This window comes from Mustela erminea, chromosome 21, assembly GCF_009829155.1.
Source record: "Mustela erminea isolate mMusErm1 chromosome 21, mMusErm1.Pri, whole genome shotgun sequence".
NCBI classification, from domain to species: Eukaryota; Metazoa; Chordata; class Mammalia; order Carnivora; family Mustelidae; genus Mustela; species Mustela erminea.
Window position 1 is genome coordinate 16,061,265 of NC_045634.1, and position 72,089 is coordinate 16,133,353.

A 72,089-nucleotide genomic window follows, 5' to 3' on the forward strand; every position below is an offset into this window, starting at 1 on the left:
CACTGCTCTTCCACCTGGGTCCTGGAAATGAGAGACACATGGAACAGATGTAAACTCCACTGCACCCAACCCACATGCCAACCTGGGAAAAATTAATATTTGTTGCTTTAAGCCATAACATTTGGGTGTCCTAACTTGCTAATACCCATGGTTGTTAATTTCTGCCAACACAGACATACTTGACTTCAGAATAAACACCAAGGGAAAGGAAAGTGCCTCCTGAGGAGGCATAACTGTTCTGAGACATTTACTAAAAGCAGTACCATCACAATACCCCATGATAAAGGCAAGGTACTACGGAGTGTTAGCAAAGACAATATGCTTGAGAAGCTAGAGCCAAGGTCCCATGGTGGACAGGCTGGTAATGGAAATCTGCCTTGTCTCACTTTGGTTATTCCTCTCCAGGGGTGATTTACAAGGTGATAAAAGACTTCAAGCTGCAAAAGGTACCTAGGCTGTTAAAAACCAGCTTTTTATGATCCCTTGTTCTTTATAGTACACGTTGTTTCATTAATCAAATGCTTATTCTATTAGAAGTCCCAACCCTTTAAGATGGTGGGACATTTCATTTTTATTGCCCTGAAGTGACATTAACATCCCCATGCTGCCCAGCAGGTCACTGGTGAGTTCTTAGTGTTCAGACTCTGCATCCTCTGTCCTTTTTGATCCTATTTTGTGTACTATTTCAGACTTCAATTTTTTTTTAACTTTTTATTTCGTGTTGATACTGGAATAGATGCCTAAAAAAGTTAGCCAAAATCCTTTTTTCCTCCATCACCACATATTTAAAGTTTGGAGCCAGTCACTGATGTCATAATCAGGCACATGGGCTTGCGCAGTACCTCATCTTTTCTGGCCTAAGCTTCGGTTGGCTCAGTCTTATCTGCAACTGGTTAAATTAGATGACCCCATCCCGTCAGCTGAGAGGAACACCTGTCTGAGTCATTCCCTTGTCAAAGATGGGTTTGATACTGGAATCTCTTGCTGTGCATTTTTTTGACCAATGTAATGAATTTTTGTTTTCTAGTTTTAAGTTTTAGGCTGTTCTGAGTAAACTATATAATTATTTCTAACCATTTATCATTTGTAATCATTATACAAAAGCCACCTCAAATCATTCTTTAGAAAGAGATGGAATATGCATGATATAGGTAGTAAAATAAACCAATAGAGACACAAACTAATATAAAAAAATCACTAAATTATAAATACTTATAAGTAAAAGTTATAAAATATAAAAATAAAATATATAAGTATATTTGTAAATATAAAAATATTTAAAATATAAAATATTTTATATTATATATTATAAAAATAGAAATATATAAAAATATATAAATAAATGTAAATATAAAAAATAAAATATAAAAATATAAAAAATGCAGAGCCTTTAGAAATGCAACCCCTGACTTATTACCTAGACTATAAAAGCAAAGATTAGAACCACTCCTAAAGAAACAACAATAAGACTCCAATCTGTTAGAAGAATAATTAAAAAACAAGCTCTTACTGAGAGGAAGGAGGGGCTGCTAATCTACATGAGAAAACAGAAATTGGGAATAAAAAACAACACAGAGAAACATATAATCCCTCCCAGCCCCATCTCCTTTGGGAAGGGGAACCTGCTTCTGATAAGATCAGGGGAAACCCACTTCTGACAAGATGTTGGCAGGGCCATGTTCCATTGGAAAGTACTTGGCATTTTTAGTATGTCTTCACTGGTTTTTTCCTTTGTATCTTCGAATAGGCATAGATCTCCAGTGTTGGGGAAAAAAATATGTATTTAGTAATATTCCATTGTATATATGGACCACATCTTCTTTATCAATTCATCTGTTGAAGTGCATCTCAGCTCTTTCCAGTTTGGCTATGGACATAGCATTCATTGTGGCTATGAACATTGGGGTGCCTGTGGCCCTTCTCACTACATCTCTATCTTTGGGGTGCAATTGCTAGGTCATAGGGTAGCTCTATTTTTTAATTCTTTGAGGAACCTCCACACTGTTTTCCAAAGTGGCTGCACCAATGTGCATTCCCACCAAGAGTGTAACAGGGTTCCCCTTTCTCCACATCCTCTCCAACACTTGATTCTTGCCTACTCAATTTTTGCCATTCTAACTAGTATAAGGTGGTATCTCAGTGGTATATATATCAGTGGTGTATATCAGTATAAGGTGCTATCTGAATTCAATTTGATTTGAATTTCCCTGATGGTTAATGATGATGAACATTTTTTCATGTGTCTGTTAGCCATTTGTATGTCTTCTTTGGAGAAGTGTCTGTTCATGTCTTCTGCCCATTTTTTGGCTTGATTATTTGTTTTTCTGGTGTTGAGTTTGTAGAATTTCTTTGTAAGATCTTGGATATCAGCCCTCTGTAGTGCCATTTGAAAATACATTCTCCCATTCTGTGGGTTGCCTCTTTGTTTTGTTGACTGTTTCCTTTTCTGTGCAAAAGCTTTTTATCTTGATGTAGTCCCAAAAGTTCATTTTTGCTTTTGTTTCCCTTGCCTTTGAAGACATTTGTTGAAAGAGGTTGCTGTGGCAAATGTTGAAGAGGTTACTGTGTATGTTTTCTTCTAAAATTTTGATGGATTCCTATCTGACATTGAGGTCTTCCATCCATTTTGAGTTTATCTTTGAGTATGGTGTAAGAGAATGGTCAAGTTCCATTCTTCTGTATATAGCTGTCCAATTTTCCCAGCACCATTTATTGAAGAGACTGTTTTTTTCCATTGAATATTTTCCCCTGATTTGTCAAAGATTAGGTGACCATAGATTTGGGCTTTCTATTCTGTTCCATCGATCTCTGTGTCTGTTTTTGTGCCAGTACCATGCTGTATCGGTGATCACAGCTTTGTAATACAGCTTGAAATCAGGCATGTTGCCCCCAGCTTTGTACTTTTTTTTTTTTTTTTTTCAACATTTCCTTGGTGATTCAGGGTCTTTTCTGGTTCCATACAAATTTTAGGATTGTTTGTTCCAGCACTTTGAAAAATGCCATTTGCATTTTGATCAGGATGGAGTTGAAAGTATAGATTGCTCTGGGCAGCACAATTTAACAATGTTTATTCTTCTGATCCATGAGGATGAGATGTTTTTCCATCTTTTTGTGTCTTCTTCAATTTCTTTTATGAGTGTTCTGTAGTTCATAGAGTATAGATCCTCTTTGTTTAGGTTTATTCCAAGGTATCTTATGGTTTTTGGTGCTATCATAAATGGAATCAATTATCTAATTTCTCTTTCTACAGTTATGTTGTTAGTGTATTAGAAAACAGCTGATCTCTGTGCATTGATTTCATATCCTGCCATATTACTAAATTGCTTTATGACTTCTAGTAATTTGAGGGTGAAGTCTTTTAGGTTTTCTACATAAAGTACTGTGTCATCTGGGAAGAGAGAGTGTTTGACTTCTTTTTTTTTCAATTTGAATACTTTTTATTTCTTTTTGTTGTCTGATTGCTGTTGCTATGATTTCTAGTACTATGTTGAGTAACAGTGGTGAGAGTGGGCATCCTTATATTCCTGATCTCAACAGAAAGGCTCTCAGCTTTCCCCAGTGAGAATGATATTTGCTGTGGGTTTTTCATAGATGGATTTTATGAAGTTAAGGAATGTTCTATCACTATACTCTGAAGAGTTTTAACCAGGAAAGGATGCTGTATTTTGTCAAAAGTTTTTTCTGCATCAATTGAGAGAACCATGCTGTTCTTGTCTCTTCTCTTATCTACATATTCTATCACAGTGATTTGCAAAAGTTGAATAACCCTTGCACCCCAAGGATAAATCCCACTCTGTTTTGTTAGATAATCCTTCTAATGTACTGTTGGATTCTATTAGCTAGGATCTTGTTGAGAATTTTGGCATCCATATTCATCAGAGATACTGGTCTTAAATTCTCCCTTTTGATAGGGTCTTTGCCTAGTTTGGGGATCAAGGGAATGCTGGCCTTATAGAAAGAATCTGGAAGTTTTCCTCCTGTTTCTAATTTTTGAAACAGCTTCAGGAGATTAGGTATTATTCCTTCTTTGAATGTTTGGCAGAATTCCCCAGGGAATCCATCAGGCCTTGGACTCTTGTTTTGGGGGAGGTTTTTGATCACTGCTTCAATCTCATTGTTGGCTATTGGTCTATTCAGGTTATCAATTTCTTCCTGTTTCAGTCTTGGTAATTTATAGGTTTCTAGGAATGTATCCATTTCTTCCATCTATTGTCATATAGCTGTTGGTAATAATTTCTGATGATTGTATTTATTTCCTTGGTGTTAGTCATGATCTTTCCCCCTTTTAGTCATAATTTTATTAATTTGGGTCTTTTCTCTTTTCTTTTGGATAAGTCTGTCTAGTGGTTTATCAATCTTATTCTTTCAAAGAACCAGCTGCCAGTTTCGCTAATGTGTTCTATTTCTGGTTTCTAATTCATTGATCTTTGCTCTAAAATTAATGATTTCTCATCTCGTGCATGGGTTAGGTTCAATTTGTTGTTGATTCTCCAGACCTTTAAGGTATAAAGATAGTTTGTATATTCAGGATTTTTCTATTTTTTTGAGGGAGGCTTGGATGGCTATGTATTTCTCCCTTAGGACCACCTTTGCCATATTGCATAGGTTTTGGATCGATATGTATTCGCTCTCACCAGTTTCCATGAACTGTTTAAGTTCTTCTTTGATTTCCTGATTGACCCAAACATTTTTGAGTAGAATAGTCTTCAGCTTCCAAGTGTTTGAATTTCTTCCAAAATTTTCTGTGATTGAGTTCCAGTTTCAAAGCATTGTGGTCTGAGAATATGCAGGGAATAATTTCAGTCTTTTAGTATCAGTTGAGATCTGATTTGTGACCCAGTATGTGGTCTATTCTGGAGAAAGTTCCATGCGTGTGAGAATGAGTATTCTATTGTTTTAGGGTGGAATGTTCTGTATATATCTATGAGGCCCATCTGGTCCAGTGGGCCAGTAAAAGTTCTTGTTTTGTTTTGATTTTCTGCTTAGATGATCTGTCTATTGCGGAAACTGAAGCATTGAGGTATCCTACTATTAATGTATTATTATCAGTATGTCTCTTTATTTTGGTTAAGAGTTGGCTTATGTCCTTGGATGCTCCCATGCTGGGAGCATTTAGGCCATTCACCTTGAGAGTCATTATTGAAAGGTATGTTTTTATTGTCATCATGTTGTCTGTGAAGTCCATTTTTCTACAGATTATCTCTGTAAATTTCTATTCCATATCCCTCTTGGGATCATTCCCCTTTTATAGAACCCCCCCCCTTAATATTTCTTGCAGGACCAGCCTAGTGGTCACATATTATTTCAGTCTTCTGCCAGTCTTGAAAGCTCTTTATCTTTCCACCATTGTCACCAATGACAGCCTTGCCAGATAAAGAATTTTTGGCTACATGTTCTTCTCATTTAGTACCCTGAATATGTCTTGCCAGCTCTTTCTGGCCTGCCAGATCTCTGTGGACAGGTCTGACATTATTCTGATGTTCCTCCCATTGTATTAAGCTATCTCTTCCCCTAACTGCCCTTAAAATGGTTTCCTTCATTCTAAGATTTGTGAGAAAGACCATTCCAAATTCAGTTGAAAAGGAGTTCCTCACTCCTCCACCATCTGGGTGGAAAGTAGCTGGAGGGCAGTTAGGTAGGGGGATGGGCTAAATGGGAGACAGGTATTAAAGAGGGCACTTGTTGGGGTGATGTTATATGTAAGTGATGAAGCACTAAATTCTATTCCTGAAACAAACACTTCATTCTATACTCTTTCACTTGGATTTAAATTTAAAAAATAAAATAAAATAAAAATAAGAAACAAGTAAAAATGATTTGACTCTGATTGTCCCTTCCTTCTTGAAACTTTGTTCTAATAACTATTTCTCATCCCACCAGCAAGGCCATCCCTGTCCCATCTCCTGCACTAGCTCTTCCTTTTCCCGTCATCATCTAATCATGGCACTAAGCCACAATCATTACCATCTCTTTCTGTGTACTCTCCCTCTGAGCACTCATTGAGTTTCATGTGACATGCGGGGATGATCCTGAGGAATCTGTCTCTAACACAGTCCACATGCCTATGCTTCATTGTCTGTACTGAATTTCTTCTGGGGTGGTTATATGCATCTGTCTCACCTCTAATCCCAATTCCTCAGACATTTACTGTGTGCATCTTAAGAGCAGACCAATCAAAGTATCTTCCATCCTAGTCCAATTACCAATCCAATATACCAATCTAGCCCTCCATTGCATCACATGTGGATTATTATAGTTTATGTCCCTTATGTGGCCTGAACCCAGTGTCTGCCTCTTCTGCTTTACCAGGAAGACCAGTGATTTTAAACCAACTGTGGGCTTAGAATTAACCTACTGTGCTTTCATTTTTTATTTTAAAGCATATGTCTAATCCTCATACATAAATATTCTTATTTAGTGGGTCTTAGGTAACACTCCAAAACTTATATTAAAACACACACACACACACACACACACACACACACACTGTATTAGTTTCCTAAGTTGGTTTTAATGAAGTATTATGAACTGCATAGCTTAGAACACTAGAACACTAGAAATGTATTATTTCACAGTTCTAGAGGTTGGAAGTGTGCAATCAAGTTGTCTACAAGGCCATATTCTTTACAAAGACACTGGGGAAAGTTCTAGTCCACATCTCTCTCCTAGTTTCTGGTAGCTGCTTGTGCTCCTTTGCTTGTGGATGCCATCTTTTCCCCGTGTCTACACATCATCTTCCCTCTGTGCGTGTCTTGTCTGTGTGTCCAAACTTCCTCTTCTTATAAAAAAGTCAGTCATACTGGATTAAGGCTCACTCTAGTAACCTCATCTTAACTTGATTACCTTTGTAAGAGCCTATTTTCAAGTAAGGTCACCTTCTGAAGATGGAAGTTAGGACTTTGACATCTATTTTGAGGGGACACAATTCAACACATAACACATAACACAGGTAATCCCTATCACATCATAAATTTGTCAACCATTGATATAGACTAAAAGTCAGCAAATTATGTCCCACAGGCCAAATCTCTTGCCTGTTTTCAGAAATACAATTTTATAGGGACATAGCCATACCTATTAAACTAGGTTTTGTCTGTTGCTGCTTTCACTCTATGACAGCAGAGTTAGAATATTTGCAACTGAGACTATATGGCTTGTAGAGCCTAAAATAGTTACAGAAAAAGTTTGCAGGTCCCTGCTTTACAGCACTGATGTCCAAAGTGATGGGCAAGGAAGTGATTTTATGTGGCACCATATATGGAACCAAATATCATCTAATCCTATAGTGAGAAAGATACTCTCTTTAATCTTCTCCCCATTGTTATGGTTACATAAAGGAGATTTGTTTTGTTAAGGATCTTTACTAGCTTTCCAATACTTGTTTTATCTCTCTTTAGAATGAAGAAAGAACAGACTTCAAGCTTACAAACTTCCGCAGAAAACAGTATCCACCTAAAATTCGCTGTATTTTCACTGGATTTATTTTTTATATGCTTTTCGATTAATGGCAAGTGGTATTTATTTTTCATATAAAAGTACTAATGCAATTTCCTGTTAAACTACACCATCGAAATAGAAAAATCAGTTAAAGAAAAATATGCTTGTATAGTAAAAATGGTACTCAGATATTTAAAAAAAAAAAAAAATCCCAGAGGTATTCATTAATGGCTGTGGTCTTAGAAATGTTGCTACTGTCCCGTGCTATATCACCTACATCAAGTCCCTCTTCTGCTGCAGCTCCTTCAGTGGGTTCCCTCTTCACCCTGCCATCCAAGAGTGTACACCATCTGTTCCTACCCGATGTCTACAATTTTAGCCACACACCACCAGTCCTAGACAAAAGCCACTCATGAGCTAGAGTGGTCTAAAAAGTAGAAGGAAAACTACAAAGAAAAAAAGCAGTGTCGGAGAGGAGAGACATTTTTAATCAGTATTATTCTACCCATTCTTTCTGTTTAACACATCTGAAAGTCTTTATAATAAAGGCAAGTTTTATTCTGTGTTGTTTTTGTTATCTGGGTGGTTTTTTTTTTTTTAAGATTTTATTTATTTATTTGACAAAGAGAGATCACAAGTAGGCAGAGAGGCAGGCAGAGAGAGAGAAAGGAGAGAGGAGGAAGCAGGCTCCCTGCCGAGCAGAGAGCCTAATGTGGGGCTCGATCCCTGGACCCTGAGATCATGACCTGAGCTGAAGGCAGAAGCTTTAACCCACTGGAGCCACCCAGGTGCCCCTGTTTTTGGTTTTATACTTCTTTTATATCCCTGGTATCTAATAACAGATTCTCATGTGACAAATAATTGACACACAGTGTGTCTTTAATGAAGTTCACAAATAATGAGGAATTAATCAGCTGAGCATGACTGAACTTCAAAAGAGTAAAACAACTGACCAACTAACCTGTGGAATAAATACTATGTGGAAACTGAGGGACAGTTGACCTAGCAGAGCTGAGAAGAGAGTCTGCCTTAAGTACATGTTTGTGGAATTTGCATGGGAAGCCACTCATGGGTTAATATGAGCTGCATCAATTCCAGGAAAGAATGACAGGTACTGACCATGCAGAATGCGCACGGTGCCATCGAGCAGCCCTGGAGCTGGGAATCAAAGCTGGGTTCTGGGTCCAGTTCTGCCACTATGTAACCACACTTCCCTGGGCAAGTCTCTGACCTTCCTGGGTCTATGCTCACATTCTGAAGTTCTGGGTTGTCCACTCTATGCCTTTTCTGCTGAACATCAGGAATCCCACAGATGCTAAATCAGATATCTGCTGATGGCAAACGGCTTATAAATTCTATTAGACAATGCACCCCTTCCATGTTACAGAACATAACTTACTGCTACCAAGCTTTGCAGACCTGCCCACATATTTGATATATAAAAGATGGATTCTTTGTTTTCTGAGTTAGTGTTTCTACTGATCATGTGGGCCACTGAGCAATTTCTAAGAGTAGGTGACTGTGATTCATTGTCAAATGGTTCTAATCTATTTCCTAACACCATTCTACCACTAATGGAATGGGGGAAAGGAGTAAATTCATCACTAACCTAAACCTAGCATAAATAATAATTAATTATCTTCATGGAAAGCTAAGCTTGCTGCATATATTAAGAGTATAAGCAGGAAAATAAAATATGACCCTAACAACAAACAGATGGTATTCTCCTTTCTGTGATTATGTACACTTTTGAAGTTTTAGAGAAACCACACAACACTCATGCTTTCAATTATTTTTCCAGCTAACAGAGGCAGACACCAAATGTGTTTTTTTTTTTTTGTTTGTTTGTTTTTTTTAATAACTGATTAGTCTTCCATTCCAGTTCATTGCCTGGGCTGGAAATTCACCTCAGTGAAAGAAAGAGAAATAAATTTGAGCAACCTCTTGACTTGGCACCTCCAGAAATATTTGACTAAATTTAAGTAATCATTTGGTTAGGTCCCTTCTCCTACCTTGTTTTCTTCAGAGTAAAATAGGGAAAGGGAATTCAAAAAGACTGGATCCAATTACGATAACTTTGCCTTTTCTTTTTCTATTGGAAAAAATTACTACACTGGTAAATATTAAGTACACATGGATTTTACTTTTGTTTCTTCCTCTTTATCTTGTTGGCTGCCTCTTTTCTGTCCAAACTAAAGCAACACTCACAAGTAGAGATGGGGCATGTTTATTATCTTTGCCCAAAGCATTCTAAATTGTGCACATTATCTGCTGAGGTTTTTCTACAAGTGAAGAAAAGGAAAAGAATAAAACCATAACTTTAAATATGTAAAAAATTCAAAGAAGTTAGTAAAAAAAAAAAGTCAATTAAATTCATCTGCTTGTTCTTTTAAAAGATATTAATGGAGTGCCACCTGTGTGCTACTACTTTTCTAGGGTTTGGGAATATCATAAGCATAAGATGCTTATTGTCAACTACCTTAAACTCTACTAAGAGAAAAGAACAATAATAAAGAACAATAAATGGTAAGCACATACATAATCAAGATGATTTCAAGTGGTGGGAAGTGTTGTGGAGAGACTAAAAAGCAGAGTGTGACAGTATCTGCAAACTTAGCTTAGGGGATAAGGAAGCCCTCTCTTGGGAGATGATCCTTGAGATAAGAAATGCAGCAGGGAAATGCAAATCAAAACCACAATGAGATAGCACCTCACACCTGTCAGAATGGCTACAATCAACAACACAAGAAACAAGAGGTGTTGGGGAGGATGTGGAAAAAAGGAAAGCCTTGTGCACTGTTGGTGGGAATGCAAACTGATGCAGCCAGCCACTGTGGAAAACAGTGTGGAGATTCCCCCTAGAGAGTTACCATATGATCCAGTAATTCCACTAGTGGAATTACAAAAAATACAACACTAACTCAAAGGGATACAGGCTCCCTCATGTCTATAAGAGCATTTGCAATAGCCAAGATATGGAAGCAGCCCCACTGTCCAATGACAGAAGAAGGGATAAAGAAGAGGTTATATATATATTGAAATACTATTCACCCATAAAAAAAGAATGAAACCTTACCATTTGCAATTACATGGAGAGAGTTAGAGCATATTATGCTAAGTGAGATGACAGCCAGAGAAAGACAAATAACTGTATCATTTCACTCATGTGTGAAATTTAGGGGAGAAACACATGAACAAAGAAAAAAAAAGAGACAAAAGAATAGATCTTAACTCTAGGGAATAAACTGATGGTTACCAGAGGGGAGGTGGAGGAATGGGTTAAATAGGTGATGGGGATTAAGGAGTGCACTTGTGATGCGCACAGGATATTGTATAGAAGTGCTGAATCATTAAATTGTACACCTGTAACTAATATAACCTGTAGGTTAGCTATACTGGAACCAAAACAATTCTTTTTTAAAAGAAACAGAAGAAAATTAAAGAGAAAGAAAATAAACTGAGAGAAACCGTCAGCCTTGCAAAGAGCTGGGTAGGCTAGGGGTGAAAAGAGAAATTTCCAGGCCAAGGCAGAGCAAATTCAAATACTCTACAGTGAGAATATCTTTGTATATTTCCAATTAGCACATTCAAAGATGATACTGTTTGGGTGTTTCCCCTACATCAGTTGTTTACATATATAGCACACTTGAGGCCCCTAAGAATTCCTGATATCCCTATTTTACAGGATAGGAGACTGATTGCTGGGAAGATGGAGCTTTCCAGGAAATAAATGACAGAGTTGGGACTAGGACCCTTTCCTACTCCAAACTTACGCCACCTTGTCTCAAAATGATGCTTCTGATACCCAATACACAGAGCTACCAGACTAAGATGAAGACAATGGAACAAGTGTGCCCATGTTTTATATAACAGATATTTTGTCCCAGAATCCTGTAGATGCTATTTAATCATGTGGCCTGTCTGTTTTTCTCTCCTTCCACAGCACAAGCTCAAACAATTCTCTGACACTGCAGCTCTGGGCACATAGCCGGCTGTGTTAGTAGCTCTCTGCACATTGGTTTCACCTTGTGCGGTCATAAAAAGCAGACCCCTCTGACTCAGGAAGGGTTAAAATGCCAAGGTCTTTCTTCATAGGCACACTTTGTTCTTAATTTATTATGCTTTTGTTTATTATTCACTGTGGCTTAAGCCATTCAGCTGAGGAAAGAATAATATATAAAATATTTTTATTCAAAATCATATGCTAAAGCCCCACACAAACTCCTACAAAGAAAAATAAGTAACATAACAAAATAAAGCCCCTTGTAAGAGGAGGTGCTGTTTCCCACCTGTCATGGATCCCATCTCGTCTGGCTTTTGCAGACTTGTCTACACAGACTTCTAGCAGCTGTCTCCTGCTGATTTCTGACCACAAAAATGTCCTCCAGGTCGACGGATGATATATTCATGCAACATGTGTAGCCCATACATGCATGGCGCCAAAATAGCAAAAATAGATGCACAGTCAAATGAGACATGGCCCCTGCCCTCAAAAGCTCATAGGGGGAGATGGAGTTATTAAAAGGGTCTTTTATGGTGAATAAGTATTTTGATGAGAAGAAGCAAAAGGATCCATGAAAACACAGAAGAGGCAGGAGGGAGCATTCTTCCATAGCATCTCTCTTCTGTATCAAAATGTGACTGACACCTGTCCCTTGGCCATTTTTACAATCTCTTCTTGGTGAGCCAAACTGCCCAAATGAGTGGTCACTTTGGTCCTCAGGGACTCTACCTTATTAACCATATTCGTTTCAATGGCTCTTCATCTTGCATAGGTTTCCCATTCACACCATTTTTGTTCCTAACTAACCAAATAATTAAGATTAATGGTTTTCTCCTTCAAGGCTTTGTGAAGGAAAAAATTTTTTTTAACTTTTCATCTCTGAATAATCTCCTGCAGGCTACATCCTCTTAGAAGCCATTCCTATCTATCATTTAACCTGACTTTATGGTCTATGAATCCCCCCAGTTATGCCTTGTCACACTTGATGATATAAATGACCACACTTTATAGTGATTATTTATTTATAAGCTGGCCTCCTCTAGCAGATTACAAACTCTCTGAAGACAGGGACTAGACTGTTTCCATTCCCAGGACCAACATAACAGGTAGCAAAGAGTAAGCATTTAATAAGGGTTGTTTATTTTTAAAAATATTTTAATAAGGGTTTTCTAAAGTGAAAATATATTTTAACAATTCCAATGGACCCAGATAAGATATTATTTGCTTCCAGATGCATAAAATCACAAACTTTCAGAGGAAGGGGAACCCTCTTACACTGTTGGTGGGAATGCAAGTTGGTGCAGCCACTTTGGAAAACAGTGTGGAGATTCCTCAAAAATTTAAAAATACAGCTACCCTATGACCCTGCAATTGCACTACTGGTTCTTTACCCCAAAGATACAGATGTAGTGAAAAGAAGGGCCATCTGTACCCCAGTGTTCATAGCAGCAATTGCCACAATTGCCAAACTATGGAAAGAGCCAAGACACCCGCCAACAGATGAATGGATAAAGACATGGTCCATATATACAATATACGCAGCCATCAGAAGGGATGAATTCACAATTTTTCTACCAACATGGACAGGACTGGAGGTTATTATGCTGAGTGAAATAAGTAAAGCAGAGAAAGTCAATTATTATATGGTTTCACTTACTTGTGAAGCATAAGGAATAACATGGAGGACATTAGGAGAAGGAAAAGAAAAGTGAATTGGGATAAATCAGAAAGGGAGATGAACCATGGAAGACTGTGGACTCTGAGAAACTGAGGGTTTTGGAGAGGATGGAGGTTGGGAGATGGGTGAGCCAGGTGGTGGGTATTAAGGAGGGCACATACTGCATGGAGCACTGGGTGTAGTGCATAAACGATGAATCTCGGAAAGCTGAAAAATAAAATAAAATATCCTTTCTACCCCAAAAAATAAAAAAAAAATTAAAAAACCATCGTCTCTGTGGTTTTGACCCTGTATTTCAATGGCCCTGAGGCCTACACTCATGTTATATTTAGAGTCTAATAGTAATCATATGTTTCTAGAAAGACATTTTTACCCTTAGTATGATTAGCATACATTCACATCTCCAGTGAAGCTTGGAACAGCAGGGCAGAACTAACATCCCAACAGCTTACCCCCAGGCCAGTTTGTTATTCCTCACATTGATACTATGTATTAGGGTGCATGACTTGACCAATAGTATTTTCATGTAATCTGTATAATTAGATTCTTCTGGAGGTGACTAAAAATACCATCTGGAAACCTCAATCAAACAATACAGATGACAAATATATGCCAAGTCTCTTGCTTAACTCATCACTCAGTTATTGAGGTCTGTGATACACAGTTGTCTCTGGGTACCTGGCTGCGAGTTTCTGCAAGGCAGGAGCTTGTCCTTCATGTCTGTATCCTCTTTCAACCTGCACGGTTTGTGGCACCTAGAAGGTTTTCAGCAGACGAAACATGAAAAGTTCGTATTTTGTATTATGACCCCAAAGCTCTCAATTTAGTTAAAGTAGTTTTAAACAGTGAAGTCCCCAAAATCCAAAAGAATAAAAGGTTACTTCTTTCCTAAAAGAAATGCAGAAAAGCATGCTTGTACTCTCGCAGAGGTTCTCACCTTGTGTGTGTGCTTTTGTGGGATGGAAACCAACTGTGGTAAAGAAATCACCCAGAGCATGTTTCGCAAAGTACATACAATCAGACCGTGTCTCAGTCTTACTGTGGGAGACCTCAGGTAGGGTGACGATGGAGCCTTGGGAATGGTTAACTAATGGAGAATATGTAAGGGTTTCCCTTGTAACTTCATCTTCCTACTCCCTTTGTTATCTTCCCTTTGTCCCCTCTATTCCTCTAGGTATCCACTGACTATATTAAAATACATAATCCTTACAACATTTGGATTTTAAAATGTATGAGGAAGACCAGCATGCTATCCAGAATTAAGAGCTATGCACCTTAATTCTAAAGAAAATATAAAGAAAATTCTATTTGGTCTTTGTATTCAGACCCTCTTTTTATTAGGCAAAAAAAAAAAAAAAATCACCAAGGGAACAATGGGAAGCTGGACTATGCTCTCCCCTTTGATTTTCAATTGATGATTTAATAGAGTGCTTCCTGCACAGATGTAGAGCACAGTCTCCTGATTCATTAGCAATAATGGAATGAGCAGCCATTAATTAGACAGAGAGATTAGTTTAAACAAAAGGGGATTAAATTTAGATTCACTTATTATCTTTTCCATTGTTACTATTGAACCCTGTTGTGAGTGGGATAAGGACAAGAGAACTGGTGGTTGTGCAGAATATGAATCAATTAACACACACACATTATATGCCTGCTCTGTGCAACTTTTGCTGTGCTCAAGAAATGAAGATAAGACATGGTAGAACAGAATACATAGACACATAGAGATAAAGATAGAAAAAGATGACAGAGATTGAGAAAAAGAGAGATCCAGACTCTACTTTTTTCTTCCTTGATTACGGAACTTTATTTCTTTTTTTCCTCTTAACTGAGATTTACCTCTCTCCCCAAACACAGAATTACTGTAGAATCTTTTTTCTTTTCTGCCCTAAAAATCACTGAGTTTCCTGGGTCAGTTTTCAATATATTACATTTTACCCAATTAAAACTGCTTTCAGGGGCACCTGACTGGTCCAGTTGGTAGAGCATGTGACTCTTGATCTCGGAGCTATAAGTTTCGAGGCCCCGATTGGGTATGGAGATTACTTAAAAATAAAATGTTAAAAAAAATTGCTTGCATACAGCATAGTAAAATGGTCCCTAATCCTATTAGACCAAGGCCCCCTTTCTAAAAAAGAGCAACATTTACTGCTCTAAAGTGAAATCTTTAGATAATATAATCTACCTAAACATCTAATTTATTAAAAATCTTTGTACTATTAAATATTTTATATTAGTAGAAACCCTCCAAAAACCAAACCCTGATAGCACAGTGTGAACATACATGCTTTCCAAATTAAAAATAATAATATGATGCCCTAATATAATAAAGAAGATAAAAGCAAGTAAAGGATAAAGAGCATTTTAGAGATTAATAGAATGTATTTTAATTTTCCTGATTATTTTTATTTCTCAAATAAAATGGGTAACTTTTAGATTATCTCATCTTGAAGCAGTGAGTAGATTATCTTGTTCAAAAGAAATGCTTTCATGTAATCATAACTAGAGAATCAGATCATCACAGTTTCTGCACCAGTGATTCTTACCCTTTGCTGGGACACAAACTGCTTTAATCATCTGATGGACATTTTCCCAAGAAAAAAATGCACAAATGCACAAAAGTTCCTATTCGCAAGCATTTCTTATGTCCCGTGACTCCAGAAATCACTTATGACCCATATTAAGATCTCTCTGGTATCCCAATGACAAAAAGGTCAGCATTACTTTCAAATACAAATGTACTAGCCTCATTATCCACCTCTAGATGCTAGTTTCTAATCATTAAACTCTGTTTTTACCCAGGTATTTAAATTAACATGTAAAAGTTTAACTTATGCTTTAATAATAATAAATTTTAATAATTTTAAAGAAATTAGAGTCCATATTTTTTTAAAAAATTATAAAAATATGATCATTTCGTAAGCATACCAAGCACAGTAACTTCTTCTCATTGCAGTTCTATTTAATCACAATTGGAGTAGAAGCAGATTTCTTTTTCTACAATTTTTTCTCAAGTATGAAGATTTCAGGCAAATATATGTTAGTCAACCCAAGATGTCACTATGTCCTATCAATAAACAGTTCTACAGAGGGAAGAGAGCTGTCAGTCATTCATCTTCATCTTCATTCTCCCTATTACCATTCAGCCAGTTGGCTATGTATCTTTAACTTTATTTCACTTCATTTTTGTATTTTAGTATATATTTATTTTTAACTACCACTTACATAAGGCTTATCAAATGCCAGGTACTGTTCCAAGCACGCTAGCAATATTAACTCACCTAATTTCTTCTTATGACTTTATCAGATAATTGTAATGATTATTTTCATTTTACAGGTGAAGCAACTGAGGTACAGAGAGGATAAATAAACTACACTAAGTTAGAGAGGTAGTTCTACGAAAGCTGTGATTGGAGCCCAACAGGTCTGGCTCCAGAGTGACTCATTAAAATCCATGAGCTTGCTTTCTTTCTTTTTTTTTGTCTGTCATGTGTGTGTTTTCATGCAGTGCCCATGTGGGCCCCACAATACTGACCAAGAAGAGAATTCTGGTTGCTAATTGTTAAACACAGAAACTAACATGCAGCTCTATTGAGAGATCAATTTTCATCTTGGACCTAATCATGAAACCATCTTTCTGCCAAACAGGATTCAAAATGCCAATTCAATCACCACAGGGAAAAAAAAAAGTTCCTGGGGACTAAGAAGTTGTGGATAACAGAGAACACAAGCCAAAAGCCCTTAAGTGAGAGCACAGAGAACTGCAGCATCAAAAGCTCAGACAGAACGACTTCTACAAACAGTTTTGAAAAAAGTTCCTATAGAAGTAAGCTGATTTTAAAAAGAGTCAAGACTTTCAATTGCTGCCTCCAAGAGGCTTGACTGATTTGCTATACTGTTTGGTTTTTTGTTTGTTTGTTTTATTAACTGGTGAATTTTAATAAAGATGACCATATCTTTTTCATATAGAATCCCTTTTCACACCTAGAACTTTGATTTATAGATAGTCTTCTATCAAAATCAGTTCATCCATAAATTAACTCCTTTACTAAAATCATGAATCTCCAATTTATGAATTTGCTCATTATCCTTACTCAGTGTCTATGGTTTCTATTTGATATTGACATATAAATCGTGATTTTAGTTATTTTACTCTTTTACATTATACAGTAATCCTAATATTTTCAAGTTTGATTTGCTACAGTGTTGTAAAGACACAAAAAATACCAGTAACGTGTTACCATTTTCTTTTCTTGAGAAGAACTGAGAAAGCACATTCAGGGGAGTGGGATCTTCTTGCAGTGCTTTGCAAATAGACTTCAGTGGGTCACTAATGCTAAGACACCTGTCCATGAGTGAAACTTCAGTGTTGGACTCAAGCTAGCATAGAAGAGTAGAGATATACAGGCTGCAGGAACAAGAGCTTATAGAACAATTATTTTGCCATACTCCCCTAATTTCCCTTCCTCCTCCCTCAACACACATATCAACAAAGTCTTGTCAATTTCATAAAATCACCTCAAGATTAAAAAGGAATGGAAATGAATTTTCTGGATTTTTAAAATAATAATAATTTTAAATAATAACTTCCAATCTCCTACACAAACCTCCAGTTTCCCCCATTAAAAAAATAATAATAAAATCCACAAGGAGAGCAAATATAAGCATACATAACCTTATTATCTTTAACATAACTAAGAAACCAATCAATGTGATCTTCAAATTTCATATAATTCCTCCTGCTGAGGAGTTCCTGCTGCCCACTCAATGCCACAAGTCTTCATGGAAAGAAAAAAATAAAAGATAGAGCAAAGAGATGCCCTTAGACTAAGCATAGACAATGCCAGCCTCAGAAGGAGAAAATCCAGTATCAAAAGATATCTTATTGCTTCAAGTGTGAATATATTATATTCGTGATCAATTAAACTGGACAGCATCATGTAAAAGAATGAAACTGGACCAATTTCTTACACCATACACAAAAGATAGATACTTCACAGCACTAGTGACAGGGAAGGAGCTTGAAAATCGGCAGGATTAAAAGTATCAGTCTAACATTGCATCTAGGACAGTCAGATAGAGAAGAGAGGGTACACCTTGGAAATAAAGAAGTGAAGAAAAGAAGAAAATAAAGGAAATTTTACTATCTGCAGAAACAAAAGAGAAGCTCCTCCCAAACTCCTCCACAACTTTCCATTAAGAAAACTGCTCAGAAGAGGGCAGAAATGACCAACAAAAACATATTGAACTATAAATTTTATAAGGCAAAATAAATAGAAATAGAAGAAAAAGACCACATCCACATAAAACTACTGTAAAAAATTTGAAAGGTAAATCAACCCCTTTCAGCTGATAACTGCCACCCCTCCTTAAGCACATACACACACACACACACACACACACACACACACACACCCCTAAGTAAATTAATACAACCCTCTAAAGTGAATTAAATATCCTCAAACAAGCATTTGGCAATAACAAAAAAACACTTTAAAAAGCAAAATCAAGAAGAGAAAAAGGGGAAGAAAAATAGTCACTTTCTAAATTAATTCACCACAGGGTAGCTTATAAAATTGGAACTTGGCAAATACAGATTTCTCCTTTGTCAATGAGATCCCTCTCGCCCCAGAGGGAGAATGTAAGGCAGCAAGTGACAAAAAAGGAACCTGTTCCTTTCTGTTTGCTTCTAACCTGGCCAGAGTTCTTCACGAATGACCCTTTACCTAGGTAGCAGCTGTTAGTACCAATAACACCGGTTCCCATTTCTGGCTTCTTTTCATACTTCCAGAGCCAGCCTCCGTGTGTGCTGTCAAAGATACCCACAGCAGACCTCATCAGGAGTCTGTATCTCATTTGAGAGGATGTCTTTGCTCAGCCCTAGAGGTGGCATCTGCAATTACTCTGAATTACTTTAGTATTCTTTCTTCATCCTAATTATTTCTCTATATTAAATTCTCTCTATTGAAAGAGTTAATGTGGCTTGTTTCCCTAGCTGGACCCAGAGTAACACACCATATACAGACTTTTAGCTCTTATGTAACCATAAATAAATTTGTAGGGTGCTAAAAATGAACCTATTGGCATATTTATGGTTTCCCTAAAATTCCTATTTCAGTTTCAGTCCTCTAAAACCAAATCAAACAATGAAACAGACAAATAAATAATTTTAAAAGCTTTATTCCTTGTTTTTATATCCATAACTTTTAAAATGTCCAGAAATCGATGTCAATATTTGGCATATTACCATCCAACAGGTCGTGCTTGAAAACTTGAGAGATGAATTTTTGGCAGAAACTCTGACCAGATACACTAGCAAGTCAATATGGGAGCAGCCAGAGCCCACCAACCCAGAGTCCCAAATGACACATGAACTTTGCAACAGACTCTTAGGAGTGGATTCCAATAAGGGGAAAAACAAGATTTACCTATTGATCACGGCTTCCAGACTAATAAAACATGAAATGCGGAATGTACATTCATTCAACCAATAAATATTCCTTGTGAGTCAGACACTGTTTTCAAGACAACAAGACAGGTAAGTTGTCTATCTTCAAGGCACTTACATTCTAACGGAAAAGATTCACAAATTAAATATGGATGATATATAGTAAGTTAGAATAGGATAAGTGAAAAGGAGAAAAATAAAGCAGTCCAATGAGTAGAAAATGAGAAATTGGTACCAATTTAGATAGGGTAGTCAAGAATTTTTTTTTTAATCTTTATTTTCTAAAAGTAATAGTTTCAAAATAACCCATTGAGCAGCCTTTCCTGCTTTGTTGAAGATTAACTGACCATATAGTTGTTTATCCATATCTGGGTTTTCTGGTCTGTTCCACTGATCTATTTATGTGCCGGTACAATACTATTTGGATCACTACAACTTTTTAATATAACTTGAAGTCCAAAATTGTGATGCCTCCAGCTTTTCTTTTCTTTTTCAAGGTTGATTTGGCTATTTGGAGTCTTTGTGGTTCCAGACAAATTTTAGGATTGTTTATTTGAGCTCTGTAAAAAATGCTGGTGTTATTTTGATAAAGATTGCATTAAATGTGTACATGGCTTTGGATAGTATAGACATTTTAATAATACTGTTAATAATTGTTCTTCCAATCCAAGAGCATGGAATATCTCTCCATTTCTTTGTATCATCTTCCATTTCTTTCATCCGTGTTTTATAGTTTTCACAGTACAGGTCTTTCCTCTCTTTGATTAGGCTTATTCCTAGACATCTTGTTGTTTCAAGTGTGAATATATTTGTGACCAATTAAACTGGACAGCATCATGTAAAAGAATGAAACTGGACCAATTTCTTACACCATACACAAAAATAAATTCAAAATGGATGAAAAATCTAAATGTGAGACCTGAGACCATAAAAATCCTACAGGGGAACACAGGCAGTAACCTCTTTGACATGAGCCACAGCAACTTCTTTCTAGATAAGTCTCCTGAAGTGAGGAAAACAAAAGCAAACATAAACTATTGGGACTTCATCAAAATAAAAAGCATCAGCAAAGGAAAGGAAACAATCAACAGAACTAAAAGGAAACCTACAGAATGGAAGAACACATTCGCAAATGACATATCTAATAAAGGGTTAGTATCCAAAATATATAAAGAACTTTGGTTTCTGGGACGCCTGGGTGGCTCAGTGGGTTAAGCCGCTGCCTTCGGCTCAGGTCATGATCCCAGGGTCCTGGGATCGAGTCCCACATCGGGCTCCTTGCTCAGCAGGGAGCTTGCTTCTCTCTCCACCTCTGCCTGCCTCTCTGCCTACTTGCGTGCTCCCTCTCTCTCTCTCTTTCTCTTTGACAAGTAAATAAATAAATAAAATCTTTAAAAAAAAAAAAAAAAAAGAACTTTGGTTTCTGAATGATATTTCCTAGTATAAGAAAGGCCTTTAAGTGAACATCTGCCCAGTACCTGGTATATATATAGTCATTATGAGTCAACTATTGTTATCACCACAAAATCTTAACATTCCTTTAGTCACTTGTCTTAGTTAGGTTGGTGCCCTTTCTCTTCCTGCCCATTGCCAAGGCCCTAGCCACAACTGAAAAAAAGATACCTGGCACCTGTTCTAGCATATCTGGAAACCTGCAGTTCCCACTTTCTTTTTCTCTCACAATCCTTTTCTCATTGTCCTGCTCTCTTTAGTTACAGTCTCACTGCCTCAAATTGGTTTTCATATCAGCACCCAGGCTCATGAGATACAATTTTGATCTTCTTTGGTTCCTGCTCCCTTCCCTTTTTAACCACATGTTTTTGGCTATCCCTCATTTCCATCCTCAAGATGTGGGCTACTCAACTAAGCCCCTAAATTGACCTCAGTCCCCAGATCATCCATCCAGCTCAGGGCTGAGCCAGCATGCCAAGGATGGCTTTTCAGATTCCTCTTCTCTGTGAGGTCAGGTAAACACACTCCCTCAGAGCCTATGCAGAGAAACACACACACACACAGCCCAGCAATCCTATGAACAAATAAGCTATGACTGTAGTCAAGAAAACCAACTCTATCAGACAATACTCACGTGATTATAAGTAGTAGAATCTAAATCATAATAGTAATTATAATAAAAAAATGAGTTTCAAATTTTTTATATTTTTGTTTATCCCTTCAGAAGTGCTGAAATAAGTGAAGCAGAGAGAGTCAATTATCATATGGTCTCACTTACTTGTGGAGCATAACAAATAGCATGGAGGACAAGGGGTGTTAGAGAGGAGAATGGAGTTGGGAGAAATTGGAAGGGGAGGTGAACCATGAGAGGCTATGGACTCCGAAAAACTATCTGAGGGGTCTGAAGTGGTGGGGGGGTGGGAGGTTGGGGTACCGGGTGGTGGGTATTATGGAGGGCACGGATTGCATGGAGCACTGGGTATGGTGAAAAAATAATGAATACTGTTTTTCTGAAAATAAATAAATTAATTTATTTAAAAAAAAAAAAAAAGAAGTGCTGAACAATCATGATTACTGGTAGTCATGGTGAACCCTCAAGTTCATTAGAGGGGGCAAATGTGATCCAAATGGGAATCCTTAGTGAATTGAGAAAAGCACAGAAGAAAAGTAGATGCCCCTTACCCTATATGAAAGAGTGGAAGAGGGGAATCTGAAACCCAGTGATTACCCCATTTCCAGAATACCTGGAAAGGGGATTGGTAGAAAGAAATATACCTAAAGATAAGAAGGCAGAAACAATAGAACTCAGTGGCAAACTGCACTTAAGTGACAAATAGGAGAAATAAGAAAAATCTGCATTTGATGGCATTACCAATAATCATGGATAAGTTGGGACAGTGTGGGAACAAAGTTCTGTTTTGGGGGACAATTAAGTGATGATATCCTTTAGAAAAAAAGAATTTGAAAAATAAATAAATAAAACTAAATAAAATAAGAAGCAAACAGACTTTAAAAAAACAGATCTAGGAGTCTATTGTTATAGGTGACACAAGATTATACAAACATATTTCATAGTTTAAATAAACATCTAAAAATACTATTATTCAAACAAACACCAATTTCAGGGCATGTTAACACTCTTCCTCCTCTTTACAATTAGTTCTTAGAAAGTTCCAGCCTGACCTTCATTTTGAGCAAAGTACAATTACACTGAATTAACAGAAAAGGAAACCACTGAAATAGAACTAATGAAAAATGGTATCGATCCTTTTACTATGTTTTCAAAATGTCTGAAATGATATTAAGAGAAAGTTAAAAGTGGCAATTGATCATTAATCAACCTAACACACATTCTGATGTCTTTAGAGGAATCTTAACTATGAAAAAACTGGACAAGGACAAAATGTTTTGCACTCAATATTCAACACAGTAAATTTGATCATACTTACCCTACACTTATGCATTCCCCAAAACTGGGATTGACATTTGTCTTAGTCTGTTCAGACTGCTGTAACAATATTACAGTCTAGGAAAATTGGACAGCTACACATAGAAGAATGAAACTTGACCATTCTCTTACACCATACACAAAGATAAACTCAAAATGGATAAAAGAGAGGGGGAGAAGGCAAGATGGTTGAGAAGTGGCAGCCTGAAATGACATCAGATCCCTGGAATTCAGCAAGATAGGTATCAAACCATTCTGAACACCTACAAACTCAACAGGAGTAGAAAAGAAGAAGAGCAGCAATTCTAGGAAGAGATAATCGACCACTTTTTGAAAGGTAGGACATGAGGAGAACTGAATCTGAAGCGATGGGAAGATAGACTGTGGTGGGGAGGGGCCAGCTCCAGACAAGCGGTGGAGCAGTGGAGCACAAAATCAGAAATTTTGTAAGTCTGCTCCACTGAAGGACAAAACTCCAGAACCTAAATGGGGGTCCATGAGGACCCCATGAGAGGACAGTGTGATCTCAGGTCCCACAGAGTTACAGAAAGATTGGGGATGTCTGAGTATGGCAGAGCTCCCAGGTATCAGAGCAGGGAAGCCGAGTACAAAGACAGAGCCAAAGAGTGAGCTTTCAGATCAGGGTTACCTTAACTGTGATCCACGGAACGGTCGGGCCAGTGCTCTTCAAGCAGGAACCCCAGAAGTGGCTGCTCTGGGGAGGCTCATCTGCCTGCTTTGCGAGGAGCAGTGCAGCAGGAATCTGCTGGGTTTAGAGACCAAAGAGTGCTGTGCGCCAGAGACAGAAATGCTCAGATACCGGCCAGGTGAGCTTGGAGTGCAGCAGGAGATGAGGGAGACAGGACGGATTGACTGCTTTTCCCTGAGGGTGCACTGAAGAGTGGGGCCCTGAGTGCTCCACTCCTCTGGGTTGGAGATTAGGAGGCTGCCATCTTCATTCCCACCCTCCAGAGCTCTACGGAAAGCGTTCAGGGAACAAAAGGTCCAAGAGCAAAACATGAGCTGATTACTTCACCTGGTCCCTGGCAAGGGCTGTGCAATTCCACTTGGGCAAAAACATTTGAGAATCACAGCAACAGGCCCCTGCCCCAGAAGATCCCCAAGAACATCCAGCCAAGACCAAGCTCACAGTGGAACTTGAGAGCTAAGGGAAAGGAACACATAAAATTCATGGCTTCTTCCCCATGATCAATTAGTCTTACAAAGTAATTTTTTTTCATTTTACTTTTTTTCTTATTCCATTTTCTTTAACTTTTCCTCTTTCCTCTTTTAACGTTTTTTAACTAGTTTCTCTTAACAATACCTTTATAAAAAAATATTTTGGGGGGCACCTAGGTGGCTCAGTGGATTAAAGCCACTGCCTTGGGCTCAGGGCATGATCCCAGGGTCCTGGTATCAAGCCCTGCATCGGGCTCCCTGCTCAGCGAGGAGCCTGCTTCACGCTCTCTCCCTCTGCCTGCCTCTCTGCCTACTTGTGATCTCTGTCTGACAAATAAATAAATAAAATCTTTTAAAAAAATCTTTTTAAACCTTCATTGTTACATTCATGTTTTATCCCTTCATTATGTTTAGCCTTATCTTTGTATATACATATATAGGGTTCTTTTTTTCTCTAAAAAATTTTGGGATATTTCTTCTAATATCAAACTATACCCTAACATAGCACATGGCTTTCTTCTAGTATCCAGTCTGAGCACTTTCCCTCCTCTTTTCTTCTTTCTTTTTCCAACCAACTTATCAATTCCTTTTTTCAATTCCTCTTTTCCCAACCAACTTATCAATTCCTTTTTTAGAATTTTTTAAAATTTTCATCATTACAGTCATATTTCATCCCTTCATTGTGTTTACCCTTACTTTTGTGTATATATAAGTTTTTATTTCTTTAAAATTTTGGGAGGTAGTTTCTTCTAAGAGACCAAAATACACCCAAAATCAAGTGGGTGGCTCTGTTCTATTCATCAGTCATATATATATATTTTTGTTTGTTTGTTTGTTTGTTTGTTTAATTTTTATTTCTTTCCACCCCCTTCTTCTCCCCTTTGTTTTGGACCTCTTTTGATTTGGTTACCATACTTTTTTCTGATGTCTTTAACGTCATTTTAGTATTTTATTCTCTCATTCAGATATTCATTTCTGGATAAAATGACAAGGCGAGAAAAAACTCACCACAAAAAAGAACAAGAGGCAGTACCAAGGGCTAGGGATCTAATCAAGACAGACATTGGTAATGTGTCAGAACTAGATGTCAGAACGAAGATTCTCAAGGTGCTAGCTGGGCTTGAAAAAAGCATGGAAGATATTAGAGAAACCCTATCTGGAGAAATAAAATACCTTTCTGGAGATATAATGGAACTAAAATCTAACCAAGTTGAAATAAAAAAGGCTATTAATGAGGTGCAATAAAAAATGGAGGCTCTTACTGATAGGATAAATGAGGCAGAAGAGAGAATTAGTGATATAGAAGACCAAATGATGGAGAATAAAGAATCTGAGTAAAAGAGAGACAAATAACTACTGGACTACAAAGAGAGAATTTGAGAGATAAGTGACACCGTAAGACGAAACAATATTAGAATAATTGGGATTCCAGAAGAAGAAAAAAGAGAGGGGCAGAAGGTATACTGGAGCATATTATAGCACACAATTTCCCTAATATGGCAAAGGGAACAAGCATCAAAATCCAGGAGGCACAAAGAACCCCCCTTACAATCAATAAAAAAAGGTCCAAACCCCGACATCTAATAGTAAAACTTACAAGTATTAGTGACAAAGCCAATATCCTAAAAGCATCTTAGCACAAGAAGTCTATAACATATAATGCTAGAAATATTAGATTGGCAGCAGACTTATCCACAGAGACCTGGCAGGCCAGAAACAACTGGCATGATATATTCAGTCCACTAAATGAGAAAAAATATGCAGGCAAGAATACTATATCCCAGCTAGGCTATCATTGAAAATAGGAGGAGATATAAAAAGCTTCCAGGACAAAAATCAATAGAATTTGCAAACACCAAACCAGGTTTACAGGAAATATTGGAAAGGGTCCTCTAACCAAAGAGAGACCCTAAAAGTAGTAGACCAGAAAGGAACAGAGACAATATAGAGTAAAAGTAACCATACAGGCAATACAATGGCACTAAATTCACATCTTTTAATAGTTACCCTGAATGTAAATAGGCTAAGTGCCCCAAACAAAAGACACAGGGTATCAGAATGGATAGAAAAAAAACAAAACCAATCAATATGTTGCCAACATGAAACTCATTTTAGACCCAAAGACACCTCCAGATTTATAGTGAAAACAATTTACCATGCTAACAGAAATCAAAAGAAAGCTGGGATAGCAATCCTTATATGAGATAAATTAAGATTTTAAGCCAAAGACTATAGTAAGAGATGAGGAAGGACACTATAACATATTTAAAGGGTCTGTCCAATAAGAAGATCCAACAGTTTTAAATATCTATGACCCTAACATGGGAACAGCCAACTATATAAACCAATTAAAAACAAAATCAAAGAACACATCAACAATAATACAATAATAGGAGGGGGCCTTAACACCCCCTTCACTGAAGGGGATAGATCATCCAAACAAAAGATCAACAAGGAAATAAAGACCTTAAATGACACACTGGACCAGATGGACATCACAGATATATTCAGAACATTCCATCCCAAAGCAACAGAATACACATTCTTCTCTAGTGCACATGGAACATTCCCCAGAAAAGACCACATCCTGGGTCACAAATCAGGTCTCAACTGGGACCAAAAGACTGGTCTCTGCATATTTTCAGACCATAATACTCTGAAGCTAGAACTCAATCACAAGGGGAAAGTTGGAAAAAACTCAAATAGATGGAGTCTAAAAAGCATCTCACTAAAGAATGAATGGGTCCACCAGTAAATTAAAGAATTGAAAAAAATCATGGAAACAAATGAAAATGAGAACACAACTGTTCAAAATCTGTGGGACACAGCAAAAGTGGTCCTGAGAGGAAAGTATATAGCCATACAAGCCTTTCACAAGGAACAAGAAATGTCTCAAATACACAATCTAACCCTATGCCTAAAGCAGCTGGAGAAAGAATAACAAAGAAAGCCTAAACCCAGCAGGAGAAGAGAAATCATAAAGAGAGAGCAGAAATCAACAAAATCGAAATAAAAGAACAGTAGAACAAATCAACAAAACTAGGAGCTGCTTCTTTGAAGGAATTAATAAGATGGATAAAACCTTGGACAGACTTATATAAAGAAAAGAGAAAGGGCCCAAATTAATAAAATCATGAATGAAAGAGGAGAGATCACAACCAACACCAAAGAAATACAAACAATTATAAGAACACATTAGGAACAACCACATGCCAGTAAATTTGACAATCTGGAAGAAATGGATGCATTCCTAGAGACGTATAAACTACCAAAACTGAACCAGATAGACCTAGAAAACCTGAACAGACTCATAACCACTAATGAGATTGAAGCAGCCATTAAAAATCTCCCAACAAACAAGAGCCCAGGGCCACACGGCTGCCCAGGGGAATTCTACCAAATATTTAATGAAGAATTAATGCCTATTCTCCTGAAACTGGTGCAAAAAATAGAAATGGGAGGAAAACTGCCAAACTCATGTTATGAGGCCAGCATTACCTTGATCCCAAAACCAGACAAAGACCCCATCAAAAAGGTGAATCACAGACCAAATCCTTGAAGAACAAAGATGTGAGCATTCTCAGTAAAATACTAGCCAGTAGAATCCAACAGTACATTAAAAGGATTATTCACCACAACCAAGTGGGATTTATTCCTGGGCTGCAAGGTTGGTGCAACATCCGCAAATCAATGTGATTCAATACATTAATAAAAGAAAGAACGGGGACCATAGGCTACTCTCAATATATGCTGAAAAAGCATTTGCAAAGTACCACATCCTCTCTTGATCAAAACTCTCCAAAGTGTAGGGATAGAGGGTACATACCTCAATTTCATCAAAGCTATCTATGAAAAACCCACCGCAAATATCATTCTCAATAGGAAAAACTGAGAGCTTTTCCCCTAAGGTCAGGAACATGGCAGGGATGTCCACTATCTCCACTGCTACTCAACATAATACTAGAAGTCCTAGCCTCAGCAATCAGACAAGAATAAGAAATTAAAGGCACCCAAATCAGCAAAGAAGAAGTCAAACTCTCACTCTTTGCAGATGATATGATACTTTTTGTGGAAAACCCAAAAGACTGCACTCCAAAACTGTGAAAACTCATACAGGAATTCAGTAAAGGGTCAGGATATAAACTAATGCACAGAAATCAGTTGTATTTCTATACACCAACAGCAAGACAGAAGAAAGAGAAATTAAGAGTCAATCCCATTGACAATTGCACCCAAACCCATAAGATACATAGGAATAAACCTAACCAAAGAGGCAAAGAATCTGTACTCAGAAAACTATAAAGTACTCACGAGAGAAACTGAGGAAGACTCAAAGAAATGGAAAAATGTTCCATGCACATGGATTGGAAGAACAAATATTGTGAAAATATCTATGCTATCTAAAGCAATCTACATGTTTAATGCAATCCCTATCAAAATACCATCCTTTTTTTTTTTTCAAAGAAATAGAAAAAATAATCCTAAAATTTATATGGAACCAGAAAAGACCCTAAATAGCCAGAGGAATGTTGAAAAAGAAAGCCAAAATTGGTGGCATCACAATTCCGGACTTCAAGCTCTATTTCAAAGCTGTAATCATCAAGACAGTATGGTTTTGGCACAAAAACAGACACATAGATGAATGGAACAGAATAGAGAGCCCAGAAATGACCCTTAACTCTACAGTCAACTAATCTTCGACAAAACAGAAAAGAATGTCCAATGGAAAAAAGATAGTCTCTTTAGCAAATGGTGTTGGGAAAACTGGACAGCCACATGCAGAAGAATTAAACTGGACCATTTCCTTATACCACACACAAAAGTAAACTCAAAATGGATGAAAGACCTCAATGTGAGATAGGAATCCATCCAAATCCTTGAGGAGAACACATGCAACAACCTCCTCAACCTCAGCTGCACCAACTTCTTCCTAGAAACATCACCAAAGGCAAGGGAAATAAGGGCAAAATGAACTATTGGGACTTCACCAAGATGAAAAGCTTTTGCACAGCAAAGGAAATAGTCAACAAAACCAAAAGACAATTGACCGAATGGGAGATGATATTTGCAAATGACATATCAGGTAAAGGGCTAGTATCCAAAATCTATAAAGAACTTATCAAACTCAACACCCACAGAATAAATAATTCAATGAAGAAATGGGCAGAGGACATGAACAGACATTTCTGCAAAGAAGACATCCAGATGGCCAACAGACATGAAAAAGTGGTCCACATCACTTGGCATCAGGGAAATACAAATCAAAATCACAATGAGATACTACCTCACACCAGTCAGAATGGCTAAAATTAACAAGTCAGGAAACAGCAGGTTTGGGCGAGGATGCAGAGAAAGGGGAACCATCCTACACTGTTGGTGGGAATGCAAACTGGTGCAGCCACTCTGGAAAACACCATGAAGGTTCCTCAAAAAGTTGAAAATAGAATTACCCTATGACCCAGTAATCACACTACTGGGCATTTACCCTCAAGATACAAATGTAGTGATCTGAAGGCATACGTGCACCCGAATGTTTATAGCAGCAATGTCCACAATAGCCAAACTACAGAAAGAACCTAGATGTCCATCAACAGATGAATGGATAAAGAAGAAGTGGTATGTGTATGTGTATACACAATGGAATACTATGGAGCCATCAAAAGAAATAAAATTTTGCCATTTGCAATGACATTGATGGAACTAGAGAGTATTATGCTGTGTGAAATAAGTCAATCAGAGAAAGACAATTATCATATATTGATATGAGGAATTTGAGAGGCAGAGTGGGGGCTTGGGAGGTAAGGAGGGAAAAAATCAAAGAAGATGGGATTGGGAGGGAGACAAACCATAAGAAATTCTTAACCTCACAAAACAAACCGAGGGTTGCTAGGGGATGGGAGTGTGGAGAGGGTGGTTGGGTTTATGGATTTGGATAGAGTATGTGATAAGGTGAGTGTTATGAAGTATGTAAGTCTGATGATTCAAAATCCTGAATGTACAATACATTATATGTTAATAAAAATAATTTTTAAATAAAATGGATAAAAGACCTTAACATGAGGCAGGAATCCATCAAAATCCTAGAGGAGGACATAGGCAGTAACTTCTTTGACATCAGCCACAGCAACGTCTTTCAAGACATTGCTGAAATGTCTTTGCCTTTTGTTTCCTTAAAGGCAAAGGAAACAAAAGTGAAAATGAACTTTGGGACTTCATCAAGATATAAAGTTTCTGCACAGCAAAGGAAACAGTCAACAAAACAAAGAGGCAGCCCACAGAATGGGAGAAGATATTCGCAAATGACACTACAGACAAAGGGCTGATATCCAAGATTATAAAGAACCTCAAACTCAACATCCAAAAACAGAGAATCATGTCAAAAAATGGGCAGAAGACATTAACAGACACTTCTACAAAGAAGACATACAAAGGCTAACAAACATCTGAAAAAAATGTTCATCATCATTAGCCATCAGGGAGCTTCAAATCAAAACCACATTGAGATACCACCTTACACCAGTTAGAATGGCCAAAATTAACAAGACAGTAAACAATTGTTGGAGAGGATGTGGAGAAAGGGGAACCCTCTTACACTATTGGTGGGAATGCAAGTTGGTGCAGCCACTTTGAAAAACAGAGTGGAGATTCCTCAAAAAATTAAAAACAAAGCTTCCTTATGACCATGGACTTGCACTACTGGTATTTACCCCAAAGATACAGATGTAGTGAAAAGAAGGGCCATCTGTATCCCAATGTTCATAGCAGCAATGGCCACAATCACCAAACTGTGGAAAGAGCCAAGACACCCTTCAACAGATGAATGGATAAAGAAGATATGGTCCACATATATAATGGAATATTATGCCTCCAACAGAAGAAGATGAATACCCAACTTTTGTGTCAACAGGGACGGGACTGGAGGAGATTATGCTGAGGGAAGTAAGTCAAGCAGAGAGAGTCAATAATCATGGTTTCACCTGTGGAGCATAAGGAATAACATGGAGAACACTGGGAATAGGAGAGAAGAATTCATTTGGGGAAATCAGAAGGGGAGAGAAACCATAAGAGACTAAGGACTCTTAGAAACAAACTGAGGGTTTTGGAGGGGAGGGAGGTAGGTGTTGGGTTAGTCTGGTGGTAGTTATTAAGGAGGGCACATATTATATGGAGCACTGGGTGTGGTCCATATACAATGAATCTTGGAACACTGAAAAAAAATAAAATTTAATTAGAAAAAAACAATATTACAGTCTAGGTACCTTATGAACAACAGAAATTTCTTTTTTAAACTTCTGGAGGCCGGGAAGTCCAAGACCAAAGTGCTGGCAGATTCAATGTCTAGTGGGGGACCCCCTTCCTAGTTCATAGATGGTTGTCTCCTTCTTGTGTCCTCACATGGCAGAAGGTACAAGGGACTATTCTGGGGTTTCTTTTATAAGGGCACTAATCCCTTTCATCTACCAAAGAACCCACTTGCAAATACCCCCACACTGGGCATTAGGTTTCAGCATATGAAATGGGGGGGATTGATATTCAGTCTATATCAACACTGTTACACAGAAGGAAGGCATGAAAGGAATTCTGCCTCATGTGACAGAGAAAATGATGATCAGAACAATGTCATCTTTGCTCAAGACAAGTGGGTAAATTTAAATCTTTTTTAATATTCGACAGAACAAATGCCTTCCTTCTTTATCTGCAATCATGAACTGTAAGTACAGTCTTAGTACACTGCAAATAAAGCAACAGACATAAAAATCTATTTAATGTGGTTCCTAGCACTGAAGTTAGAAGTTATACTAGGACAAGTCTCAGGGGCTAGGAGATTAAGGTGCTGAAAATCAGAGTATTTGCCAGAGTACATACATAGTTAAGTACGTTACATCTACTCCTAGCTTCCATACTTTCAGATATCATGTGAAGATCCCAGTCCCACATCTTTCCCCTGAAAGAAGCACAAACAGTCCAGCACGGACACAGGAAACCAAAAAGCCAGTGAGGCAGAAGAATGCCAAGGTTCTTCCATGGAGCATTGGTATGGTCTCACTTCACTTCAGTTGGCTACTCTGCTTTCCCTACTTTTTATCACCTTCCTCAAAAGAGCCATGAAGTTTAACATTATTCTCATAGAAACTTCCATGTGATATAAGACAGAAATTTGAAATTAATTTTATATATTAAAAATAAGCCAAATTTAGGAATTAAGCAATCTAGTCTTGTACTTTTCAAGTCATCCTGTGAGAAAAAACTAGATTTGGGAGACTGTTGGTTGTTTTGTTTTGTTTTCCTAGTCCTTTGTAGAGTAACACTTTTATAAGCGACAATAAAAATGAATTCCTAAAACAGATCACATCTTCTATGCCATGGCAACATAAAATTCCTCTACCTGTTTCTAAATGTTTGCTTCCTGGATTTATCCCTACCTGGGAACAGTCCCCAAAACACTCTTTGAGTAGCACTGGTCCAACCGAAAGCTGTGTGGCTAGGAGATGCAGGGGTAGAGAATTGTGACATGACACAGTCATGACATGCTTCATGCTTTGGCCAGGGGATACCTGTTTACACTGTATTCCAAAAGGATGGCCCCTGTGGCACAAATATAAAGCTAGTCAAGTGTTCACGGTATAATCCATCATAGCAGCTGATGTTCCAGCTGAGACTATGAAGTTCACATCCCTGCATAGTTCATGTGAGTTTTCTTTTTCTCATCTTACCATTTCCACACCATTCCTTGAAGTCATGAAAATAATTCAACAAAACATCAGTTTCATTTATATCTGGATTAACATTTAAAGTCCCTAACCAAGATCTATGAAGTATTTTTTCTTCCAACTTTTCTCTAATGATAGTGCTTAATTCTCATCCAGAATATAATGTAACGGTTTCCTATACTTGTAGATTAAATCAGGCGATTAATTTACACACCAAGAGATGAAAGAATTGATCAATGCACAGTTTCTACTAGATCAAGAACCAGCTATGAAAAATCTATAGTTTAAAATGTTTCAACACCATTTGAAATACTGTGTTGTAGAATAAAGAGAGTGCAGGGTCCCCACCTGTAACACATCAACCAGAAAAGAGGTATAATTCCTCATTCAAAATTGTGAAAGCATTGGATTTACATAGACCATTATTTGATGGACCTTTATCAAAGTCAAAATAAATGGCAGGCCTTTTCTTTTACCTCAGATGCTAGTGAGACCATCAAAACACCTGCACAGCTTTCATATGGAGCCAACTCTCCCTTCCCAGAGGCCAGTGGTTCTCAGTTGGAGACCATTCTGCCCACATGGGATAGGTAGCAAATATCTGAAGATAAATTAGTTGTCACAACAGGGGAAATACTACTGGTACTGAGTGGGTAAAGGCCAGGGATCTGCTAAATAAACTGCAATCCACAAAGCATCCCCATAATACAGAATTTGTCAACCCCAAATGTCAACAATATTGAGATTGAGAAACACTGTTCTAAGCTTTCCTTAGCCATGTCCTCAAGAAAAAGCAGATTCCTCACTGCAGCAAGGTGTACCAGTGGTGCACCACAGGTGGCCTGCATGAGCTCATGACAGCCAGTGTGCATGCATCTTCCAATCTCCACGTTCAGTGACATCATGGGAACCTGAAATGGGTCATGATGGGAGTATTTACACAATGGAATCTGGTCAACACTACAAATTAGGGGCTTTTCTAGAGAGCTAATTGTTAAACATTAACAAATACATCATTAGAGGCATCCCTTTTCAATAGAAGTATGAAAGCCTAGTGGACTCTAATTTCCGTTCTATTTGTGGGCTCTTAACTCTCAGGCTAAGGAAACAGTTCTTCAGCAAGGTATCAATGATGACACAGGATTACCAACATTATGTTCTTACCCAGCCAGAGCCAAAGTGAAAGGTAACCTCTATACAGAATATCACTGACTGCCTAAAGCCCCCACATCACATAAACACATATAGGACACATGAGTGCACAAATGCACACTGATTTCTTACTAATGCAGTAGAGTAGAGAGAAGACCTTATACAGAAGGGAAGTCTTCGACCTTCCCCCAGTAAGAATGTGCACCTTGATTAGTCTAAGCTATGGCAAATATCCATCCCTTTACCCATGTTTGGTTCAAGAATGAGTCTGGAATGCAGTCAGTTCAAGCCAATGATGTGTGAGAGTTAGCCTCCCGACAGTCCTCTACAAAAGTTTTCTTTATTCTTGAAAAGGGATGGGCCCCCCTCCTCTTATTCGTTGGAGGCTGCGGCATAAGGATGTGATACTTGAAACAGCCACAGGCATCTTACAGTAGTAAGGAGATAAGCTTAAGGTCTCTGCAGCTGTAAGAGTCAAAAAAATGGGAAAAGTCATGTTTTGGATAAGCCACTGCATTAGTCAACCCAGGACCTGCCTGTCTACCTACTTGTGGTTACTTGATATGTAGCTAACACGTTATCCTATGCTCTTCTCTTCAGGCTGTTACTTGAAGTCCAAAATTTCCTACCTGCCAAAATTTCTCTAACACAGTTGCATGAAATCTATTACGTATACATACCACTTTGCTATATTTTTTCAGGAGTTTGAACACTACTCAAAATTTTGAATTTCTTCTGAATATAAGTAAGGGATAAAATGCAAAATCTACAATGCAAGATTAGTAAAACTTCCATTATGCCAATCCTCAATGTGAACTGGAGCTTCCAGTGGCAAACCTTCTGTGTGGAGGACGAATCTGCTTAGGAAGTGGCTTTTCATTCCTAACACTTCTGATTTTCTTTGATTCAGTCACTCTAAAGCGATGACAGAAATGTAAGCTATACCTATCTGTTTAATTCATATTGGTGGCCATGAAGGAGTAAGCTCACTGCAGCTGCTCTCTTCCCTCTGATTACAACCAAAATCTCTGAACAAAATCAGGAAGCAAGCACCTAACATCTCTCAAAATAAATAAGAGAAGACAGATTGGAAGCAGAATCAAAACCTGGAGAAGTGGCCTATGTAAGTATATATTCATTTGCAAGGGCTGCGGTAAAAAAAAAAAAAAAAAAAATGCCAAACTAGGAGGCTTTAACAACAGAAATTAATTTTGTCACAGTTCTGGAGACTGGAAGTCTAAAACCAAGGTGTCGGCAGAGTTTTTTTTTCTGCGGTCTCTGTCCTTGGTTTGCAGATGGCTCCCTTCTCCCTTGTCCTCATCATATGCTCTTTCCTCTGTGTATATGTCTGGACTCTTCTATGAAGACACCAGTCATGTGGGCTCACTCGAATGACTCTGTTTTACTTAATTACCTCTTTAAAGGTCCTATCTCCAAATATAGTCACATTCTGTGATATTAGGAACTAGGGCTTCAATACATTAATTTTGAAGGACACAATTCAGCCCATAATAAGAGATGAGTTTCCCATTTTGTTTTTGTTCTTCTTTTTGTGACTCCCCAGTAGAGCTGCAGCTGTGTTGGCATAAGTAGCTAAAATTCCAGGAGAAATCCTATCTTCCTGACCAGAGAAATTGGAAAAAAGGAAAAAAGGAAGGAAGGAAGGAAGGAAGGAAAGAAGGAAAGGAAAGGAGGGGGAAAAGGAGGAAAGAAAAAAGAAAGAAATTCCTTTTGCTCCCAAGCAAATTCCTTCCTGGAAGGAAGGAATACCAGGCTTGCTGTCTCTCTCTTGTTGTCTTCCTCTCTCTCTTTCTTCTTGCCACATAGTCCTGAAGGTGGGCACCAGTTATGTAACTACAACTGTGGTGGGTAGCGGGGAATACCTTATTTCTTGCCAAAGGAATAGTAAAACGAGCCTTGGTAAGCTGGAGAGTGAGGAAGAGTTTCTGAAGGAAGAACACTGGAGATAAGGGTCCTCTAATTCTGTGTATAGCATGACACATGCCCTGGCTCACTGCTGAGCTATGAAATCAGAGCAGTATACAAAGGCTTGAACCCCCCGAAATGGGACAGAATTTGCCCTCTGAACCGAACAACATCAAATGCCTGCTAGGGGAAAAAACAAAACAAACAAAAATAAAAACAAAACAAGACAGAAAAAAACACATTTTTGAGAGAATTTTAACAAGATTGTATTGAACGAAATCAGAAAGCAATGTTAATATATTATAGTTAAGAATACAGTTTTAGATGTTTCAAGTAAACAGTGATTTTTCAAATTCATGAGTTTACCATATTTACACACTATTCTAAAAGCCAGTATGTTTATGAATGTTACCGTTCTACCTATCACTAGTGTTCCCTGAGACTATTTGTCCTTAACTGTCCCTTTTCTCCTTGTAAGATAACTGAAAGCCTCCACATAGGCATCCGGAACAAAGACTTTCCCAGTCTTCACTTTGTAGTTAGCTGTGGACAAGTAATAAAGTTCAGGCCAATAGGACATGTACAGAAGAGAGATGAGCAACTTCCAGGCTGGACTGTCCATGAGCTGGAATGTGGAACTGGTGGTGAGCCGTCATGGCCCATGAGAAAAGACAGCACTTAGGGACAGCAGAACAGCAAGAGCAAAGGAACCTGAGCCCCTGACAGCCCTGTGGAGCAGAGCTACCACACCATCTCCGATTTATATGAGAGAGACAAAGAAGCTGTTTCTTTAATCCAGTATTACTTTAAATCCTCTCCGAAGAAGTCAAACTTACATTCTTACATTCACTAAGAGAACGCATAACAATTGACTTTTTAAAGGCTTTAAAAGGATTTTTGAATGCCTATTGGCCCTCTCTTAGAGAAATATTATTAATATCTGAAATTCTCACTATTGGTCAATGTATTGCTATTTGAAATTTCAAACGTAGGATTTAAAATAACTATTGTTTTCTTGAAGTTAGGTACCAAGATGAAAAGCCAAATTAATGCAAATCTCTGGGAAACTAGCTCATTTAATATTTACATGTATTTGATATAAAAATTAAAGAACTTAAATCCATAAGATTTCTCAAAACCTATTGCTCCTCGATATCAGGATGGACCTGTCTTCAAAGTTGAATTACACAATCATAATACCAGGATAAGATGGAACATTAGAATACAATGCTGTATAAGTAAGACTCATCCATCAAAAAGGTGGCCTTGATTCTTAAAAGGACTGTAGTGAGTCCCACCAACAAATGGAGAGCATAGAATCTCTAGCCTAGGAGAGTACCCAAAAGTAGGGTCAGCTAGCTTAAGCTTCAGTCACTTCATAATGCATTAATATCTCCCCTGTTTCAAAAAGTCACCTTAGATGAAGCAGCCTCATGGACCTCTGAAATTAAGCATTTTTAATGGAACACCTCATGCTCATTTGTGTACCCAGCCTGCAAAACTCTTGAGCCAGTCCTGTCATAGAGGATCCCAACCTTTATCGATACAAAGAGCCAAGAGACACCAAAGAGGCTCTATGTACTTCTCTCTTCCTATTTCTTCCTCCAGTTAACTACAAGAGGGGAAAAAAGTGAAACAGAAATATATGAAAAAGCTACAGATTTTGCCTGAGTCTATGCCTAAGTCTATCCCTAAGTCTTGGGAACAAAGTTGTTAGTTCATAGAGGAAAGCTATCTTCCTTAGAATTTCAAATTTTAAATCCCAGATGGCTAATATTCAATCGTGATGGGTATTTGGAGGTTCAAAATAGAAAATGAATCAAAATAATTTAGGGCCAGTTAATATGATCCATCTAGGAAAGGTACTCTATTTTATTAGATGCATCTCCTGAGCAAAATAAAATTGTTAAGCCAACTCTAGTTAGAACTTCTCTTCGATCTCAGTCTTAGGATAAAATGTGACCTTTAGAAATAGCTCCCATTCTTTCTGTTGTAACAGATTCAGAGAGAGGGACTAAAGAGAAACTAGTCTTTCTCTGATATTTAGAGGAGCAGGATGAATGGTGTATCCCAAAATATATGTTCACATACTAATCCCCAAAACCTATGAATGTTACTTGGGGGAGAAAAAGGTCTCTGTAGACATAAAGAATCCTGAGCCTGGTGGTGGGTATTAAGGAGGGCACGTATTGCATGGATTACTGCGTGTGGTGCATAAACAATGAATTTTGGAACACACATAAAAAAATAGAATTAAATTAAATTAAAAAAAAAAAAAAAGAATCCTGAGATGATCATTCTGGTTTACCCAGGTGACTCTAAATCAATGACAGTAGCTTATAAAAGAAATAGAAGAGAGGGAGGCAAAGTGATCATAGAGGTAGAGATTAGACTGATATCAGCCACAAACCAAAGAAGCAGAACACCTAGAGCCACCAGAAGCTAGAAGAGGTGAGAAGGAATTCTCTGGAGACCTTAGAGCCAGGGCAGCCTTGCCAACACCTTGCTTTCAGATTTCTGGTCTCTGGAACAATGAGAGGATAAATTAGTCTTGTTTCAAGCCACTGAGTTAATAGTAACTTATTGTGACACCACAGGAAACTAATGCAATAGGGTAATCTCTATTAATAATCTGAGTATGAAGACACGGTGCCAATGTGATATGCAAGATACAATGGCATTCTTCTCTCTCTTCCAAGAACAGGAATACTAAAAACAATGTAGCTTCACCAAGGCTCAAGACAACCATTGATTCAGATCCTGCATAAGTAATAACCACCCTAGAAGTCTTCTGTTCTGGATTCAGAAGTAGGAGAGTAATTCATTCTCTTTTTTGTCCCTTTTGTCCATCCACCTGAAAACTAAGCATCTCTTACTTTAAGTGCCTATTAAAATAGTATTTCATTGATTGAACCACAGCAGGAAAAATTGAAATAGGCTGTCTATGAGATTGTAAAGTTCTTCCAAAGTCATTTTTCAGCAATATGAATTCACTTCAACTCTAAAAATTTATCACAAGATCAGAGTGAAGAAGTACAGAAAACTTTATCTGCAAAGTGTTTGTCACGGCATTATTTATAGTAGCAAAAATATGTAAAATAACCTAGATAACCAACACTGAGGTTTGATTAAATAAATTTTAGTAGAACCACACACAAAAATATTCCATGCAGCCACTAAAAAAGAATGCTCCTGATGAGACATATGTTGACAAGTAATATACTGTTGAGTGGAATATGATTATAAAATATTATGAATGGCTTTTTCCCTATCTTGTATGAAACACACAGATAGAAATGTCTATATGATGATATAACAAAATATCAACAGTCATTCTCTGGGTTTAAAATTACACATGATTTTTATTTATTTATGTTTATAACATTTAAATAATAAATATATATTATTTATGTAATTTAAAAGGTATCTAAAGTTAAACCCACTAGAAAATTATAGACATTGAAACCAATACAACTTTACCAAAATTCCATTATAGAATTAGAAAATATAATAGATCATAGAATTTTACCAAAAACTCTTCTATTCACAAATGCCAAATAATCAGTTGATTTTTCTGTAACTTTTCTTCTGGGCAACTCGAATTACCTGGTTTTATCATCTCCTTGTTAGAACAGTGGGGACCTTACATATTTTCATTTCATTAAGTTCCCTACTTGAGAAATCTGATACCAATTCACTAAATATACTAGATAAAATAATCAGAAAATAGTTAATAGACAAAAGCACCCTCAGTATTTTTCAGGAAAACCCTGAAAAAAAGTTACATTGCGTGACTCAAATTAAATATGTGATTTGTAACGAGACCCATTTCAGATTACACCATTTAATGAAAGCAGTCACTCAATTTTTCTAATTGCCAGGCACACCACAGGATTATATAATTATTTAAAGGGTTAATGTAATTGAAGCTCAGTCTACAAGTTTATGAAAATTTAGCAGATATAAACGTACACTTCCTTAACAACTTGCAGTATCTTAACTAGGGCAACAGTAAAAAAAAAAATGCTCCTGAATGATTTCATTTTGCTTTTTGTGTTATTACAAATAAAACTCCTTAGGAGAAAATTTTAAAAGTTGACAAATTACTGACAATTTGGCAAACTTTTCATTGCATAACTTCATACAAAACAAATTAATGAGGGAAGAGTCATAATAAATTAATATATTGAATTAGGTCTAAACTCAATGAGATTACATTAAAATCTCATTTCATTCTATTAAAAATTCAATAAAATGATGCCAATTAAATGAAGCAATCGGCAAGAACACAGAGTTTTACTTGATGTTTCATCTATTCTCCCTCATTATTAGGTTTCATTTTCAACAGCTTGTTGACAGTAATTCTCTCCTGACAGTACCAGAGCTAGAATCATGACTCAGCTTTGAAATCAACTTGGAGAAAAAAAAATAATCTTCAAATTGCCATTTAGCACATCTGCTTCTCCAGGTAATTGAATTCTCGCAGAAAATACATCATTGGAGATGTATTAGAAGTAGCAGCACAGAGAATGAATTTAGGAGATAGAAGCGCTAAAAATATAGAATAAAGAACAGCACAGAGTATAAGAAAATAATTTAGGAAGTTGCTACTTGCTGTAATTTCTATTGCATTTCAACTTGGAGATTAGTCCCCAAAAGACTAATCCATTCCCATTTTTATTTATGCACCGCAGGCTTCAGTTTAAAGGGGTGTGGTGTGCTTGCTGGGCCTGCTGATTTTAAGTGTTGTATCCTAGGGCTTAGTCTATTGAAACACCCTGATAATGGATCCAACCACACTTTCAAACAGTCCACCCACCAGGTCTCAGCTGGACTGGCTCATTACAAAAATTCATAATCATTCTGCATATGGATTCAAAGTGCACCAACAACTGAGGTGTCAGCAAAAAGCAGTATTATTTTGCTAATCTCCAAGCAACTCAGAGGCAGCGTCACACCAGATATCCTGTAGTTATGGGGTCTTCATTCCAGTTGGTTTATATGTCAGAAACACACACTCAGTAAGGGATTAAGCTTCATTCACTATGCACTGGATTTGGAATATGCTTTCCCCAACCTTTCATAACTCCAGCCCTTGGGAAGCCCAGTGCACTTATTTTAATGGCTATTTTAATCAATCAAATGCACAGAGCAACAAAGGAAAATCAACTACCCCACAATATTCTTAAAGAGGGATTTTCCCAATGAAACTGTAAAAGGATAATGGAATATTTTATAAAGTCTAGCACACCAGTAGACTAGTCTTTAGTGACTTGCTTGTATGTAAAAGGTAGCAAAACAACAAATATATTTTAAATGAATAAACCGCTAGTAAGTAACTGATTATCAAAAAACACAGCAGAAGAAAAACTCCAAAATTAATTTGTTATAAAAGGAATAGAACAGCGCTTCTATTCAGTCTTTAGGGACCACTCATCATCTTCTATTGAGACTGAGCATGTGGAGAAATACTCCTGATTATATGAGACTTGGGGAGATTAGACTGTTGAGAGCCCGGGAATGTGAACACACATTACTTCCTTCTTTTACACCCATACTCACAAGCTTGTTGTGTACAACCAAGACCTGGGAAGACTAGGCTACAGCCAAAACTTAAACCTCATCTGTTTCACATATTCTGAGTTTATAGAAAGATGATACCCAAATTAACAACTACAACGATTTCCATTTAAAAATCAGAGGCCTTTTGAATTATACAAGTAACCTCCTACCATACCTGACTGCCACCATAAAAGAAATGTCCTCTTTTTCTTTTCTAAGTCATCATCCCATTTCTTTTTTATAACTTAAAAGGAAAAAAAAAGAAACATACTTTTTCAAAGTTCTAAATCTCAATACTACCCATACTTTAGACAGGAAATCAAGGGAAGATTGAAGATAATGTTTCTTCAGTGCATTTCCACCTTTTCCAATGTCTTATCCTTTATCCTTCAGATGACATAAAGTATTGCCTGATTTTCTCAAGTTTCTTAATATAAGCCATCAAGTTATCATTGTCAGCATCACTCCTATACTCTGGTCCTCCTCTTCCAGGGCTTCCACCAAAAGTTAAATAACCTAGAGGACATGCCTGAGTGGCCCCAGGTGTTAGAAAGTATGGCAAGAAGAGTCCATGGAAACTATTACCTTACTTCTTGCAAGTGTATTTATGTACTAGCAGGTGACTCTGAGAGACCTGAAGATCATCAATCATAGTATACCATGATCAACATCATGTCAAACTAAAGACTATGGGGCACCTGGGTGGCTCAGTGGGTTAGGGCCTCTGCCTTCGGCTCAGGTCATGATCCCAGGGTCCTGCAATCGAGCCCTGCATCAGGCTCTCTGCTGAGCGGAGAGCCTGCTTCCTCCTCTCTCTCTGCCTGCATCTCCACGTACTTGTGATCTCTGCCTGTCAAATAAATAAATTCTTAAAAAAAAAAAAAAACACTAAAGACTATAGATATTTAGGGAGCAAAACCAGCTTTTGTCAAAGGCCAAATTGTTCCAATATAGCCATCTAGTCACTAGGTAAGACCAGTCTGAGAAAATGGTGACTGTGATCTTGCATTACCTCTACAATAGCACACAGGGACATCATGGAGAGGGAGATGATGGTATGCTCTGCACCCTGTAGTTAGCAACATTTATATTGGAGGCTTTTTAAATGCAGGAGAGTATACCTCCTATTTTTATCTGGCATTCTATAAAGATCATTAGAGGGCCACTGGGTTTTTTGAAAAAGATGTTTACAGATTACATGACATGGGAACATAAATATTAACAATGGGGAAAAGGTCTTTGCAATCAGAAGCATCTGTGTGTTCCCTGGTAGAGGAAACTGAACTCTATCCCTAAGGCAGGGAACATCCTCCTCCACTTTACAATTTTGTCTCTCTTTTTCCCTTCTCTTTCCTAATTTTCTCTCTTTTCCTTTTCTGTTTTTTCTCCTATTTTTCCTTCCTTATCTTGTTCACCTTGCTTAGGCACTGCAGGAACACTCAGGGACATCCCAAAGCTTATCTTTGTTTACACTGCACCTAGCAGCTAGAGGGCTGTTGACCCTCTAATGAGAAGAAAGGAAAATCCGGTTCCTGTATTATGACAAGATGACTAATCATTAAAATATTTATCAAATTTAGAAGGAGCACGTTGTCCCTGACCAAAAAGATCAGTATGTGAACATGAATTAAATATGAGACTAGACACAAGACCTTCTTTAATAATGTTGATCAGAGGAGAGAGGCAAGATGGTAGAGGAGCAGCAGACTGAAATGACATCAGATCCCAGGAGCTCAGCGAGATAGGTATCAAACCACTCTGAACACCTATAAACTCAAAGGAGTTAGAAGAGAAGAAGAGCAGCAATTCTAGGAACAGAAAATTGACTACCTTCTGGAAGGTAGGACGTGCAGAGAAGTGAATCCAAAGCAATGGGAAGATAGACCACGGTGGGAGGGGCCAGCTCCTGGCAAGTGGTGGAGCAGTGGAGCACTAAATCAGAACATTTAGAATTTGGATCCACTGAGGAACATCACTCCAGAGGCTTAGCAGGGGTGGAGCTCTTGTGGGGACAATGTGGTCTCAGGTCCCATGGGGTCACAAAAAGATCAGGGGTATCTGAGGGTGGCAGAGCTGCCAGGTATCAGAGCAGGGAAGCCAACTACAGAGACAAAGCCAAATAGTGAGCTTTCAGATTGGGGTTACATTAAACTGTGATCCAAGGCACAGTCGGAACACTGTTCTTCAAGCAGGGACCCCACAAGTGGCAGATCCGGAGAGACTAACCTTCCTGCTCCTGGAGGAGAATGTGGAAGGAATCTGCTGGGTTTGGACACTCCAAACTGGGCCATGTGCCAGAGATAGAAATGCTTGGTCACAGACCAGGTAACCTTGGAGCGCAGTTGGAGACCAGGAAGACAGGAGGGACTAACCGCTTTTCTCTGAAGGTGCACTGAGGAGTGGGGCCCTGAGCTCTCGGCTCCTCTGGGTGGAGACTGGGAGGCCACTATGTTCATTCCCATCCTCCAGAGCTTTACATAAAGCATTCAGGGAACAAGAAGCTCTGAGAGCGAAACCCGAGCAGATAACTTAGCCCGGTTCCTGGCAAGGGCGGTGCTATTCCACCCCAGGGAAAGACATTTGAAAATCACTGCAACAGGCCCCTTCCCCATAAGATCACCCAGAACATCCAGCCAAGACAAAGCTCACCAATCAAGGAGAAAAGCGGAACTCCAGAGTTAAGTGAAAGCAACGCATAGAATTCATGGCTTTTTCCCCATGATCTTTTAGTCTTGCAAAGTTAATTTTCTTTTATTTCATTTTTTCCTTATTCTGTTTTTTTAACTTTTCCTCTTTCCTCTTTTAACATTTTTGAACTAGTTTATCTTAACAAAACCGTTCTAAAAAAAAAAATCTTGTTAAAACCTCTTTGTTATATTCATATTTTATCACTTCATTGTATTTAATCTTATTTTTTGTATTCAAATAAGGTTTTTTTTTCCTACAGTTTCTACAGTTTCTTCTAATATATAAAAATAAACCCCAGTCTAGCACATGGCTTTGTTCTAGTATCCAGCCTGAGCACATTCCCTCCTCTTTTTTTTTTTTCTTTCTCCAACCAACTTATCTTATCAATTCCTTTTTAAGAATTTTTTTTTAAATTTTCATCTTTACAGTCATATTCCATCCCTTCACCATGTTTACCCTTATTTTTATACATATGTAAGTTTTCCTTTCTTTAAGATTTTGGAAGGTAGTTTCTTCTAAGAGACCAAAATAAACCCAAAATCAAGTGGGTGGCTCTGTACTACCACCACTCTAATATATATATATATAATTTTTCTTCTTTTTTTCTTTCCTCCCTCTCCCCCCAGTTTTGGATCTCTCCTGATTTGATTAACACACATTTGTCTGGGGTCTTTGCCACCCTTTTAGTATTTTATTCTCTCGTTCATATATATATATATATTTTTAATTTTATTTATTTATTTGACAGACAGAGAGATCACAAGCAGGCAGGGGGGTGGGGAGCAGGCTCCCTGCTGAGCAGAGAGCCCGACGCGGGACTCTATCCCAGGACGCTGGGATCATGACCTGAGCCAAAGGCAGCGGCTCAATCCACCGAGCCACCCAGGTGCCCTTGTTCATATATTCTTATCTGGATAAAAAAACAAGGCAGATAAACTCACCAAAAAAAAAAAAAGAAAGAAAGAAAAGAAAAAGAAAAAAAAAAAAAGAAAGAAAAAGAGGTAGTACCAAAGGCTAGGGACCTAATCAATACGGACATCAGTAATATGTCAGAATTAGAGTTCAGAACAACGATTCTCAAGGTGCTAGATGGGCTCAAAAAAGGCATGGAATATATTAGAGAACCCTATATGGAGAAATAAAATCCCTTTCTGGGGAAATAAAAGAACCGAAATCTAACCAAGTTGAACTTAAAAAATCTATTAATGAGGTGAAATCAAAACAGAGGCTCTTACTGCTAGAATAAATGAGGCAGAAGAGAGTTAGTGATACAGAAGACCAAATGATGGAGAATAAAGAATCTGAGCAAAAGAGAGACAAATAACTATTGGACTACAAAGGGAGAATTCGAGACATAAATGATACCATAAGATGAAACAACATCAGAATAATTGGGATTCCAGAAGAAGAAAAAAGGGGGGGGGCAGAAGGTGTATTTGAGCAAATTACAGTAAAGAATTTCCCTAATATAGCAAAGGGAACAAGCATCAAAATCCAGAGGCACAGAGAAGCCCCTTCTATATCAACAAAAACTGTTATCTAATAGTAAAACTTACAAGTCTTAGTGACAAAGACAAAATCCTGAAAGCAGCTTAGGACAAGAAGTCTATAACATACAATGTTAGAAATATTAGATTGGCAGCAGACTTATCCACAGAGACCTGGCAGGCCAGAAAGAACCAGCATGATATATTCAGTCCACTAAATGAGAAAAATACACAGCCAAGAATACTATATCCCAGCTAGGCTATCATTGAAAATAGAAGGAGAGATAAAAAGCTTCAAAAGGACAAAAATTAAAAGAATTTTCAAACACCAAACCAGTCCTACAGGCAATATTGGAAAGGGTCCTCTCAGCAAAGAGAGAACCTAAAAGTAGTAGACCAGAAAAAAACAGAGATAATATAGAGTAACAGTCACCTTACAGGCAATATAGAGTAACAGTCACCTTATGGCACTAAATTCATATCTTTTAATAGTTACCCTGAATGTAAATGGGCTAAATGCCCCAAACAAAGACACAGGGTACATGAATGGATAGAAAAAAAACAAAACCCATCAATATGCTATCTATAGGAAACTCATTTTAGACCCAAAGACACCTCGAGATTTATAGTGAAGGGGTGGGAAACAATTTATCATGTTAACAGACATCAAAAGAAAGCTGGAATATCAATCCTTACATCAGATAAATTCGATTTTAAGCAAAAGACTATAATAAGAGATGAGGAAGGACACTATATCATACTTAAAGGGTCTGTCCAACAAGAAGATCTAACAATTTTAAATATCGATGCCCCTAACATGGGACCAGCCAACTATATAAACTATATAATAAAAACAAAGAAACACATTGACAATAATACAATAATAGTAGAGGGCCTTAACATTCCCTTCACTGAAAGGGACAGATCATCCAAGCAAAAGATCAACAAGGAAATAAAGGCCTTAAATGACACACTGGACCAGATGGACATCACAGATATATTCAGAACATTCCATCCCAAAGCAACAGAATACACATTCTTCTCGAGTGCACATGAAACATTCTCCAGAAAAGATCACATGCTGGGTCACAAATCAGGACTCAACTGGGACCAAAAGACTGGGATCATTCCCTGCATATTTTCAGACCACAATACTCTGAAGCTAGAACTCAATCACAAGGGGAAAGTTGGAAAGAACTCAAATAGATGGAGTCTAAAAAGCATCTGACTAAAGAATGAATGGGTCCACCAGGAAATTAAAGAATTGAAAAAAATCATGAAAATGAGAATACAACTGTTCGAAATCTGTGGGACACAGCAAAGGCGATGCTCAGAGGAAAATATATAGCTATACAAGCCTTTCACAAGGAACAAATACACAATCTAACCCTACACCTAAAACAGCTGGAGAAAGAATAACAAAGAAAGCCTAAACCCAGCAGGAGAAGAGAAATCATAAAGAGAGAGCAGAAATCAATGAAATCAAAAGAACAGTAGAAAAAAATCAATGAAACTAGGACCTGGTTTTTTGAAAGGATTAATAAGATGGAAAAAACCCTGGCCAGACTTATCAAAAAGAAAAGATAAAGGACCTAAATTAATAAAATCATGAATGAAAGAGGGGAGATCACAACCAACACCAAAGAAATATAAACAATTTTAAGAACACATTATGAACAACTTCATGCCAGCAAATTTGACAATCTGGAAGAAATGGATGCATTCCTAGAGATGTATAAACCACCAAAACTGAACCAGGAAGACCTAGAAAACCTGAACAGACCCAAAACCATTAAGGAGATTGAAGCAGCCATCAAAAATTTCCCAACAAACAAGAGCCCAGGGCCACACGGCTTCCCAGGGGAATTCTACCAAACACTTAATGGAGAATTAATACTTATTCTCCTGAAACTGGTGCAAAAAATAGAAATGGGAGGAAAACTGCCAAACTCATGTTATGAGGCCAGCATTACCTTGATCCCAGAACCAAAGACCCCATCAAAAAGGTGAATCACAGACCAAACCCTTGAAGAACAAAGATGCGAACATTCTCAGTAAAATACTAGCCAATAGGATCCAACAGTACATTAAAAGGGTTATTCACCATGACCAAGTGGGATTATTCCTGGGCTGCAAGGTTGGTGCAACATCTGCAAATCAATCAGTGTGATAGAATACATTAATAAAAGAAAGAACAGGGACCATAGGATACTCTCAATAGATGCTGAAAAAGCATTTGACAAAGTACAGCATCCTTTCTTGATCAAACTCTTCAGAGTGTAGGGATAGAAGGTACATACCTCAATTTCATCAAAGCCATCTATGAAAAACCCACAGCAAATATCATTTTCAATAGGAAAAACTGAGAGCTTTTCCCCTAAGGTCAGGAACATGGCAGGGATGCCCACTATCTCCACTGCTACTCAACATAATACTAGAAGTCCTAGCCTCAGCAATCAGACAAGAAGAAGAAATTAAAGGCACCCAAATCAGCAAAGAAGAAGTCAAACTCTCACTCTTTGCAGATGATATGATATTTTTTGTGGAAAACCCAAAAGACTCCACTCCAAAACTGTAAAAACCCATGCAGGAATTCAGTAAAGTGTCAGGATATAAAATCAATGCACAGAAATCAGTTGTATTTCTATACACCAACAGCAAGACAGAAGAAAGAGAAATTAAGAGTCAATCCCATTGACAATTGCACCCAAACCCATAAGATACATAGGAATAAACCTAACCAAAGAGGCAAAGAATCTGTACTCAGAACACTATAAAGTTCTCATGAAAGAAATAGTGAAAGACTCAAAGAAATAGAAAAACGTTCCATGCTTATGGATTGGAGGAACAAATACTGTGAAAAATATCTATGTTACCTAAAGCAATCTACACATTTAATGCAATCCCTATCAAAATACTATCGATTTTTTTTTGCAAAGAAATGGAATAAATAATCCTAAAATTTATATGGAACAGAAAAGACCCTGAATAGCCAGAGGAATGTTGAAAAAGAAAACCACACCTGGCAGCATCACAATTCCAGACTTCAACCTCTATTACAAAGCTGTAATCATCAAGACAGTATGGTTCTGGCACAAAAACAAACACATGGATCAGTGGAACAGAATAGAGAACCCAGAAATGGACCCTCAACTCAATGGTCAATTAATCTTCAACAAAGCAGGAAAGAATGACCAATGGAAAGAAGACAGTCTCTTCAACAAATGGTGTTGGGAAAATTGGAGAGCCACATGCAGAAGAATGAAACTGGACCATTTCCTTACACCATACACAAAAGTAGACTCAAAATGAATGAAAGATCTCAATGTGAGACAGGAATCCATCCAAATCCTTGAGGAGAACACAGGCAGCAACCTCTTCGACATCAGCCATGTAATTTTTTCCTAGAAACATCACCAAAGCCAAGGGATGTAAGGGCAAATATGAACTATTAGGACTTCATCAAGATCAAAAGCTTTTGCACAGCAAAGGAAATAGTCAACAAAACCAAAAGACAACTGACAGAATGGGAGATGATATTTGCAAACAACATATCAGATAAAGGACTAGTATCCAAAATCTATAAAGAACTTATCAAACTCAATACCCACAGAACAAATAATCCAATGAAGAAATGGGCAGAGGACATGAAGAGACATTTCTGCAAAGAAGACATCCAGAAGGCCAACAGACACATGAAAAAGTGCTCCACATCACTCGGCATCAGGGAAATACAAATCAAATCCATAATAACTTAACACCTCACACCAATCAGAATGGCTAAAATTAACAAGTCAGGAAACAGCAGGTGTTGGCGAGGATGCAGAGAAACGGGAACCCTCCTACACAGTTGGTGGGAATGCAAGCTGGTGTAGCCACTCTGGAAAACACCATGGAGGTTCCTCAAAAAGTTGAAAACAGAGATACCCTATGACCTAGCAATCACACTACTGGGCGTTTACCCTCAAGATACAAATGTAGTGATCCAAAGGGGCACATGCATCCGAATGTTTATAGTGGAATACTATGCAGTCATCAAAAGAAATGAAATCTTGCCATTTACAATGATGTGGATGGAATTAGAGGGTATTATGCTGAGCAAAATAAGTCAATCAAAGAAAGACAATTGTCATATGATCTCCCTGATATGAGAAATTTGAGAGGCAGAGTGGGGGGCATCGGGGTAGGGAAGGAAAAATTCAAACAAGATGGGACTAGGAGGCAAAAAAATTATAAGGGACTCTTAATCTTACAAAACAAACTAAGGGTTGCTGGGGAGAGGGGAGGCTGGAGAGGGTGGTTGGGTTATGGACATTGGGTAGGGTATGTGATATGATGAGTGCTATGAAGTGTGTAAGACTGACAATTCACAAACCTGAGCAAATAATACATTACATGTTAATAAAAATAATTAATAAAAAATAATGTTGAAAAGAGGATAAAATAAAATAGAAACAATCAACTAGAATAAAAACAGTTGGTAAAAACGAAACAGACAAAACCAAGGAATGGATATTTTGGTGGAATTTGAGCTCTACCTTCAAGATAGAAGAATGTCATTAAGGCTACACACCTGTGTTAATAAAGAATCAAGGAATTAATCTTGATTATGAGATGGAAAGATATCAGAGTCACTGAAGCATGAGGCAGTAGTCTCCTGAGGAAGGAAGAGATAAAACCTTTGTCTGACCATGAACACCTTTTGGTCGTCTGGTGAAGCTGGTGGAACCCTTCATAGAATAATGCTTTAAAATTGTGTAAAATAAAATACACAGGATTAAGAACCAATCTGAAAACACAGTTCTATACATAGAACTGATTAGTGGTCCATGGACTCTGGAAAACCATTCCTATTTGGAGTAGGAAGAAGGAAAAGGCCAAACTTAAAGAGTTAATTAAATTCCAGGTTAAGGAATAAAGAGGTAGTGGGCAAGAATGAGTGAAATAGCCTAGAACTAGGAGACACTGTTATCCACTACAACCTATAAAAAGAGGAATCATTGAATGGGAAGATGGCACCTGAAGGCCAGTGCTAGGATCAAAAAACAAAGGCTCAGAGAACTAAAATAAACTAAGGATGCAAAAAGTGGGCTTTGCTGGATTGAGATGTCCAGTCTCCTCCTTCTCTGAAGGATGCTCTCTTTTCCTGGTCAGAGGGTTGTTCTCACACCACAGAATACGATCTTCAATGATGAGAGCTAACCATGGACATGTATGCAACTTTTCATCTTTCTCCCTCATGCCAAAGCTCAGTATTTCTGAGAACATGTTTAATGACTATCTCACAAATTTCTTTTTTCTTTTTCTTTTCTGCTTTGGAGTAAATCAAGTTCTTTAAACTCTGAAATTGAGAGAAATTAAAGTTCTGTAGGTCCCTCCATACTTGTCAAGAAAAACTGTACAAATCTCCCCAGTTAGGTCTGGCTGATCAGGTCATAAACCTCCAGAACTGCCTCTGGAGTGCCTGACTCTTGGCATCACTCCAGTGGGTTGCAGGATGCAGGTAAAGACTTTATTTCTGGTAATATCTGAGAAGCAAATTTGGTTGTTCAGAGGAGTCACCATTGATTCTGACTTTGGGAAAAGTTACCAAGACTTCCAAAATGGCTCCTAGGAAACAGCAACAAAGCTGTCAAGGACTGTATTGAGAACAAACAGCCAACACCAAATAGGGACTTGAGAAGGTTGAGACTCTGTCCCAAAACACTGCCACTCAGGCCTTACTCCCACACCCACTTAGAACCAACCATAAACAAAGCCACCACAGTAGCTCAGTGATTTAAGTGTCCAACTCCTGATTTCAACTCAGGTCATAATCTCAGGGTCATGAGATAAGCCCCACATCAGTTTCCACACTGCATGTGGAGCCTGCTTAAGATACTCTCTCACTCCCTCTCCTTCTGCCCATCCTCACCCCACCACTCATGCACCACGCACTCACTTTTAAGAGAAAGAAAGAAACAAACAAACAATGCTCTAAAATCAGAGGTTGGGTCACTCAGGAAAAGCACTGCCTTACTCAAAGTATCTTCAACTGTTATCCCTAGTGCACTGCAATGGGTGAACTGTGACTACTACAATTACTCAACTATGTCTACTGTAGGAACAAACTGTTAGTTGCAACTAATTACAGATTCATGATGGAAGCTATAGATATTGTTTTACTTTACTTTTGTTTTGTTTTTGTCAGAGGGATATGTTAAAAGGCATGTACTAATATGAAAAAAATATTTCAAAAGACTGAAAACTTCTTTCCTAAGATGTTTCTATGGGAAGTAAAGGCCAATATGCTACCCTCTCACTCAGATGACATTTTAAGTGTCATTCGTGGATTCCTGTAGCTAGTACTGCAAACCATATACAGTATATTCAGTTTGAGAACCCAGAATTCAAACAGGAGATTCATTCAGAAATCAGTCAGCCAACATCCAGATGGATAGTCAGAATGCTAAAGAAAGGTCATAAAGTTTAGAGCACAATGATAGCAAAACAGGGCCTAATCTTTTCAACTGTATGTGGGAAAAGGGTTGCTGAATAATCTGTGAAAAACCAAATGCATGTTTACTATCTATCTGAACAATTGGTATGTGGAGCAACAAATCTCCTAATAGCCCAGGAGTGTGCAAATCAGATGCTCTCTCCTCCTGGTGTTACAATGTAGCTATTACATTCATTCTTTGCATTAATGGGGCTACATACTGATGATGGTTCATGGGTCACCCAAGGCATGTATCTTCTTCTAACATTTTGGTGATTTCATGTGCCTCACAGAAAAAGTGCCTTAATGAAGCTAAGCTTCATTTTGAAAGGTGAAAAGAGAGAGTTTTCAGCGCAAACTGTGACCCATTAATGGATAACTCAGAATTTATCTCTGCAGAGCCATTTCCTGACTCACCAAGATAGAAAGGAAGGAAGGAAGGAAGGGTGGATGGGTGGATGGATGGATTCAAATTTTGATTTAATATTCAAGAACCTAATGAATGCACTCCGTGAAAATCAAGCCTTATTATGCCTTCCTGACTTTGATAAAGCATTCCCCGTTCCACCAGATGCCTTTGACATTTGACTTGAGGAATTGCTGTCTCTGATAACGAAGGAAGAGAAACACCCAGGGATACACACACACACAGGGAACTTTTAAAAGAAAAAGTCTGTAACTTTCTGTTTCAAGGAAAATCTTGGTCATCTAAGAACCTGCTGTATTTGGCAGGTTTGTTGAAATTTTCCTCCTGTACAAAATTCAAAAGGAAGACAGGCAACATTTGTGTTTGGACAACATTCTATCAGAGAATTATTCAGAACTATAGTAATGTTCATGAGACATGCGTGTTAATATAGATCCACAATATAAGTGAATGATAAAATATTATGCAAGGAAATGTATATTGCTTAAAAATATAGTCCCTAAACTCTAAGAACTTTTTAATCTAATATAATGTAATACACATAGATATTTGTTTTTCAAAATGGAGAAGAGATTTACTGACACAGAAAAATAACTAAGTTCTAAGTTTTGCTTGCTTACTCACTGTTTTGTCATTTTTGCTCTCTTCATTTGCCTTTAAATGTGTTTTTCTATGCCTCCAAAACATTTTTTTGTTGTTGTTACATACTGCTCTTAGTAGCTTTCAGTTTTTGTGAAAATTGCCCCAGATTTTTATGGTTTAGACATCCTTTAGATAATCTATTTTGAACACTCATCATCTTTTCTTCACAGCACATTCTGCTTGATTTGGTCTACTAAGTGTGGACATACTAATCTTTTTGTTCAGTAAACCAGTCTAGTTCTAACAGGGCCATGGGGAAATATATGGAAACCTTGAGTGCCTGAACACTACCCATTAAAACCATTCTTAGCAACTGGCTTAAAGAAAGTGTTTTTGCAATATTCATTATAAATATTAATTTTATTTACTCTAATACTCCACAAATCGAAAGAAATGAATCCATTAGGCATGGTTTTTTAAGGTAGGAACATTCTGATGGAATTAGAAATTATTAAGAAATCTCAACGGCATTAAGCCTAAAAATAAAACCATTAGATCTTCTAAACAAATGGAACCAATACTGGGAGAGATTATGTACAAGTGCAGCTTATCTCCCCCACCCCCACAAGTCCCTAAAATTGGAAACATACCACCAAGAGGAAGTAATAACCCTGCAGATATTCAAAGTCCAATTTTCACTCACATTGATTATTTTTAACGTTTTGAAATATCATTTTTATATCTCCATCTGAAAGTATTTATAAGACTAGAATTCCAGGGCTGTGTTCATTATAGTATTTTATGAAAGCAATATTTTTCTTAGTCATTTTGGGGGGGGGCAAAATGGAAAACTACTGTGACAGACCTAATTTTCTAGTCATTTTATAAATTAATCCATTTTTTAAGGTTTATTTATTTGAGAGAGAAAGAGAGCTGGGGGAAAAGGCAAAGGGATAAGGAGAGAGAGAACCCCAAGCAGATGCCCCTCTGAGGGTGGAGCCCATCGCAGGGCTCAATCTCAGGACCCTGGGATCATGACCTGGGCTGAAATCAAGAGTTGAATGCTTAACTGACCGTGCCACTCAGGCTCCACTAATTTAATCCATATTCTTGTCCTAATATTATCTCACTAGTTGGACAACATGGATTTTCACTGTAGGATTATCAGCTGGTAAATATAAGATAAAACAAACCCTCTCCTTCAGACCTAATTCAAATTGAGTTTTTACCTTCTCTCAATTTCCACTTTTTTTCCTCATCTCTGAACCCAGAAAATGAGATATCATCTTTTTAAAAGGAAAAGCCTAAAGTCATTTCTCAGTCTTTGAAACTCTGAGTTAATTCACTTCTGAAACAGATCAATGCCCATCAACACTGTTGGCCCCAACACACCCAGTCATTCTCGATGATAAAGCAGAAGAGACGATACACATGGTCAACTGCCCCTTGAGAGAGAGAGACATGTTATCTTAATAGCATTCATTACAAATCTACAGTGTATGTCATGGTTGTTTGGCCAGAAATGCTCTCTATCTGTGCTTCTAATATCACTCAGGAAGATGTCAACAAAATGCAGTGTTTAAACTATATCACAGGCTCACAGAAGAGGTTGTCACTACTACTGAAAGTTGGTTTACTATTTTCTTATCAGGCTATTTTCAGCTTTATAACGTATAGTGTTTTTGATGACTCAGGGCTGTTTTAAACAAAAATTTGCTACTTTGCTAGTCATCATACCAAATTTTGGCCCTATAGATTCTGAACAGTCCTTTGCTTCAATTCAATTATACTATAGATATTTTAACAAGGATACATAGCCAGCAGATTATTTTTCTAATTTACTCCACAAGCAAATGTTTTCTACCTACATGGTAGAGGGACAAGCACTACCCTATGCTAGGGATACAACACACTAGCAGTTAAATGCAATAAAATGTCAAAAACATAGTCAAAGACAAAAAAAAAAAAAATGTGTAGTAGGTATTTGGCTAGTATACCAAGTGGGAAGTATGAGTCCATTTGAGTTAATTCTGCTCTCTCCTAAAAAAATACTAAAGTTTAAAAAATGTTAGCCATTTGTTTATATAAGGTTTTTAGGAATTATGTTTAACATTAATTCTTTTCTAAAAACACTGGAGAAATAGTGAATCATGTTATTCCAGTAAGTATACCAACAACATTTATGGGTATTGACACAACACTAAATATTCCTTATATATTAACATGGCAACATTCTAAAGATCTAATTTTCAAATCAAATTTTGGGAAAACATTGATAGTATACCGACCTCATACAAGAAGCATTGCAGACTGCTTATCTTTCATCTCTGGACAAATAACTTATGCCTCTGAGTATTTTATGCCTCTGAAGCTACTTGTGCTAGGATCTATTATTACTTTTATGTCCTATCAATTTTAGAACTATTTGAGTTTATCCATGACTCCAACACACCCTATTTAAATCTATGGTAATATTCACTGGAATCAGGAAGCTTTTTTTTTTTATTTTTTTATTTTTTATAAACATATATTTTTATCCCCAGGGGTACAGGTCTGTGAATCGCCAGGTTTACACACTTCACAGCACTCACCAAAGCACAAAGCTTTTAAACCTCAATCTCAAAAGCCAGTCTTGGGGTATTTCCACCTTTCACAAAAGACTCTATCTAGTTCTGACCTTTTACTCAGAAGAAGTGGCAGCTGGCTCTTGACATAAAACTCCAAAAAATTACTGGGGATTTAAAAAATATTTTTTTAACCGGTGAATTTTCAAACACATCTCCCATTCCTTTCATCAGTGGCTCATCTACCCACCATGGTAAAACAGAAAAGACGAGTATTCAGATAAGACTGGCTATAGAAGAGAAGATCCAGATTAAACTTCTTTTATTACTGAAATAATTCACTTCTAAATTACCTTGTCACTTAAATTTGGTTTAGTTTTTCTTAATTTGCAACATGAGTTATCATATTTTAACCTTCAAAATATTGTACAGGGAATCAATGCCAAAGCAAAATTACATTTAAAACACTACCTTCTTTTTTATCGTTAGCTATTAGACTTGTCTCAAATAAATAACTCTTCTAGCATGTCTATATATAACTAAGAAAGTATGCATAGTTCCTAAAGTAATAACACAAGTGAAAGGAATTGCTTTCAGCTAAAGAAGCCACAGTTTATGCATGGTAGAATAATTATTTCAACAAAAATCAATGCTCACAAAAATATTTGGTTAAAAACTTATGTGACCAATCTTTTAAATGTAAAACAAAGTAATTTTTGAAAGCTGTTATTTAGTGGGAAGGGAAAAAATAAAGCATTTAGCAACATAGCTAATACTAAAATCATAGGAGTTATTAGATTTAAAAATATCATGAACAAGAGGTTTTAAAAGAATTCAGTACACTGAACCCCACTCTTGCCTAATGGAGCGTGCATGCCTACATGTTCAAGGTAACGATACTTTCATTCAAAGGTTTAAAGAATCTCAAAAGCATTAAAACATTGACCCTCACGGCATCCCAGAGAGTAACACCAATAATCTCTATTTGTAGATACAGAATATAGGATACAGAGGTAAAAGGAATAAAAACGCAAGCATTTAGCCCAATGCTTTTGAATGCATCCCTGGCCTCCTTCTTTCTTATCACAAAGAAATCTAGACTCTTTAAATAACACAATCTTAGAACAGAGAAATTTCCAAAGAATTAAAACAGATGTGGGTCTTTGTTTTCATGAATGCCTTCTTTTAATGTGGTTATAATTGTCTCCTTCAAGGCCTTCTTTATAAGCCTTGTGGAGAATTTTTAAAAATACATTTTCTTGACCTCTACTGCTATATATTTTGAAAGTTCTGATGTAATTTCTATGGGGTACTGCCTGGGCATTCAAATTTTTTAAAAAGCTCCTTGGGCAATTCCATGTGCAACGAAGTTTGAAAACAACTGTTCTACACTACACTTTCTATAGAAAAGTACAAGTGTACTAAAGTCTGAATTTTTCAGAAAATTGCCTTAATTCTTCCTTTTAAAAAAGTAAGATAATATTTGGGCCTCACCTAAACCAATGGGCAGGAAATAAGGGTTTCATAGGACAGTCATTTCTTTATAGTTGAACTACATATGCAATAGATCATCTCTAAATGACAAAACTCCAACACGCTAAGGGAAGATCATCAGTGTTCTTTGATGTGGACATAGTCTTTCTAGAATTCGCAAAAATTGTCTTTACACACTGACTCAACTTTCCCACACTGCCCCGTCAACTCTATACCCTGTACAGGACTCCCTTCTGCATCTAAAAGGCCTATGATCCTTCAAGGCCTTGCCCAGTGAAAATCTCCTCGCGGGTAAGTCACAGGGTGGCAGAGGAGCTTGTTTCATGGGTGATAACTCCAGTCACTACAATATCCATCTTCCTCTAAAGGACAGATGGCAAGGGACGCCTGGGTGGCTCAGTTGGTTAAGCAGCTGCCTTCGGCTCAGGTTATAAAGGACAGATGCTTCCAGCCTATTGCATTCATGATCTCAGTTCCGTTCCATGGGGGTAAAACGGAGTCTACTCAGCCTCCCCACTAATAGCTCTTTACAGTTTGACACAATTACCTTCCTTTCCCACTTTTCTTCCCTTTTCCTAGAAAGACTGAAGAAGGATGCCATCAACACAAATGTCCATCTAGGGTCTAATTATACATTCTGCCAATCATTCAGAGTTCCAGTTAGTGATTTCTACATTAAAAACAACACCAAACATTAGTGATTTAAAACAACAATTTATTATTTTTATTTTACAGTGTGTGATCTGACTGGCCTTATCTGCAGTTCTGGATTAAGTTCTCCCAAGTGGCTGCAAGTCAGATAGCCACTCACTATATAGTCTATAAAAGTTCGAGGAAGACGTGTATCCAATGTGCCCTCGTTATTCACTTCATTGATCCTTGCCCCTCCCTCTCCACCTGCCTTCTCAATCTCCCAGAAAGTTATCATTTAGCATGGACTAGGCACCCCTTGATGTTTTCCAAGGTTGTCTGTCTCACTTGCAATGTGGCAGCTGACTTATAAAAAGCAGGAAGCGAAAACCACGAGGACATTTAAGATCTGTGCCCAGAACTGACACAATGTCATTTTGGTTATACTTATTTTATTGCTTAAAGCTGTCACCATATCTGTCCATACTGAAGGAGGCAAAGAGACAGATTCCATTTCTTGGTGGGGTCACAATACAGAAGAGTATGTGGGATGGAAGATATCATTGTGATTATCCATGAAAATTATAGTTTGTACCATTCAGCCAAACTTTCATAAGTGTCCTTCATGTTCTAGGCACCAGGCTAGTTTCTCACGATTAAAAGTCACGATTAAAAGTCTCAATAAGTTCATTTTAGCAGCTGAGTCACAAACTACCTACATCCTCTGAAGTCTTTTTTCACAGGAACTACTGCCAAGCTACTACATGATATTAATATTTTAAAAAACTACATTTACAACTTGATTTCTATCCCTATGAAGTTTTGTCTAGTTGATCTCAGCCTTTTAGTCTAACCTCAAAGTATAATTCTGAATTCTATTATCTATATCTTTGATTCTCATCATCTAAAAAGCATACCTTCTATATTTTATATGTATCATTCCTTTGTTGATTCAACACATATTTACAGTGTGCCTTCATAGTCAAAGCACTGGCAAAAAATATATACATTGAATGGAACTTGAGAAATGGCTTAAACCTTTATCATATTACCCCACATCTCCCTAAGGCTAACATTGATTCATCAACACATCCTGAATACAGCTGTTCAAAGGGGCTGAAAACTATGCAAATGTATGATCTGCTTTTCTACGCTAATTCACAAGGAAAGCGTAGGAGACTTTGTCAGAACCTATGTTTGCCATATTTGATCTATGGAGGCAGTAGCATATCAAAAAGGATGCAGGGAGGCATTGTAGGAAGAAAGAAAGAAATTTGGTTTAATGACCATGCAAATTCAAACAGTTTCTAGTTGATCACTGCTATTTTAGGTTCTTTCAGAATATTTGTTTTATAGTATATATGTATTTTATAATTTCTTCAAGATAAACAATTTATTTAATTTAATGAGATACCGAAAAACACCAAAACCCATTTGCAAAGAATCTAGGATTGGGATGCTTTCATTAGTGAAATAATCTAAATAAACACATATTTATCAGATATGGATTACTGGTTTCAAAAGAACTAAAACTTAATTACATACTCAACTGAGCATAAATCACTGTCCTTAATGATCCAGAATTTGATTACTTTGTCTTAAGTAATTATCTTAATATTGCTTTGTCTTGTCATAATTAATAACAATGATTACCATATAATAGGTATGCCCTCTACAAGGAATTCTAATTGGTACAAATAAAGAGACAAAAGGAAAATTTTCTGAGACTCTTCTCCCATATTTAAACCCAATAAGATGGCTTTAATGCTATAATCTCACACAAAAACTTTACAGATAAGTCAAATACTTTAACTTTGAAGCATAGAATCTTCCAAGATATGGAAATGACACATAAATTTGGTTTCTAAAATAATCAACTTACTTGATTTTACAGCTTTATGTCTGAATTCCCACAACTAGTTTCATTAAAGTAAACATATAATAAATTATTTCCAATTTCATTATCACCCAAAACAGTGTGGTTTTATTACTCTACTGAATCAGATCATTCTGTAGTAAAGCTGTGCTATATTTATGTCTGGTACTTTAAGATTACAAGAGAACAGTCTATGATGAACATTCTAGAAGCTTCCTATTGCTGGAGCTTTCCTTATTATGTAATGCCCTTTCATCCAGAAAAACAGAATATTGCTAAAGTCTGTTTTGCTGCAAACTTGGATAAATTTATATCCCACTGTCCAATTCACCTTTAAATATTTCCCAAATATTAACTAATTAAAAGATAATTGCATTAAGTAACTTGCTTAAAGACACTCTATTTTTTCAGAATTATGTAAGCCCACCACATATAGTTTAGAAACCCGATGGGCCTAATTAACGTTACTATCTATAACACTGTAAGTATTCAAACTATTTTATTGCATTCTGTTTTTAACATATGGGGAAACTAAGTCATAGGGCTTCATAACCTTATAAAAAGATCAGAGATGCGTCATTAATTCATCACTAAAATTAAAGCCTTCCCAGATTCTATTCATGAGCCCTACCTAGCAGACCATAAATTCTACTTTTAAAAATCATTAAATTACCCTTTAGCTAAAGTGACAGAACAGTTCCTTTTAGACCTATGGGTCTTTGGTTCAAGTGCCAGAATAGAAGGATTTGTCATAAAACCACAAAAAGAACTTTGATTAAAGAACCCTTAATGAAGATCTGACATTTAATCTGCTCTTTTATCAGATAAAATCTTTAAATATTCTCTCCTTATAAATTCATTTCATATTCATTTGGAATAGTACTTGATCATAGGAACGTGACTGTATGCTAGTACTAAAAGAAGGTAATTAGCAATATGTTCTGTCAAGGACATCACCACCCTGTAACATCCATCATCCCACTTGGATGGTTAATAATTTCAGTAATGTTGCCATGACATTGTAATGAGAATGTTTCATATCCTGCAGCTCCTTTGTCAATTGGACCTGCTCTAAGGTCAAATGCTGGCAGTTTGGCAATAAACTTTCAAATGTTTGCTGTGCCCCTTCTGAGTGGGTTCCCCACCCACATTAGTAAAGAAAAATGCTAAACAGGACTTAGATATAGATGGACTCCTACAAGCAGTCTCTCACACACCAGTTATCTTTCTGAACAAACAATATTGTGCAAACTTGTACAAAGCAGCAAAGGCAGACAGTATGCATTATCTATTAATATAGCTATGGATATGCTGAAATAATATGTTAAGAAATGGAACCGTATTTTAAATAACACTTTTAAAATAAATAGTTCCATGAAACTGACTTACAGTTGAAGGTCTAATTGCACCTTTTTTTTTCTTTTTCCGTATGAAGTTTCTAATTGACTAGAAATGTGTATAAAACCACAGAAAGTTTCAAATTTGGCCTTTTACTTGAGACTGCACTAAACTTTCATCCAAGGCCCCATTTCAACAAAAACCATCAAAAGTAAAAACAGATAAAGAACTTAGCAAACTCAACACCCAAAGAACAAATAATCCAATCAAGAAATGGGCAGAGGACATGAACAGACATTTCTGCAAAGAAGACATCCAGATGGCCAACAGACACATGAAAAAGTGCTCCATATCACTCGGCATCAGGGAAATACAAATCAAAACCACAATGAGATATCACCCCACACCAGTCAGAATGGCTAAAATCAACAAGTCAGGAAATGACAGATGCTGGCGAGGATGCGGAGAAAGGGGAACCCTCCTACACTGTTGGTGGGAATGCAAGCTGGTGCAGCCACTCTGGAAAACAGCATGGAGGTTCCTCAAAATGTTGAAAATAGAACTGCCCTATGACCCAGCAATTGCACTATTGGGTATTTACCCTAAAGATACAAACGTAATGATCCAAAGGGGCACATGGACCCGAATGTTTATAGCAGCAATGTCCACAATAGCCAAATTATGGAAAGAACCTAGATGTCCATCAACAGATGAATGGATCAAGAAGACGTGGTATATATACACAATGGAATACTATGCAGCCATCAAAAGAACTGAAATCTTGCCATTTGCGACAACATGGATGGAACTAGAGCGTATCATGCTTAGCAAAATAAGTCAAGCAGAGAAAGACAACTATCATATGATCTCCCTGATATGAGGAAGTGGTGATGCAACATGGGGGCTTAAGTGGGTAGGAGAAGAATAAATGAAACAAGATGGGATTGGGAGGGAGACAAACCATAAGTGACTCTTAATCTCACAAAACAAACTGAGGGTTGCTGGGGGGAGGGGGTTTGGGAGAAGGGGGTGGGATTATGGACATTGGGGAGGGTACGTGCTTTGGTGCTGTGAAGTGTTTAAACCTGGTGATTCACAGACCTGTACCCCTGGGGATAAAAATATATGTTTATAACAAATAAAAAATTTAAAAAAAAAAAAAAAAGTAAAAACAGGTCAAAAGAATAGCCATAAGACTTTGGTCTTATGAATTCTAGTCAATAGCAGAAGTGTGTGTGTGTGTGTGTGTGTGTGTGTGTGTGTGTGTCTTTTATCACATAAAGATAGTAAAAATCCTGTATCAGAAATAACACTCTCACATTCAAAAAAAATTTTATTTCAAAATAAAGTAAGTCATGGGGATTAAAAGTATAGCACAGGGAATATAGTCAATAATACAGTAATAACTTTGTATGGTGACAATTATGATATGTATGATAATAACTATAGTTATCACAGTGAGCATTTTATAATGTGCAATAGTCAAATCACTATGGTGTAAACTTGAAGTTAATATTATATTGTCGACTATGCCTTAATTAAAAATAAAATAGAGAAAAAATATATTTTCACATTAATAGTATTTTTCACTCACTGACCAAAGTAAAGCAATAGATTTTAATCAGCATTTTTTGCTTTAAATTAGCTTATATATGGAAAAATTCAGTCTTTTGTAAGCCACTTTGAAGACAGAAAAGACTCTGGACTAGACCTTGAGATCTTTAGGACACAGAAAGAATAGATATTTACCCTCAAAAAAATCCAGAGAAAATGCTTTCTATTGACCCCTGTGAGAAAACAGTCACTCTCCCAAGATTTTCAACATTATATTCAGATTCTTAAAATCTCAAGGGACTAAAGATAAAACATTAAGTCAGAAAAAGATATGTGAAAGACAGTTTTAACCATTTTGCATTTTTTCCGTAAGAATATAAGCCAAAGAAGGAATAATTTCATAAAAGACTATTCTCCAAAACATACAAAGAAAGAACTCTTAAAACTTGATTTAAAAATACCAAATAACTTAACAGGCAATTGGCCAAAAAGAAATACAGATACCAAATAAGTTAATGAAGAGATGCTTCATATCACGTATCATCAGGAAAATGCAAGTTAAGTCAAGATTCTTATCTATGTACTTACTAAAATAGCTCAAACCCAAAACACTGAAAACATTAAATGCTGGTGAAGATGTGAAGCAACAGAAACTCTCATACATTGCTGATGAATGCAAAATGGTACACCTACTTTGGAAAAGGGCTGTCGGTTTCTTACAAAACTAATCATGCTCTTACCATAAGATCCAGCAGTCATGCACCTTGGTATTTACCCAAAGGAGTTGAAAACTTACATCCACACAACAATCTGCATATGAGTGTTTGTAGCAGATTTACTCATTATTGCCAGAACTTGGAAGCAACCAAGATGTCCTTCAATGGCTAAATTAAATTATTAAGTTGGGTTAATATCTAGACAATGGAATACTATTTTATGCTAAAAAGAAATGTTCTATAAACCATGAAAAGAGAGAAGTAAACTTAAATGCATATTGCTAAGTGAAGGAAGTCAATCTGGAAGGTTCCATACTGTATGATTCCAACAATATGACATTCTAGAAAAGGTGCTTTGAGACAGTAAAAAGATCAGTGGCTGTCTGGGATGGGTCAGTAAAGAGATGAAAAGGCAGAGTAAAAAAGATTTTTAGAGCAGTAAAAATATTCTGTATGATATTATAATGATGGACACATATCACTATACCTTTTTCCAAACCCACAGAATGAATACCCAGAGTCAACTTTGAGATAAACAATAAACTTTGAGTGATTATAATGTGTCCATATAGACTCATCTTTAGTTTGAAAAAAAAAAAGTACCACGTGGTGAGTGATGTTGATCGTAGGAGTAGACTGTGCATGTGTGGGAGTAGAGGGTATGTGGGAAATTTCTGTACTTTCAGTTTTATTACAATCCTAAAACTGCTAACAAAATATAAAAAAATAAAAGTAGCATCATCTATAGCATTTTCTTGCTGAGCTTAGTTTTGTTCAAATCATGAATAACTGTCTTTCCAGGTTAGGATAGAAGTTTAAAGAGATTTTGTTTGCACTAATAAAGATTTTGTAATCCTCAGGAAGAAATGAGATCAAACTGATCTACACTTTCCTCATACTGTGTATGATACCATGTATCATAGTGGACTGCAACTACTCTTACTTTTCACCCACCAAACGATGCATGTTCCATAAAAACCACTTCTTATTTATTAAACCCCCACTTTCTAACATAGTGCTTGGCACAATGAACAATAAATGTCAAACGAATATTGGTGAAGAGAGGTGGAAATTTTCCCAAGGTCAGATTCTGAAAGAAATTATAAATATTGTTGGAATTGGTTAAATGCAAAACAAAACAAACAAACAAAAAAACCTAGAATCACTATAGACAGAAAAAAAATCCTTTTTAATGCTAAGGAGAATTGCTCACTTTATTTCAGCAACCATCATTTATATGATTTGCATTTTAAAAAAATTCCCATGAGTTTTGGGAAGTCACCTTTTCTAACAGAGGCAAGTATTATCCTTTGAAACATATCATGTTAGGACATCAGTCATCTTATGAAAGATGTATTAATGTTCCTGTTTATTGATCTGACCTCAACACTTCTAAACGGTAAATAAAATGTTTTCTCCACATTTAGTCTTATAATCTGATTCTTTTTGGATGGATTTATACTGTCTACTCCATTCTCTAGGTTTTTACATTAAATCCTGCTTTGTTTCCAAGAAACTTAGTCCCATCTTGACTTATTTTTCTTTTAAAATATTTTCAAGATGACACCAGCTTCACTGTACAGAGGAGAAATGTAAAGTTGGGTTCTTAAATTGGATTTGAATACCTTTCTTCTTCCTTTATTTTAACTGAGAAATAAAAATCCTCCACTTATACACTTTGACATGATTAATCCCATCAGTTAACTCTGTATCATGGAACAAAATCACCTTTAGAAAATGATGGAAAATAAAATAGATGGTGGGTATCTTTATTCTCTGATACTTTTGCCAGACCCCAAAGGAACAGGAGGAAAACACTGGGTGCTTACCTTCCTCAAAAGCAACAGCTGTTTCTCTCAACTAAAGAAAAGGCCATTGCTCTTGAGTACCTAAACCACCTTTAAATTCTTCCTTTTTCCCACTTTGCTCTTGCACTGTACTCTAACATTTATAAACTTTCCATATGGCAAAGCAGATGAGGGTCCCTTTGGGGATATCTTGTAAATACCAAATGAAATATCATAAGTGATAAAATGTTACAGTTGTCTAATTCTTAAAGCTTCAAATGTTTCCCATGGTCTCTTCACTGTGGTCTCAGATGTGCAGCAGCAAAATCATCCTCCTTCCTGTTGAACTGTAACAATTTACACATTCTTTCCTGAATTTCAACCTTCAATTGAAGCAGTACAAACAAAGCATCATAGCAGTGGGAAAACAATGAAAACATTTCACCTGGGAAACAATAAATGTGTACAAATGAGTACAAAATAGGCCAACACTAAGAGAAAACTTCATCTAAATTTAAGGAAGGGAGGAAAAAACCTCCAAAGGTGATTGTCAGTGGGCATGAGAAATAAATCCCAAAATAAATCCCTGAAAATCCATTCATGTCCTTAGTATTTAACCACAAACAAGATAATACAGATAAGCAAGTAAATCATCTACATGAAGTCTCTTAAGTTTAAAAAAATCTGAAAACGATACTTAAACTTCTGGAAAAATGGGAAAGTACGTATCACCTGAAAATAAAGGTGGGGAGGGACGCCTGGGTGGCTCAGTTGGTTGGACGACTGCCTTCGGCTCAGGTCATGATCCCGGAGTCCCGGGATCGAGTCCTGCATCAGGCTCCCAGCTCCATGGGGAGTCTGCTTTGCTCTCTGACCTTCTCCTCGCTCATGCTCTCTCTCACTGTTTCTCTCTCAAATAAATAAATAAAATCTTTAAAAAAAATAAAATAAAAGGTGGGGAGGTAAATGTTCAGTAAATGAACAGTAAATGTTCATGTTGCATTTTACTAAAAACTACTATATAGAAGTAGGTTGGCTCTGGGATGAACACACCTACTACAATTAGAGGAACTCTACAAATTATGCTGAATCGAATGAAATGAAATTGCTACATTATCACAGAGTGAAACTCACTGGCCAATAACTCAGACAAATATTTTCTACTACTAAACCTAAGAATAAAAATGGTTGTGTTGAAGACAAAGTTTCTAGAGATCCATAGATCCAACAGATTCATTCTCAAGTTAAAACTCTTATGAAAAGTAGAACAAAAATATTTGCCCATGGCTCTGCCTATTTTTCTTTTCTAAATATTGTCCCTAATGAGTGTTGTCTCTTTTTTCAATGACTTTTTACATCCAAGCAAACTGGAAAATTGAGATGGTTCAGATGGAAGCAGATATTTTGCCTAAATTATCTGAATAAGTGTTTTAAACTTTTACTTTGCTATGGTTCTATCAACTTGGCCTCTATGCACTGAAGTCTCTTGAATCATTTAAATTATTTTTATCCTTGATAATTTGTCATCAGCTTTGTTTCAGAAATTGAGCAATCTGTGCAACTGCCTTTAAATTTAATATTTTTTTAAGGTGGAGACTTTACTAAATATGGAGAATAAAAATATCAATGTGAAAAGATATATAAATGTGATTCAGTGCCAACCAAAAGGAGTTCAAACACATAGATTTTCAAATAAAAACATATAAACAGTGGTATGTTCTATAACTATATTAATACTACAGTTACATAGAATTAAAGTTTGAACTATTAACAGAGATCTGTGGGCACACAGAAGCCTGGAGAAGCTGATCTGCGCCATAGTCAGATGAGAGAATACACATGCAAGTCATTTATAAACTTTATCAGAGTTGGTACTCAAACTAGAAACCCACTCATTTCCAATAAGACACACCATCAAATGGGCTCTGGTCAAATGCCCATAAATCTTGGATCAAATAAGCTGGACCACTGCAGTGTAATAAAAAGTATATTGAGGCTTTTTTCCTAGTTCATAACACAGACCCCCTAAAGCCCTTGGAATTTCCCGAGTGATAGGAGTGTCTTTCACTTTTGGTAATGAGGCCCTTCAGCAATACTTGAGTTTACTGATAGCGAGGTGATAAGAGTTGGCCCTAGATGTCTTCAGGATGGTGGCTGGATGCCAGAAGAACCAACCATGTGATTAGAGAGCTGGAAATTTCAGCCTCCCTTCACTGATCTCTGAGAGGGGAGAAGGGCTGGGGGTTACGTTCAATCACCAATGATATAATCTACCATGCCAACACAATGAACCCTCTATAAATACCCCTAAACAAACGGGGTCAAAGAACTTCTGGTTAGGTTACTATATCAAGGTGCTGAAAGGGTGGTATGCCCATAAAGGGCATGGAAGGCCATATATCTCCTAACACACACCTCGCCCAATGCATCTCATCTGGCTCTTCCTGAGTTATACCTTTACGATAAAGTGGCAATAGTGAGTATTTTCCTGAGCATTTTCCTGTGTTCTATGAGTTCTAGCAAATTACTGAAACTGGTGTTCATGGGAATCCCCAAATTTATAGCTAGCAGGACAGAAATGTAGGTAGCCTGAGCACCCCATTTGTGGCTGGTTTCTGAAGTGGAGACAGTCTTAGAGTACTGACCCCTTCATCTGTGGGGACTGACACCAACTCCAGGAGTTAGTGTCAGAATTGAATTGTTAGATACTCAGTTGGTGTCAGAGATTTGGAAGAATTGGTATGAAAAGGACACTACACATTCGAGGTCAGGAGAAAAAAACCTCTTGTCGGTTTGTGAATTTTAGCAATTCTTCTGCCATTCCAGAGTTCAATCTACTTTTAGATATAAGAAATATTATCAAAAGCCAAAGGTTTCTATGCTAAACTGATTAGCCATTCCTCCTCTGAGATTTAGTATTTACCGCATTATATTATGATTTTCTGTTTATTGGCTCTCCACCCCCACCCCTACCACAGGAATCTGAATTCCTGGAAGGTAGGAATCATGTTTCTTGCACTTGACATATTATGGGCACTCAATAAATGCTGGTTTAATAAAAGGAAGAAATCTCTGATCGGAACAGTAATGGCTCTTAGCAGAAGCAAATTATCATTTTCATAACCATAACCTCTCCTTTAAACTATGATAATTGAACTGTAGAAGATTTGGAATGGCACAATAACTTTCTGCACTTGGGCAGTACCTACAAGGCTATTTACAAAATCTGAAAAAGTTATACAACATTTATTATGTTTATAATACACTGAAAATACTAAATGTTAATGAGTATGAGGAATGACTGAAATCTCAAACTGCTGGTAGGAGTGCAAAGCGGTGTGACCACTTCTGAAAATAGTTTGTCAGTTTCTTATAAAGTTTAACATGTAGTTACCATAAAACCCAGCAATCACACTCTTGGTATTTACCAAAGAGAAATGAAAACATATGCACATATGCACATTTGCATGCAAATATTATAGCAGTTTTCTGCATAATCACCAAAACAGGTTGAGGGGAAAGCAAAATCCAGCTGGTGAATAAACTGTAGTATATTCATACAATTGAGTTTTACTCAGCAACAGGAGCAAACTACTAATACAATCAAGAACATGGATAAATATCAAAAATACTATGCTAGGTGAAAGAAACTAAGTTTAAAAATATACATAGGGTAGGATTCTATTTATATGCCATTCGGAAAAGGGCAAAACTATGAACAGAAAGCAGATCACTGGTTGCCTAGGGTTGGATATCAAAGAGTAGATTGAATGCCAAGAGGCACAAGGGAAATTTTGAGGGTGATGGAAATGTTCGGTATCTTGATTACAACAGTGGTTAAGTACTACATATGTTTATCAAAACTCATTAACCTAACCATTTAAGAAGGATGACTCCTATCAAACACAAATTATACCTCAATAAACCCTGACTGCAAGAAATTACAATCTGCTTCTAATCTTGCAATTTTTAAGTTGGAAAATATTTAAATTAAAACATTGTTCCAAGTTTTAGGGTTTTGCCCTTGCTACATGTTTCCAGGACATGGAAATGGAAATAGAAATTTCCAGTAGTAGAAATTTCCAACTTTGTATGGTGTTAACCTGAAACTTGAAATTAAAATATTACTTTTACTTTATTATTTCCTTGCCACATTAAGAACGTTGTGATTGAGGGTAGAGGCAATTAAAGTGAATCTACATTCCTATGACTTGGTATTTTATTCTAGTTAATAAAACCAAAATATTCTGTATTTAGATATGACTCCATAATCAACCATGAGACCAGATGCATGGGTTTTGTTATTTAAGCCAGCTCCATCCATCCATCCACAAGGAGGAGTAACTCAAGAAAATCTCCAAATCCAAAGTGAATGTTCATCAGCCTTGGCCAAAGTCTCTAACTTTACACAGCACCTCAAAAAAAAAAAAAAAAAAAAAATCACCCTTTAGAAGTAACATATTTAATTTGATGCATGTTCTACAGAGTTTCTCTACCAAATCTATAAGTAGCTGCTTTATTGACACAGAACTACCAGAATTTCTCAAACAATATTGCCAACACGGACAAGAAGAAAAGCTGTGTAAGAAAATGAAATGGCCTAAAGCCTTATTCTAAGGGTATTGACTTTCAAATATTGTTAACACTTAGAACTTCAAAATTAAAGTGGAATGCACTCTCCTCTAAAGAACATTCTGCTTCCAATATTAAGATGTAGAATGCAGAATTCTCAATAAGATACTTTAGGTATTAGTTAACCAGTATTATGTTACCCAGCACCAATTTTTTAAAAAGAAGAAAGAGGGGCGCCTGGGTGGCTCAGTGGGTTAAGCCTCTACCTTCTGCTCAGGTCATGATCCCAGGGTCCTGTAATTGAGCCCTGCATCGGGCTCTCTGCTCAGCAGGGAACCTGCTTCCCCTCTCTCTCTGCCTGCCTCTCTGCCTACTCTGATCTCTGTCTGTCAAATAAATAAATAAGTAATAATAATTTAAAAATAAAAAAAATAAAAAGAAGAAAGAAAAGGAAAGACACAGAAAGAAGAAAATGTTTTGCTCCAAGTGGAAAAACACTGCTGTAGATTCTAAATAATGGCCTGAGAGAATTCATACTTCTCTGCAATTCTGAACACAGTCTCTCTAATATTTCAGGATTTTAAGGGGAAGAAGGAACACTGATACCTAAAATCTGTAATGATGATGTTTCCTCCCATCTTATATCCCTGTCTGACAGATTTTAAGTTATTAGCAAGTTAAAATAAGGTGATGTGCTTCTCACCTGATTCTTTCTTTTGCCCATCTAAAACAGATTACTCATTTTCTTTAAAACCAATTTTCCTTCTTGACTGTCCTATTTCTGCCAATCATATGATTATTTATATAATCTCTGACCCTCCCACACTTAAATCCCATGGAGCAATCTGCTACCCAACCCTGCCTTAGGAATCTTTCCACACCGCCCTTAACACCTTCATAACATTTCACTCAGACCAGTTGCTGCGTACTCATTTGGCTTCACCACCTCACATTTTTACTCACTCAATCCATCCAACTATTGCTTCCAATGTTATCTGCTTTCACAAAAATAATGTGTGTAGGTCATTCTCACAAAGAAAAAATTTCAATGGCTCCAGAATGTCACAGGTCAAAATATTTAACTGGTCAAAACTTAACAACATTTCAAAATACAACCCATTATCTCCAAAATTCTGCCACTTATTTACCTAAATTAACCCTCTATTTCTTTTTTTTTTTTTTTAAGATTTTATTTATTTATTTGACAGAGAGAGATCACGAGTAGGCAGAGAGGCAGGCAGAGAGAGAGAGAGGAGGAAGCAGGCTCCTGCTGAGCAGAGAGCCTGATGCGGGACTCGATCCCAGGACCCCGAGATCATGACCTGAGCCGAAGGCAGCGGCTTAACCCACTGAGCCACCCAGGCGCCCTTAACCCTCTATTTCAAACTACCCTTTCTTCTCTTTAGCACATGCTGTATCCAATACAAATTCATATTTTTGCTAAGAAACAACAATAACAACAACAAACCAGGGGATTCAGAAACAACTTGGCTTAAAACCTCCTTAAGACTTCTTTTAAGGCACATCCTCCCAGGGTGTCTGGGTGGCTTAGTTATTAAGTGTCCGCCTTCAGCACAGGTCATGATCCCGGGGTCCTAGGATCAAGCCCCATGATGGGGTCTTAGGATGGAGCCCTGTGTCAGGCTCCCTGCTCAGTAGGAAGCCTACTTCTCCCTCTTGCTCTGCTTATGTTCCATCTCTCACTGTCTCTCTCTGTCAAATATATAAATAAAATCTTAAAAAAAAGAATGTCCTCCAGACTCTTTTCTCTCTTGGGAACTTCTCATTCCTCAGTGCTGAGTTTAAGTCCCATGTACTTGGTTAGGCCTATTCCGGCCTCCACAGTCCTCAGTTCCTCAGTGCACTCTCTCCCCAACAAGTGTGGAACATGTCTGCATCATTCCTCTGGAACATAATATATGTCATGGTCTATCATCTGTGTTTGTGTATGTTCAGAAAACAACATATGCAGAAATATGGGGATTATTAAATATATATTTGGATTTATATACTATGTACGTATTTCTACTCATAAAGTTATATATCTAAACAAACTCAAGCCAAGGTTATATAGGTGTCTCAACATTTTTTTGCAATAGCAAAATTTGAAAACAAACAACACTGAAAATTAGAATAGTTACATCAATTATGGCCAATCCAGTAATGAAACACCAGGTGACTGTTTAAAATGTTGGTTTTGATGAATATTTAATATTTGATGACTATTTAATAACATGGAAAAATCTCACACTATCATGTTGAGGTAGAAAAGACACAAGTTTAATCTTTAAGTGTGTGTGTGTGTGTGTGTGCGCGCGCGCGCATATATATACATGTAAGTGTGTGTATGTGTGTATGTATATGTATATATATGTATATATGTATACGTGTATGTAT